At 39.8% G+C, this 61,400-nt stretch overlaps 1 long non-coding RNA gene across 3 annotated transcripts; it reads left to right on the plus strand.

Annotated features, from left to right (window-relative positions):
• The first annotated feature begins 3,538 nt into the window (after nt 1–3,538).
• Nucleotides 3,539–32,376, plus strand: LOC129356648 (uncharacterized). 3 transcript variants are annotated; one of them, XR_008605433.1, is made up of 3 exons: nt 3,539–3,599; nt 10,721–10,838; nt 31,843–32,376. It is a non-coding gene; the product is annotated as an uncharacterized LOC129356648 (long non-coding RNA). The 3 variants fall into 3 exon arrangements; XR_008605434.1 differs by lacking the exon at nt 31,843–32,376 and adding an exon at nt 12,253–12,481; XR_008605432.1 differs by lacking the exon at nt 10,721–10,838.
• Nucleotides 32,377–61,400: the final 29,024 nt, after the last annotated feature.

Here is a 61,400-nt window from a genome sequence, read left to right on the forward strand (position 1 = left end):
TGTTTATTTTGTTCTTCTTCCTTATTGTTTATGTTTCATTGCATAAAGTCCTTTGAACTGCTAATATGACCTGTGCAAATGAGCTTCACTTAATTAAGTAAAACTGACTTTCTCACATATTATAAAACGTTCCTTGAGGAAACAAATCTGTAAAAACAATGTTCACATATTTTCTAAGACCGAATGCTTTATTTGATTTTCTGTTTTCATCTTGTTCGACTGGAGCTTCTAAAATGTGTTTCCTATTCTTCTTGCTTCATTTTAAGCAAATATTTAAAGCTTGTTTCTGCACATAAGACAGTAAATCCAATTTGAAATCCTTAATGATTGAAAAAGGAAAACATTCATTATTAACCTCAGAAGTGAGTTAATTACTAAACGCTTTGAAGCCAGAGAAGGAAACTTAAAAGACGAATAATCCCATTCAGACCCAGTTTGGATTCTCTGAAAACCAGCATGCAGGTCTGTGGACTGTGGGAGGAATCTGGAAAAAAACCAGTAAGATACTGGGAGGCAAACCAGCTCCAATCAGGAGATCATGAACCATGCAAGCAATTAAAATATAGTCATTAATTATGATCAAAATAATCAAACCTCTGATGTTCTTATTGCATTTGTTGCTTCTTCTTACATTTTTTGGGAAAAATGTGTAAAAATGTTGAGATTTTCTGTGTGCAGCACTTTTGGGAGAAGCTCCGTTAAAGCACCTGACTCTGATTTATGGAAGCAGGGTGAGCAATAAGTCAACTGAGTAAAGGCCAATAAAAAATTAATAACTGGCTCCACATTAAAAAGCCAGCAGCAGATGATCTGGTGAAGATCCACATTTTTAACTTTTTTTGGATGGTTGTACCTCCTGGTCTGTTTACAGAAACAGCAGTGATGAGCCTGCTTAGCTTTTTTTTAATCATCTCTCCACATTTTCACCCAGAGAAGATAAAATATTCTGCAGCCAGACGACTTCGTCAGGCTGAAAGGGAATTAGAGATAAATCACCCAGCCTCCTGCTGGGTGGATGTGGGATTCCTGGGAAGATATCGCAGCATCTCCTCTGTGACCGGAGTAACAATAGACTGCAAACTCCCCTGGAATCCACAACCAGATCTGGATTCCTCAGAGTCTCCAGACTCATTACGGCAGCACAGATTAGTCTGATCAAAATGTTTAATTCCTTCACATTCATCCCTAATCTCATTGTTTTTATGCATCTTCGTTCTGCTGGTCTGGTCAGCGTCTGAGGCGTCGCCGGTAAAATATTTACTGATTTTAAACCCACAGAAATGAGAATGTGGTTCTGCTGAAGATTTTGAGCTTTTCAGCTGAAGTGAGGAAAGGTTGAAGGAAACCTCTGAGCTGACGACCTCGCCTTGACGAGGTAAAGTGCTGCGAGGGTCCTTCACTCATCAACAGCAGAAAGTTATGCAAACAGCTGCAAAACACAAAATATGACCAAGTATTTCAGTCAGATATCTCAGTACACTTCAAATAAAACAAAACTAACTCGAGCTTGTTTTAAGTCAATAATTTCTTAATCTAGATGTAAAACTATTAGTTGAAATAATCTGACAGGGGAAGAAGGCATGTCCCCATATTATGTATTATAATATATAATAGGAAAACAAGTTAAACACAACATTTTTCCCCTTAATAGTTGTGATATGTAAACATATTGTTGTGTCTAAGTTCATATATGTAAGTATATAAACTTAAAGTGTCTTGTTGCTCATATTTCTTGCAGAATACAAATATTTACCAAGACTAAAATACTTGGTGAGATTTTGTGTTTTTGCAATGTTGTATTTAACTCTCAAGTAAATACAATTTTAAACCTTGTACAGGTGTAACCAGATCGTTATAGAATCAGAAATCTCTTCTTTGTTGTTAGATTATATTATGCTCACTAAATCAGTTTCAGAAAAGTTTTCCTCTGCCAAACCAACAGGGGGCAGTAAAGAGCAAAGCTAAACCTGTAAGCCAATCACATTGCTTCAAAACAAAGACGACTTCCTGTTAGGAATTAAACATGGTGATTAATTTGAGTGGGAAGATATACAAGTTAACTACTTTTAAATAATGAATTAGAAATAAAAAGTCATTAAGCAAAACATCAAAGCAAGTATGTGGATATATTGGCGCATTATTTGGGCCAGTATGTCCACACGCATTTATTGAACACGCAGATAGAGTTTTTAAATCTCCTCTTAGGTTGGAGTTTTTTAAATTTACTAGTTTTTAGGGACATTAAATGGAGTTTTACTCATAAAAAATACATTATTTTCCCCAGATACATATGAATCTGTTTTACCCGTCAGCAGGAACGTCTGATGCCTCCATCCAGAAACGTTACCAGCATGAAGCCAACCAGACGATGGTCCATCTTTCAGCTCTGCCCGCGGTCACAGTCCCACAGGAGATTTATGTTGGAACTTTTTTTTTTTTTGCAGAACTCCAGTTCCTGTCTTTTCGGCCGGTGAGAAATGAGACGGAGCCTTTTCTGAGCCTCACCAGTAACCCCGAGATGAGTGCAGGGCCATTATCACCACATGTGGGTGAACTGCCTTAAAATGCCTTCCATACATCACATGGTGACGGGAACACAGAGGGCTGAAAGGCTGAGCTGCATCTTTCTGCCACAGCATAAACAGCTTTAAGGTTTTCCTTCTTGTTGCTTCTCGTTGCTAAGTTGGATGTTTCTCAGAAATTCTGCTAAAAATGGTTCAGTAAAAAGGCTATGTGTCGAGAGATTCTAAAAAACATCCCAAAAAACACAGAGTCATTCTTAAGCAAGTAAATTTGTGCTTTTCTGTGTCTGGAAAATGAGCCATTTTAAAAAAAAACCTCCAGAGAGAAACATCATATATCAGCAGGCACGCCCCGTTACCTAGCAACCCGTCCTAGCAACCCCGGTGGAGCCCAGCCCGTTACCTAGCAACCCCAGCGGAGCCCAGCCTAGCAACCTGAGTTTTAGTTCCAACTCATTTGATATTTCCGCTGTATGCGCTGTACAACGGCTGCTGGAAGACAAGTGTTTTGTTGTTGACTTACCATCCAGGAACCACTTAATGCATTCTTGTTGACAGTGCAGGAGGTTCCACTTTTGCTTTTCAAAGATGTACGGTTGTATAAATGCAGGTCTATTTGCAGACATTTCATGTGTGAGTGTAAACACTGAGTCAGGGGGCGTGGCCATCAGCAACTTATTGGATTTAAAGTGACATACACACTAAAACCGCTCATTCTGAAACGTCTGACTTACTTTGTGCAACAAATGTATGAACATGTTTTATATTCATAATCTGTTCAAAGAAGCATAGAAGGTCACCTTTAAAGGGTTAGTCACTTCAGTAACCCCAACTCTGTTTCTATTAAAATGCTACAGAAAGCTACTGCTCTTTAATAAGTTGCTTTATCAGAACCATTTTGTCACTTTTTTGTTGTTTTTATTTATTTGTTTACGGCCCTGATGCTCGCTTCACCTGCAGATAACTGATTTGGGATGTTTAGCGCCCCTAGTGGTGGTTGTGTCAATGGAAAGTTTCCAGCACCGTGGAAGGGACGCAGCTCCGCGTTTCCTGCTCATGTTCGGCTCATGTAAATCTGTAAGTCACTAAATTATGATGTTCAGTTTATTTCTTGATGAAATCTTTAGTCTATGGTTCTTAAACTGCGTTTAGCAAAGTTTACACGGAAGTACGCATGCTATCTTGTATTGAATTTCATGGAAATTAGCGTTAGCATGCTAGCACACCGGGCTACTAGTTTCTCATCGGTTTATATGTCAGTTAGCTTTAGCAGATATTGAAATAAAAGTAATAATAAAAATGAAATGATGGCTCCACAGGCTGTTCACTGTCTGTCTGCGGGTCTTGTGAGGATTGAACACTTTTAGAAAGTTAGCTAATGTTAGCTTCAGGGCCAGAGGCTTCTTAAAACCACAGCAGTTGTTATGCTAATGTTCAGGTAACGCTTTATGCTCTCTGCTTGCTGTTGTTTTGGTCCGGCGAGGCCCAAGAGGGAAGCAAGCAGCTGAACACAATAGGGCCAAACAAAGCTTAGCAGCTTTGCTAACAGCTTTAACCATTGCAGCGTTTAGGATTTAATTCAATGACTAACTTTCTTTCAACTTTATGTCCAAAATAAAATTGGGATGTCTGTACAGCAGTGATTATTCCCTGTCTTCTGTTGACATGGTTATATTCAGACAAAAAGCTCTTATCTCACCTCTATGACCATATTTCAATAGTCTGTGTTTTTAAACATTTTGAAACTAGTTAAACAGCCAAGGCACCGGTTTTAGAAGAAAATTCAACAAATGAATGACAAAATTAAAGGATAGAATTAATAGAGAAATACTCCCTATCCTGTCTTGACTGTTCATTTAAAGGGTACTTTTATGTATCATTGCGCGTTTGGGAAGCTGTTTGTCTGCTAAACGCCCAATACATCTTACCAAAGTTCTTAATTTGTTTGTTAAAAATAATCCAAAGTCACATCCGATGATCCAGCAGCTTGTAGAACTGCCTGAATTTCAGCAGTTTGCTTCCCGGCGTTGCTCTGTGAAGGTCCCACCACATTTCTGACTTTGACTAGGCCCTTCCAGCATCTTGATTTTCATCTTTATCAACCATTTTGTTGTGATTTTCTCCTGTTTTATGGGTCATTGACATGGTTTGAACCGAACTTCAGCTTTTTGTATTTGACTCTTTCATGGTCCCTGAGCATGATTCCTCCTGCACTGTGCTCGATGTAAACGAGCTCTTCCAGACTACTTAGGCAGAAAAGATGCTATTTAAGCAATAGATTTCCATAAAAGCAGAACTGTGCAGCAGTGTAGAGCAGCTAAGCTGAGGGTCTGGGACATCATCATCAGCAGGACGGGAAATTATAATGACAAGCTTTGCTGCTTTAATTGGAAACTGCACACACGCTTTATGGTCTCTGATAATTGCATGCTGAATGCTACAAGGTTGTTCTCAATGTCAAACTGACGGCCGATGAATAAAATGACCTTAAGCTAACCAATATGATGGGGGTGATTAAAATATGTGCTGAGAAAACAGATGTGAAGCCTGAGAGGATGCGGAAGGGTCGACGGCCTCAGCGTTTCAGTCAGTGTATCGGAGCTGACAGGCCTGTTGGCACACGCATTGCACTTATAGCCGTCTGATGCGTTTAGTGAAATTCCATCTCCGCGTCGGAGCAGCGAGCTAATGCTAGGTGGGCGGGCTGGCAGTGCTTCTTAATGAGCAAGTTTGGCATTTTAGAGACAGTGGCTAAATCAAACTTCGACTGGATCCGCAGAGGAGAGAAACTCTTCCACTTCTTGGATTTGAAACCAGTTTGCTTGAAAGAACAACCGTACTGTTGAGGTGGAGATAATAGCTGCATTTCAATCACAAAACTTAGTTTAAAAAAAAACACACACTTCACAATTTCAGAGTTTTTAACACAATTAAAATCACATATGAATAAGTTTATTTGCGTAATAAGTCATTGAAAAACACCTTAGGTTTTGATCCTCTAACTATTTCCTGTTATCATCTTTGTAGTTTCTGTCAGTAGCAACATCCGGTTGTTCATGTGACTGTGATGTGAAAAGAGTTTCCTTTGCAGTTTTTCAAAGTAACAAATTTTTATATGGCCAAAAATTATCACCTCGTTCTAGCGACAAAACCTTCCATAAAATAAGCGAGACTTTTTCTTTGTTTTTTTTTTTTAATTGTCGTGTTTCTGTTAAACAAATTTATTTTTTAATTGTTTAGCTTTGTGTTGGTCTGTCATATTTTGACTCTGCCAAGACAATAAATAAATAAAATTAAGAGTCATATTATTATTCTTGTTGAAATAATATCAAAATAAAGTGAAAAATTGTAACTTTATTCTCAAAATGTTATGGCTTTAGTCTTGTAATATGACTACTCGTAATCTAATTTTTGAAAAACATTTTTAGCATGGCCCTGATGAAATAAATTTTAGTTTCTATTTGTTAAAAAATAAACCAGATAATTTAAAGTCCAGGTAATTTGGTATTTCTGTATCTATCAGCTTAAATTCAGACAATCTGAGGTAAAAGTCATTGTAAAAAAATTTTCAAAAATTTGAGCCACACTTATTTCAATCTTTGTTTTTTCCAGTTTAATTATCAACAACTAGGAGATTTCTCTGCAAATCAAGTTTTTATTGGCTGATTTGTTTCAAGCAGCTCGTTCAATAACTGATAGAGGCCTCGTTTCAGGACTAATGCTTCCTCTGGGTGCTGGATCGACAGATGGGATGGACGAGCTCAAAGTGATGTTAATGCTGTTGTGTGGTATAAACGGCAGCAGTTAAGATTGCTGAAAGCATCAATTTGTCTGATTACTTCAGCTGCTGCTTTAACAAGGCGAGCTGTGAGTTTCCTTCTCTCCCCTTTGTTCTTTGAACAAACATATTGAGCTGAAGTTTGCTGATTGGAAAACGCAGCGTGATGCCGATATGAGGAAGGAAACAAGCTGATAAAAGAGCAGAAATAGCCTCACAACAATCCAGACAGCTTCTGAGAAAGAATAGACTGATAAAGATGAGGACATGTCGGCTTATTTCCGATGGGAGTTGGACTCAGAGTTTGTCTTTCTGCTCTTAACCCTTCTTGGCCGAAGGTATTGGCGGCGACGACGCGGTCTAACCCCGTACCGTAATTCTGTGATACTTTGCGCTATCTGAAAAATCCCAACGGTTTCTGAAAGGGGAGACGTTGCGCTTTCCAGCCAATTAGTGATTGAACAGATCTGTGATTGATTAGCTAATTTAAACACCTGTGAGAGAGATGGTTTATGGGCCTCGAGATTAGCTGAACCAAGATGCACCGGATTCTGCAGCACGTCTACATGCTACAGTTGTCAAATCAAGCTAGCATAGCTGATACTTCCATCACTTTTTTTTCCTGTTTTAAACGTTTTTCCTGACCTTATCTGGTTGTTGTTTTGTTGACAATTGGCAGCAAATCACTGAATCCATTTTTCTTTCATATATGTCACACATTTAGGATTTAGTTTGGCAGCTAAAACCGGTGGTACGAGCTTCACAATGTTGCTCGTACCACAGTGTCCACAGCGCATTTCATAATGCAAGCACTTATGAAACAAACAATAACCATTACATTTTGTTAAATACTATCATCAGCAGGCAAAAATAAGTTAATCAATGCTCTGTTTTCTACTGATCAAGAGCATTTCTAAAGATGGGTCTGTTGCCTTGATTTATAGGAAGTCAGTGTTTTGGATGTTTTGCAGTTTTCTGGAAGTTTGTCGTGAGACCTCCAATTTGGCCCAGTTACTACAAATAAGCTGCTGGACACAAACTGGTGTGATGCAAAAAAAAAAAAAAAAGTGTTTTCATTGGAGTTCAGCAAAAATAAAATTTAATGTGGCTGAAAAAAAACACTTTTTAAAATTGGCAAATAAATTTCCAGAATTTTTTGGTGAATAGAAAAGGAGCTACTGTCTGCTTTAACTGGGTCGGCCAGCCACCCAACCAGCAGAGCTCGTTTGTACTGGGATCGTTGTTTTGGTCGTCTGGTGACCAGAGGTCCAGCAGAGCCTTTCAGCTCAGGTATTTCTGCTTTCTCAGAGCAACCAGACCTCGACTTCACCGCATGACGGACAGCAGCTGCGTAAAATTTTATCTGCATGCTAATTTTGACCCTTTTACTTGTCAAACCCTGTAAACGTTTCTATTTTCCTGACATTTGCACTAAATGTCACCCTTATTTTCTAAATGAAGCTATTTTCTTGAAGCGAAAAAAAAAGTCAGAGATATATTTAGGGACGAGAGCAGCAGAGGAAATGTTCCCTTTCCTTAAACCGGTGTAATTATGTTGAAAGCAGCTGCTAAAGGTCAAAGACGAAAACGCCGTCGTGTCTTCGCCCCACCTCTCCGGCATCAGGTTTTCTGCTTCACAAAGGCCCAGGGGGCGCCGGCGTTCAGCAGGGCAGCAGGTGTATAAGCTGCAGTTATTTGTTGGACAATGAGGTGGAGGTGGTGAATCCATCACCGCACGCCGCTGACCTTTCCCTGATCTTTTGTACGGCGTTCAGCGGCGGCTTATTGCTCCGCTTCACTCGGGTTAATGACCTGTCAGCCTGAGTGATCCCTGAAGGCGGCGAGCTGTGACAGCGAACGAACACCAATCAGGAGGCAGAGCCGGGTCAGAACCGGCAGCTCAGACAGCGAGTAACGGCAGAACCCGGATCCCTGGCCGACCCGACTCAGAACAGAAACCTGGACCGAAACTTTGGTTCTGAAAATTAAAACATTTTGATCTAAAAAAATAATTATATTTACATTTAGCAAAAAGGCACATTTTTAATAAAATTTTAATCAAACATTTGAGATTAATGTTTTAATCTAAGTTTTTTTAAATAAAATGTTTTTAATCTAAAAATGTTTAAAATTTTACATTTAATTTTTTAAGATGAAAATTTAAATTTTCAATAAAAAAATTTACAGATCTTTTACAGGTGAGAAGCCTGTGAAATATACGACTCCTTATTACGGCCATTGTAGATGCATAAACAAAAAGGAGCAAATTTCCACCAGGATTCTCAGAAAATTTTAGATTAATTTCAAAAATTTTCTAGAAAAAAAACAAGAAATCTGAATTCAAAAGTCAGTCATTTGCTGGAAAAAACATGGACATTTCTGAGTTTGAAAGTAAAAAAGTGTTCAACTTTTGGAACCTTTGGAAATTTCAGACATTTTTTTTCAAGCGCAATTTTGACTTTTGAAACTCAGAAGTGTCCATATTTTTATTTCTGAGATGAATCTAAGAAATCAGTTTGTTCTAAAAAAAAAAAAAAAATCGGACTTCTCAAACTTGTAAATTTTCTTCTTTTTTAAGATGATTTTTTAAAATCTTTTTTTTTTTTTAAAGGTTAATTTTTTTCGAGCAAATTTTCCACATTTAACTTGAGAAATTTCCAATAATTTTCCAATGACATTTATGTGTCTAATCTCAAAATTTCTTAGCTTTTGGCAGAATTTTTTGGGGAAATGTACTTTGGCAATCCTGTTTTGCTTTTGTCACCTAAAAGTTATCAAACAATTTTACTGAAGTAAGAGTTGGAAGAATTTGTCAGAAAAGGCGACTGAAGTATTTAGTAGTGATTTAATATTATTAAAGTAACGTCACATCTTGCTGTTTGTCCTCTTGTCGAGGTGCTGCTGCCATTTGTGGCGTTTTATTTCTTGTAGTTTTAGCACCATTTTGTTGCAGCTTTAAACGAGCGTCATGCTGACAATTCACCTCACAAAAATCTATTTTCCTTCATGTCTTGAACCTCATTTTCGGGACTCAGATAAGATTTGTGTTTTTTATTTAAGCTTCTGTCTGTTCTGTTAATCCCGGCTTCTCTTTTTTACTAAATAATGTGAATCCGAGCAGCAGCTCGTTGCAGAGCAGCTTTAAAAGTTGCTGCCGGGTCCAGCAGGATGAATAGCCGAGGTCTGCAGAGTCGTGTGTTTTATTTAAAGTTGCTGCGCTGCAAAACCAGGACATTTTTGAGAAATGGCTGACGCGCTAACTCCTTAAACTCTGGGGTGAACAAAAATAATCAATTTTTACAATATTTAACTCTTGGTGTAAAAGAAATTCAAAAATTTACAGACTAAAAAGAAGTCTTTGATCTTATTGTTTTATTTACGATTTTAAATATTTGTATTTTGTGGAAATAAAAGTAATGTATTTTGCTTAATTTTTTATGAATAGATTATTTTAGAAAGCATTTCACAATTGTAAACTTTTATTTAAATGTAAAGTTACATCTACTTTACTAATCCTGCAGTTAGTGACTCATTTAGAGCTCGGTTCTGGTTCTGCAGAGCCGGAACCAGAACCAGGTTTCTTCCTGTTAAAGGGTTAGAGTTTTTTCTCTCCACTGTCGCCACATGCATCCTCAGAATGAGGGATGGATCAACGCCAACGCAGGCCACTTTCTGTCTCTGGGATTAAATTCTGCAATAACTCGTTATAATTTGCTGCCTTCCTTATGGAAACATTTTAAATAATCTGAATGATAAATTAAGATTTTTGTGAATTAACGCTGCATGAATAAATTGATGTCATCTCATGATAGATTTATTTTATTTTTGCCATGGAATAAATTTGCTCAAAGTTTGCTCTGTGATCTTGAGCTACAGGAATAAAAGATGGATTTATATGCAGCTCCAGTACAGTGGAGGCTGCTGTATTATGATGTAGGTTTTGCAGAAACAAACCATTACACACACACACACGCAATTATTCATCAACGGTATCTCTGCACACACTCTGCAGCAGCTTTTATACACCCACTCTCACCGATAAGCAAATCTGGGACATTAATGGGAGACAAACCTTCCCAAGGACGCCGTTTCCCCAAGTTGTGCAGGAAGGATTCAAGCCTGAGATAAGAAGGGGTAAACTTTTTATTTTTTTTCCCTTTGTGCACAGAGTCTTACCAAAATACAGACACAAAACGTCAAACAGCAGAAACAGTGCAAGGCGCTGGCTGAGTCAGCAGCAGACGAGGTGACACGGTGGAAACTGCTGCATCTCCGTTTTGATAACCAGCCAACAGAAGCGCTGAAGCTTTCATCTGGGGACCTTGTCAGGGTGGAGTAATGTGCTGGAGCTTCCCAATCCCAGCTCTGCTTCCCTAAGACAGTCGAAGAGGGAAACTAATCCATCTTCATTGGTTCACAGCTGCAGTGCAGCATGCAAACCTCTGCAGGGGAATACACCAGCTCCACGCATGCATGCAAAACGCCCGGCGAACGCGCTGAGCTGGGCAAAACCTGGGTCCATGAAGCTACCAAACCAGGTGAATGCATAACATTACTGTAGATGATTACTGTGGCTCTGATCAGGTTACCGGATCAACGACTGAATCAGCTGAAAAATAAACACGTTTGATGCATAAAGGATTAATATGGGGATAAAACATTTTTACATCCTCAGCACATTTCAGCAACAAGACAAGTCAAAGTTTTACATCAGAAAAATAAAACAAAAATCTATTTAAAAACCTGCAAGCAGTTATTAGTTACTTTTACTTGAGTAATTTCTAGAAAACAAATAAATTTGGAGTATTTTTATTACACTGTATTTTTTACTTGGCCTATAATTGATCCTCTCAATCAGTGAGTAACTTAATGAAATTAAATTAACCAAAACCTCACCAGACTCAGACTCACCTACACTTTTTGTCAAAGTTTCAAAAGTCTTTCAAGAAATACCTGGATTTTTTTCTTTTGATTTTATTTATTTAAATTATTTCATTTTGGTCCATAAAATACCCCAAATTTCCACAGAACTTTACATTTGGTCTGTTGGATGATGCAATTTTTAAGTATTAAATGATTTGATTAGTTACTCAGTACTTCAGTAGACTTTTTTACCAAATATTTATTGTCGTTTTTGGGTGAATACTTTTTAGTTGAGTGAAAATATGTTGAAGGTAGTGCTACTTTTACTTGAGTGTAACTTTGGGTACTTTTCCAACCTCTGGCAGTAACAAACATTACATTTGGCTGAGTGTCATCATCAGAACACATTGAATATATTGGTCAATGTTCAAATTATTATTAAAGTTAGCCGCTAGCACGTGGAGGTTAGCCGTTAGCGTGGAGGTTAGCTGATAGCATGTAACATCTAGCATATTGAGGTTAGCAGGTAGCATGTTGAGGTCAGCTGCTTGCATGTATAGATTAGCAGCTAGCATGTTGAGGTTAGCCTGAACCAAGTAGAGGTTAGCAGCTAGCATGTACAGGTTAGCTATTAGCATGTAAAGGTTAGCAGCTTGAGGTTAGTAGCTAATAAGTAGAGGTTTGGTCTAGTTTATGATATTTACTTTAGAGCTAAATATTTAGCTTCAAGTTAAAGTCAAACATCTGAAGCTCAAAATGATTTTAATGAAGATTCAGCATCAAATATTTTACTTTTTATTAAAGCATCAGATATAGAAAACTGAACTGATTCGTTTCTGCAACTATGTTTTTCGACTTTCATTCCATCAGGGCAGATTTTTCCCAATTTTCCTCACCTCTCGCTACAGATGCATCCCATTCAGCTGAGGAGCGAGCGTTATTTTTCTGAGAGATGAAATATTGTCACATTAGGATAGATGGGGTGAGAAAATGTGGCTGGGTTGTTCACATAGAGTATATTAGAGCATCGTAATGACTAAAGCAGATGGTGTTGACAGGATTAATTCTCCTTTTTTTGCCTTTTTTGAGGAATCCAGCCTGGCTGTCTGACAGCTCTTACAGCCCAGATTTATGTTGGCTTCGCTGCTATCTGCTGCAGAGGGAACCCTGAAGGATAAGACATACTGTCCAAATTTAAAGCAGTGTATATGAGGTGATAGATTGCTTGCATATTAAGTTGAACTGCTAAATAAATCACCTTCCTCTGGTTTTTGGCAAATCAGTGCTCTTGTATTTTGTTTGTGAATAACGTAGAGAGATAATTCAATTCAAGCTGCTGTAATAAAGAAAACACATGGAAATTAGTTGTTTTGTGATCTTTCCAGAGGAGATATAATCATATATCAGTGTTTAACTGACATATTCTCATGTTTTCTGTCTATTTAGCAAAAATCTCAATTTTTCATATTGTAACAGAAACACAAACAAAGGCTGTTTGTGTTCAAGTTGCATTTATTGTTCCAATTACACATTTTAGAGCGTGATAAAAATCAGAACATCAAGACCAGGGTTTGTTTTCTTGCAACTTTTGGCTCTTAAAAACTTTTGCTAAAATGACAAAGAACAAATTAATGTTGTTTAAATATAGATATAACAAAGAAATGGTGGCTTCAGCTGTTTATCGGATTTCTGCACCAGAATAACACTAATAGTAGCAAGAATAAATCTTTTTCTTTCTAACTAATCGCCTTAATTTTGTAATAAACTTTCAAATAATCAAAATAAATACAAAATAATTGGAATTTTTTTTAATGTTTTTTTTTTTTTACATTCTAATTCATTCTAACGGATTAGCTGCTACATGCTAGCAGGTAAGATTACCTGCTACATGCTAGCAGGTAATCTTACAAGTAGCTGCTAGCAAGTAGCTGTTAGCTACTTGCTAGCAGGTAGCTGCTAGTTAGCTGCTAGCAAGTAGCTAACAGCTACTTGCTAGCAGCTACCATCTACTTGCCAGCTGTTAACCTCTACATGCTAGTTGCTAATATATACATCTCATCGGCTAACCTGTACTTGCTAGCAGCTAACCTGCAAGCGTTACTAGCTTGCTTTCAGAATAAATATTAATGTCTAAACCTTTTTTTTTTTTAATTGCATCCTTGCATAATTAAATGGATTTAATTTGTTAAATTGCGAAATACATAATTTCTTTTCTTATAATATATCAACAAAACCTCAAACCCTTTGCAGAAAGTCTCCACTTTGGCTGAAATAACTAATGAGAAGTTTTCTGTAACTTTCAGTTTTTTTCTGGAATCTTTTTGATACAAACAGATCAACAAACATGCAAAGATTACAAAACATCCCATTTTTTCCGGTTATCAGCCCACTTCATGTGTAATTTCCTCCTGATGTTTTCCAGGAAAGGCAGCTTAGTCACATTTTATTCAACTTCATCTCCGGTTTGTTTTTCAGACTCACCAGTTTGTCCTTGAATCAAATCCATTCAAAGCAATAAGGTTTTCTCTTTAAAGGGAAAATGTTGGCCTTTCCTGGAGAACACGTTGCATCACCTGCCTGAAACCTGAGGGCGAAAGCTTTCTGTGTCTATTGAGCATATTAAGCACGTCTTTAAGGTCCCTATGTTTATGGAAATCAAAGGAAAGGTGGCATGCAGGTGAGGCAGACATCAGGAATCGTCATTTTTACGGAGGAGCCCTAATTAGACGGCAGGCTGGACGCGGCCCGGACCGATCAATGTGCCCGGCGCTGAGCGCGGCGTGGGAGGAAGGTGGTGGGACATGAAAAGGAAAACATTGATGATGTTTTTCTTTTAAAAATAAAACGGCTGTCTTGTCTGTTGAGACCGAAGGACGGAGAGATCGAAACCTCCAGCAGTGAATAAACTGACCGCAGGGAGTAAAAAACACGGCTAAATACCAGGCAGGACATGAAAAACATAGTTTTACATCCACTCCTCAAAGGCAACTGATGTGGTTCATTTTAAGCTTTCACTTCTTAATTTGAATAATTTTACCAGCTGATACTGAATACCAGGCCAGGGGTGTTCAAAGTGTGGTATGTGGGCCATTTGTGGCTCCTTGACTGGTTTTATTTGTGACCCCAGCTGCAGTTCATCACTGCAGGAACACAAAATCTTACCAAGTAGTTTAGCTTGCAGTTTTGTTCATGTTCGGTTTCCCTTCATCTGAGGACCAGTTTGGATCAAACAGATCCGACAGAAACTGATGATCCAGGAGGAAAAGCTGATTTTCTTTCATCACCTCACCTGCTTCCTGCTAACCTGCTGCTTTCTAAATCCCAGTTTCCTGCTTTGTCCCCCAAGTTGTTTGTTCAGTGTTTCTGTGCTTCAGATTTACATTTTTACATCTGAATCCATGCAGACTCCGCCCCACTGATTCCTGCACTCTCTTCCAGTTTGACACTTTCAGATGGTTGTTGATTTTACTCCTCCAGGCTTTTTTCTGAATACAGGAATTTGCACATATTATTGGAAAATCCTGTTTATTATTTATTGGAAAATGATAAACAGGAGAATAACGCAGATGACTGAAATTAGCGCTGTGTTGCGTTTAAGGACACTATTTTGTTTGTGTGCATCTAAAGGTGCATTCATGGACATGAATACCCTGACAGATGATGGACGGACTTACAACATAATATTATGGGTCTATGGAGGACTGATCCTGCCAACATTGGCAACTTAAATAGAAAGTTGTATCAACTGAGAAATTTTTTTCCAAATTAACTTTTATGTTTTAACTGGTAATTTCCAGTTTTAATTTTTTTTTTTCTATAAAACTGCACAGAACCTCTCAGTGATTACAAACAAACTTCTTAGAAAATGAATGAAGGTTAGAAATTCATCTCAGAACATTTTCAGGTCTTTTTTATTTCGTGCTTTTATCCGTGTCGTCGCAGCGTTGCTTCGACTCTCAGCGGCTCCGTGTCGGATTTCTGCGTTTTGAAAAAGAGGACGAAGCTTCAGGTCAAGTGAAATCGCCCTCACAATAACGAACCACAAAGATCTGCTAAGAGTTCAGATCATTTCAATTTCAGCATCGCTTTGATATGTGATCGTTGAAAATTGCTTTTGTGAAAGAAGCAGAAAGTAATAACAGAAATATTTCAGCAAAGAGACATAAATGATTTTTCTTCAATAACTTTCATTCCAATTTAGCTGCAATTTCCAGGCTTAGCTTGAATCACATCTAAACAATTTGGTCTGAGCTTATTGAGATAAGGTTGCATTGATTATGCATTAAATATAAAAGAAAGGTAAAAAGGAAATGGAAATCAGTTTCAGATCTCATAGGAAAACAATCATGCTTAGCTAAACTCACTGCTTTTTCTGCACCTTTGTGATCTTAGATTTTGTTTTGTCATTTCGTCCATATTGACATTTTTTTAACATCCACGAAAAACACAACCAGAGCAGTGATTAAGAGAAAACTGCATAAAACGAGACATTTTAGATTAAAGATTCTTATTTTCTATCCAGTTTCACCATCATCTGCTTCAAATTCTGGAAAATCAGCTAGAAACAGCCATTAATGGACCCTGTGCTGCTCTCTCGTTTTATTTAGCTGCATCATGTTGTACAAATGATCATATTTAGGCAAAAAATAACATTTTCTTATTTAGACAAAGGATTTTATTATTTAAGTGCATATTTTTTATGTTGTATAAAATAAGTTTAAAGCTGAAATATGTAACTTTTATTTTAAAAAAGTATCTTTTACATGTTTGTTGAAACTATCACCACTTATGATGTTATGGGACAGATAATCTTCCAGCACTAACTAGAAACAACCAATCGGAGCCAGGAGGCGGGGCTTAGTGCTGTCAATCATGTCTGTTTGTTCTCTGCTACGCTATGGCTAACTACCCTGCTGTGAATGCTCACGCTAGTTAGCATTAGCCAGCAGTGACAGCGGATATCAGTGAGTTGTTTCTCCGCTATTAGCACAGTTCGCAGGATGTTGATGGGAATGATTGACAGCGCTAAGACCCTCCTCCTGGCTCTGATTGGTTGTTTTTTTTAATCAGCAATGAGAGTTAAGCAGGATGTGGTTGAAAATCCCAGAGTCGAGTTTAGTTTGCAGTGAAGAGCTCGGCGTGTTGAGGGTGGGCGACGACGCGTCGCTGCAACCCGACCTCCATTTTAATCTCTTCATCTCCCCAAAGTTCGTTTCCAATTAAAATCTCTGTCTCAGAGGTCGGCAGCCTCTGACGCCGTCGGTCGTGTGTGCGGCTGGCTGACGGAGTTTGTCGACTCCAGACTTCATTAGGCAGTGATCTCTAATTTGCATCAAACTCCAACCAAATGAAAGTTTCCCCTTAATGCCATATTTGTTTCGCTCACAGCCGTCGACGCCGTGTGGCTGTGGGGCATTAAAGTGCTGGGTGGCTGTGTGCGCGGCCCGTTTCTGAATGACCGTCAGAGCCGATAATGACTCTGGGACAAAACAGATTCATCAGGGCGCTGAACTCAAAGCCAATCAGGCTGCTAATGACGCCGGCGGCATAACGAGGAGACGACTAAGAGCCACCAACTCGCTCTGCAGCCGACCTTCACAACTCGCCTCTCCGTTTGCATTCAGACGTGCACCCGATGGGCAGAAGGCATCATGGAGACCTCGTTTCAGCGCCAAGGTTAATGCTAACAGCTGTTGTTCTGCCAAGTGAAGAACTGCAGGGTTCTTTGTTGCAGTTCTCCATGCTGCTGTCAGTGTCTGAAGGAAACCATTTTGTTCTGTTTTACAAAAACAGGGAGGACAGAGGAGTTTTCTGCTAAAATGCAAAGAAGCACAGAAACAAAATAAAACAGTAAATTACAATAAATGCAATATCTTATAGAGCATGTGCAATATGTCAAAATGAAATTTTTGAAAGTCTTTCGAGGGCAGAAATGATTTAAATTGAAGTTAGCGATGTAGCGTTAGCTTCTGCTAAATATCATGCAGGTGCAACCCTTTGCATTCGCTTACTGTGTCAAAGAGTTAAACAAAAACAGTGAGGCTTTAGCATTAGCCCAACTAATGTTTACAGTTAGCACAGCTTTGGGTAGCAGCAGTGGGCAGCTAAACCAGGAGCTGTTTTTCCTTCCGTCTCTCCAGAGAAATGAGTAAAATCATCTTAACCTAAATTTAAACGCAGCTAAATGTTAGCGCAGCAATCAATCAGCAAATCAATCAGTTCCTTCTGGATGCTCAAATCTTTTTTATCAGGAAGTTTAGTAATCCCATAAAAGCATAAAGTTTCTTTCCCACCAGGAAATGTAGAAATTAAAGGGATTCTTGCACAACCTCTGTGTTTATTGCAGCGTTCAGTGATGGTTTCCAGGTGATAATATAATTACTTCTTGATTTACAGGCGACTAAAACAAAATTAATTTCACCAGGACTTTCTGCAGCTTCCAGTTTCACTGAGTTTAATGTTTTTCATGTTAACTAAAAAAATTAGTGAAAAAATGTTTAAACTTTAAATCGGTCACTTTTCAGTCTTTTATGACTAAATACTTGAGATGAGTCTCTACTTTTAGAAGAGGATATTCAGGCTCAAAGGCTAATTTCATTAAATTATTATTTTGTTAAAAAAAGAGAATATTTACACTTCGCTCCAAAATATCGACTGAACCTGCAAGATTAAAAACGCGCCAAAGAAAGTCATGACAGCTTCTTCCATTAAAGTTTTGCAGAGTTTCACTGCAGCAGGCGCTTTTATATCTCTTTTTATGTGCATTTTTAATACGTCTGATAAGATTCAGGAGCAGCTGTGAAGCAGTGCAATAAAACTAAAAAAAAACCCGAAGTGGAGTTCACTCCTCCCAAAGTTTGCGAACCTCCGGGGAAATGTGTCCTGACGCGGAGCAGACGGCAGCTGCACCCAAACAGAGTTTCAGCTGCAAATTTTTCACTTCTGATGAGAAAATCATTGCTGCTGCTCTCCTATTACCTGCCGGGTCACATACAGAATAATGAGAAAATTATTGGTAAGTGCGGCAGGATTACAGGCTCTCTGCAGCCTCCTTTTGATCTGGCCTTGTCTTTCTGTTTGGCTTTAGGTGCCTTTGACTCGTTTCGCTCTTCGTGTTTCGGCTGCATTTGTTCATCCTGCTGAACCTGCTGAAATTACCAAAGCCTTTCATCTGTGCACACGAGTTATTGGCTGATGGTTTTGGCTCCACTGCAATAACTTTTGTCTGAACTTTGTGAGGAGCTCCTCTGTAGAAAAAAATAAATCTGCTGAATTATGGCGTTAATAACAGTGTGAACCGACTTCTCAATCAGGTTCAGCTTTTATGTGATGATAACTCCATGTTGAAGCTGTGGGAAATTAAATTCACAAAGTTTTACCAGATTTAATAAAAGCGGCCGCTCTGAAGCCGATTCACCCTCAACTTTCCAGACGCCTGCAGACAAATGAACCTTTTCAGCGAAATATTTCACAGATCCAACATTTACATTCAATCAGAAAAATATGTTTAGATTTAAAACCATCAGTGCATAAAATACTAAAATAAAGAACATAGCAATAAAATCAATGGCGGTTAAAACTCTTGTCCTCGCCGCCTTTCAGCAACACTTTCAGTTCTCCGAGTCTTTCTCTGTCGGTTTGAACTCTTTCTGAGCGTCGGTGCAAGCGGCAGCACATGCAGCACATGGAACCCGGATCGGTCCAAACTCTGGGAACGAAGGTTAAAAAGGAAAGGACCTGAAACTGAGCCTTGTGGAACGCCGGACTCTCCACTGGATTTGGCGGGGCTGCATTAACAAACTCCAATTCACAGCTGAAAGTCACTCTGCATCCAACTCCAGTCTTACCTTTGACCCTGTTCCCCGTTACCAAGGCGACGCCCCAACAATCGGTGACAGTCGCCTTCCCTGCTCCCGGCAGAGCGGCGGCCCTCAGGGCGCACGGTCCGGCTCCCTCCAGCCGTTCCTCATGAATAGCTGAGGCCTGGCGGCTTGAGGCTCCAGGGAGGCGAGGCGGTGGTTTGAATCTGCAGCAGAGCGCATCAGTCTGGAGCAGGATGGAGGAACACGCCATCGGGTGAAGCTTCCCACAGAGGCTGAGGAGTTTTCTCCCCTTTATGGCTGGAAAAGACTCCCAGTCCCCCTCTGACCTCCAACTGCAAATAGAAGATTTATTATTTATTACCAGCACAGCGGTGAACTTCTTTCTTTAGAGCTGCCCAGAAAAGAAATCGTGTTTTCTGTCTTTGAGGAGGAGAGTCTTCAGAGCGCGATATGAAACGAGTCAGACACATAAATCAAACCGCAACTCAAAGCAGGACTGATTATTTATTCAGGGTGGAGATGGAGTTCCTCCGTCGCACTGAAGGGAAAATACTCTGCAAAATTATTTTATGTTTTGATACTTACAGTTTCTACTGTTTCTAAAAACAACAATTAAAATCATAAAACGCCCGGATGCTTTTAAGAAATCGTTTATTTATGTCTGTTTCAAAAACCTCAGTCACACAGCGCCGTTACCTAGCAACCCGTTACCTAGCAACCCGTTACCTAGCAACCCGACCTGAGCCCGACCCGTTGCCTAGCAACCCGTTGCCTAGCAACCCGACCCGTTACCTGCATGGTTGGAACGGCCATGACTTTCTAGAACTTCTTTGGGGTCAGAGGTCAGAGTTTATTGGGGCCCTGAGATGCCAACCAGCTGCTCCTGGTTGTGAAAACGTTGTTGCCATGTATAACTGTATAATTAAAACTTAATAATTAAAAGAAGCAGCAGGAACAGAAACAGGAGCAGAAACAGGAACAGGAGCAGAAACAGAAACAGGAGCAGAAACAGAAACAGGAGCAGAAACAGAAACAGGAGCAGAAACAGAAACAGGAGCAGAAACAGGAACAGAAACAGAAACAGGAGCAGACGTCTTTCCAACGGTGCAGCATCAAAATCTGGAGGGAAAAACTGAGAAGCTTCAACCAGAAGGAACAAAAGAAGGAAAAACTTCATCAAACTCAGAAACAGTTGATTTTACCCTGAAACGTTGCAACTTCTGAGAAAACGAAAGCTGACCTGAGACACAGCGGGTCATTTCCTGTGGAAACCTCAGGAACGCCTCGTTCGCTCGCATCGTCATCTCGTCATTCCAACGGGAACTAATCTGTGGCGACGTTTCTTCAGGAACGGTTTCGTTTGCCTCCCGGTTTGCGTTGAACTTTTCGTTGCAGATTATTGTGTCTCAAGGTGAAATTCAACCTTTCATCCGCTGATGTCGATGTGTATTAATCTGACTGAGGCTGAAGAGTCTTTGTGCCGCCTGCAGAGATATCAAAGCTGATGATTCAGAGTTATTGACCTTGAGATGACATTGATTTCCCTGTTAGAGATGAAAAGGAGTTGCTCTGAAACACTGTAAATATTTTCTGCAGAGGGTAATGATGAGTGATTTTCCACTTTTATTGGCTCTGGGCATCAATACTTTCTTCAGGTTGATGTAGAAACAGGAAAATCCTCAAACTGCTGTTTGTGAAGAGCTAGCATGCTAACAGAATGCTAATGTCTGCAGATGTTACTGCTGGATGGATGGATTTATTTATTTTGCTTTATTGTTCCTGCAGTAGTTTTGTGCCAGATTAAAACTTTACTTCATTCTGGTTTGATTTTGGGTTCATCTCCAGTTCAAACTAATTCTCTGAAATGTTTTTCACGCAAGATGGGAAATCAGGAGAAGCTGGATGCAGATGAATGAAGTTTTGTGAAGTGCATGCGCCGTCCGACTCCCAGACCTAAACAAAAGCAACTTGTGGGTTTAATTGCTGCAGCCTGAGCAACTTCCCGGCCCGGTTCTGTTCTGCGAATCACAAACCGAGCTTAATGGTGTCTGTCGGACTCTTATAACGGAGTCGACGCAGTCGGGGGACCCGAGCGCTTCCGGTAGAAACCAGGATGATTGCCTTGGTCCTCAAGAGTTCTCATCAGCAGCGCGTAGAAAGAGGCGTTCGCTGAAGAAAAACGGCTAATGAGGGATTAAATGTTAGCAAAACAGCATCAGCAAATCTAGTTTCTGCCGGAAATATTCACAGAGGAGCAGCTTTTAAACATGGCTGACTGAAGATGAAGGCATTTACATGGAGAGCAGAACTTGTTCTCTGAGTTGGAAAGAGTTTTGTGTTGTTTTCCCGGTGGACAGAAGAAGAAGACGAGGAGGAAGATGATTGACGCGACTCCCTGCTGATGTCTGGGTTGGGCTCCGTCATTAAAACCCCATTACATTCCTGTTAATGTACATTTAATGATGCCGGATCGTCCTTCACATGCAGCTCTCTGAAAACAAAAACACATTGATACGCCAGCCATACGGAGGCCTCTACCTGCCAAAATTAACACATTTACTTTTAGCAGTAATTCCTTTATTTTAAATGTAGTGGCATTGCTATATTTATGTATTGATCTGATATTTTATTTGTTTTTATGTTAAGAAGAAGAAGACTTTATGCTTTACAGTAGCTCCATTTATTGGACTGTAATTTTCATTCCAATTCATTTTAAATATGATTTAGAGTAAATAAAATGATTCCCTGCAGGTTTATCTGACTTTCTAGGCTTCCTGTCTGGAAAGCTGCTCTCTAGGATCTCTGCTGCTCCTCAGTTATTTTCCAGCGTTGTAATTTTGGAAGGAAATTAGCTCCATGATGAGTTTGACCTCCAGCTGCTGATATCTCGACCTGCTCCAGGTTTGGTGAGTGGCAGCGATAATCTGAAAATGGACAAAACCGTCTCAGAGCAAATCTGTTTTCCCGGCGGCTGGAGGAAAACAGGAAGCAGACGGAAGGAGAAATAAACCTGCTGGAGTTCATCCACAGACGACTGGAACGGCTTAAACCAAAACATGTTGGAATGGCCTAGTCAAATCCAGACCTGATACTAATCTAGAAGTTGAGGCAAGACTTGAAAGTTTCAAGGCTGCAGGTAAAATCAGTTCTGACTCAAGAAGGTTGAAAAAAAAGCACACCGCACTATTCAGATTGTTGAAGAAACACCGCCATAATGAAATGAAAGCATCTGTGTGGAAAACGTGCTGCTGCACATAAACATGTAATTTAATAAGTGAGTCAAGTTTATAATGATAAAATCATAAAAAATAATAAAGAAGTCAGATTATTTTATTTCTGATCCTAAAACAAGATTTATGGAAAAAGTGAAATAATCGCTTGAAATGTTGCTGTTTGTTCAGAGGAGGCGATCGCGTTTCTGTTGAATTCCTCCATAATCTGTTTCCAGCTGGCACCAGAACGTCATGCTGGTTCTGCTGGTTCTGATGGAGCAGATTATGGATCTGATCATGACCTGCAGATTAAATGACTGGCAGAAATGAAGGCTGAGCCATCACATTGTTTATTATTTTTCTGCTTATTTGATGATGTTTATGTCTTTTTTAAACTATGCAGTAAAGGGAGCTACGGAAGAAAATTAGGACCACCAAAAAAAGAAAATGATAGAATTCTGAGATTACAGTTAGAATTTGTGTTTGTATGGAAAGCCATGTGTGCCACAGATTGCTACTTTTATGAACCATCTGGTTAGAAAATCATGCAGAAAATGTCTCTTTATGACTTAGGAAACCATAAAATACAAAGAAAATCCCTTCTGAAACAGGACAACCTTCTGAACGATTGAAATTACAGCGATTACTCTGGTCATTGAACGCAGCTTTAAACACATAAAAAGCAATGTTCAGTTACCACAATAAATGCTGAAATTTTTTTGTAATTTCTTCCATCATAAAAAGCAGCATTTTGACGTGTTTTTGCTGATTTTGCTGTTTTTTGTGTTGCCTTCTAAACAGACATGTCAAAAGAGTGGCGATTTGTGGCACGCTTAGCTTTCCATATATTCTCAACACAACTGTTTCTCCCTGCAGCAGCCTGACTCAACCAGATCATTTTTACACCCGGTCATCATCGTCGTTGCACCAGAGCAAACTTTTAATAATCGTCTCTTACAGTTTTTGTGCGAATCAGACTGTTTATAAATCGTTGCTCCAACATGGCGTATCCTGTCCTGCGGCTCGGTTCTGCAGAGTTTCTCTGGCTGTGTGGGTTTGTGGTGAAGTTCAGGTGAAGTTCAGGTGAAGTTCAGGTAGACAGCTGAGGACAGGACGGACCTTGAGGGCCGACAGAAGCAGCTGGGGGAAAATGACTCTGCAGCAAAGCGCGCCGACGCTCCACGAAATCTGCCTGCATAATCAGGGAACAGCAGGTTGGGACAAAGTCAGCCCAGTCCGAGTTCCTCCGGGTCAGTGAGGGAGTTCTGGAAAGTTTCCTGACAGACGGACGCAGAGCGGGACTCGGTGGTAACTGTGCTAACCCCGCCAGCTGCTGAGACTGGCTTTAAAAGCGAAGTCTGCAAAAATAAATCTGCTTCAGAAGGAAAGTTTCTCAGACTTTTGGACATAAGGATGTTAATGATCGTTTCTAACACAGAGGGCAAAACAAAGAGAAAATGCTTTTCATATTTTTAAGTAAAATGTAATAAAAGTAAAATTTCTTCTGAGCAATGAATAATTATTTCTCAAATCTGGATATTTGCTGAAATGCCAAAAGTTTTCTTCAGCTAACTGAAGAAAAAACTGGAATAATTATCTCTGTAGAGACAAAGGAGATCCTTCGACTTTTTGGTGTGTGGAAAAACCTGCTGTTAGAAACTTTGGGATGACCTTTGACCCTGGGAAATTTTCTTTTTGAATTTTCCAAACATTAAAAAAGATAAAATTATTCCCAGAAAACAGCTGGTTTGGTTTTGAGGCAGTTGAGACACAAATGGAAGAACAAAAACGTATAAAATGTAAGTTTTGAAAGGTTTTCCAGCCTTTCTCCAGGGTTTCTGTTCGTTTAAACATTTATTTCTTCATTAAATCCTGATCACTGCCGTGTCTCATCTTCTGTCAGGTTCTTTATTCAGGTTCTTAAATTGTGTCCCAGTGAAAACCTGAGTGAATCTGTTTCAGTTTTTCTGAAATCAGGCGTTTCTGATATGTTGACCCGTTTCTCGGACCCGCTGAGGTTTCCGTCTCTCCTCCTCGTCCTGCGTCTGATGGCGGCTCCAGTCTGATGGCGGCTCCAGTCTGACGCGGCGCTGCCAGAGCAGCAGATTAATGGAGCAGCTTCCTCCTTGGCAGCGATAAAACGCCGCCGCGCCCGCGGCTCTCCTCTGACGCCGTATCCAAATGGATCTGTCGCACTTCTGGAGATTAGATTAAATTTGGTGGTAATGTGAAGCCCATTTTGTGAAGAGAGATAAACTACCATCTGCTCTTCTCTACACTTTTTCACTCACATCCTCAGCTATTATCAGCATCCACATGATTGTGGTCTGGATGTGTCTCAGATTATCAGAACCGGCTCGTTTCTCAGCTTCTGTTCGTTTAAACGTTTATTCTTCATTAAATCCTAATCACTGCCGTGTCTCATCTTCCGTCCGTCTGCCCGGCGTCCGTCTGGGCCCGGCGTCCGTCTGGGCCCGGCGTCCGTCTGGACCGGGCGTCCGTCTGGGCCCGGCGTCCGTCTGGACCCGGGCGTCCGTCTGGGCCCGGCGTCCGTCTGGACCGGCGTCCGTCTGGGCCCGGCGTCCGTCTGGACCCGGCGTCCGTCTGGGCCCGGCGTCCGTCTGGACCCGGCGTCCGTCTGGGCCCGGCGTCCGTCTGGGCCCGGCGTCCGTCTGGACCCGGCGTCCGTCTGGGCCCGGCGTCCGTCTGGACCCGGCGTCCGTCTGGGCCGGGCGTCCGTCTGGACCCGGCGTCCGTCTGGGCCCGGCGTCCGTCTGGACCCGGCGTCCGTCTGGGCCCAGCGTCATGCGGCGCCGGACGCCGTGCTGCCAGCGCGCCGCAGATCGCCGGTGGGCGGCGTGGAAAACGCCTCACGCTGTTTGTTTGCCTCTGATGGATTCGCCGGTTCTTGATGACAAAATTGCATGCTGAGAAAAACAGTCTGGAGTTTCGTCCTCCCAAATGTACCGCCGTGTTTGGACCACTGACCGGGAAAGAGAAGAGTCAATTTAGGCAAAAACACTGAAATATTTTTTGATTCATTCATTTTCAAAGGAAAAAAAAATTCCTGGAGGTCAAAAAGTCAAAAGTTTTCTGGACAACAAAATGTTTGAGCTACAAAAGTTGAATGTTTACAAGAAAAATCTCAGAAATTCTGAGATTTTTTTTAGAAAAAAACTTCACATTTCTGAGCCCCAACAGTCATAACTCTGCAAGAAAAAAGTTTTGACTGTTTTAGATTAATCTCAGTAATTTTGTAGAAGAAACTGGGAATTTTCTGAGCTCAAAAAGTAAAACAATCGCAGGAAAATATCTGATATTTTCTAGAGAAAACATTTTCTGTGTTTGTAAAGTCGAAAATGTTTGACTCAAAATTTTTCTTGAAAAGTTTTTACTTTTTGAGATCATAAAGTTTTTTCTGGATACTTTCTGAGATGAATCAGAAGTTTTTCTCTTGTAAATGTACAACTTGTTGAGCTCAGAGAATTTCTTTGTCTTTTCTTGAATATTAAAGAAATGAATCTCAAAATTTCAGATTTGTTTGGTGGAAATTTCCGCCTCCTGTTGTCTGATAAAAAGCCGTTGGATTGGAAGATTCCCAGCTCGGCACGCAGCGCCGTGTTCCAGGCGCCTGAAAGCCTCACAGCTTCATCCATTGATCTCTACAAAGCCTTTGATACAGCAGATTTTGTAATTATGCACACTAATTAGTGCTCCCACTAACTGCAGTGTGTACTTGTTGATGGCTTCACATCAAGTCTTGTTTTGTGGTTTCAGAGCGTAAAATGCAGATGGCTCATATTCACCGGCTCACTTTACTTCAGTCTTTAAATGAAATTGGATCTGAGCGTGTGACCACAACAAGTTTATTAACAACAACTTTCTGGTTGAATTCAACACTAAAATTTTCAATCAGTCTCGCTCTGCATCAATGGAAATGTTTCAAAGCTGCTAAAATCCTCTAAATTACTTTAAGATGAGAATTTTCCAGCGGAAACTCCTTTCATGCCGACTTCTGTGAACAAAGGAGAAATTTATTTTGAACAAAAACCCATTTTAGGAGGAAAGTCTTTGAAAAATTATGACAATATTAGAAATTTAGCAGAGTTGATCAAATTGGTAAATCTTGCTTTTCTCTCTTTCTCCTCTGTGCTTCCATCACTCTGACATCTGGGATTTTAGGAAATGTTTATGGTGAACACTGCTAGCTAAATCATTAGCTAACTGCTAGCTAAATCATTAGCTGTGCTAGCGTAATTTTAAACATTAGTTCTGCTTTACTTTTGACATTATGATTTACATCTTCTGTAACACCATTAGCTGTTGTAGTTTATATCTTGTTCTCTGCTGTCTGTGTTTTATTCTTGTTTGATAAAGTTGAAGAAAAGGAGAGACAGGAAATGAGACGACAGCCTGAACAGTCTTCTCCAACTTCAAGATAAGAGCATGATTATAAACGTTTAATTACTAGAAAAATTCATAAGTTGATAACTGAAAGTTACCAAACAAACAGGTAAATAGCGAAGTGGTTGAATGTTTTCACGGTTAGCTAAATTTGATGTTAGCTGTTAGCAGATTAGCTAACAACTCGCCACTCATTGTTGGCGTCCTGAATTACTGATGTGGGGTCAGAGGCGACGTCACACTGTGTGCCACAGAAATGTCAGAACAAACAACAGGTTTTCTATTTTAAACAGTTTTTAGCATCTTAAATTAGCTATTAGCATGATTAGCTTGGCAGCAGCCTGGGTCTTTTCCTTATAGAGTTCCTTTTGTGTTACAATGATGCTTTATTTTAGGATTTGACACCTTTTGATTTCCATACATTAAGACTCTGTGTATTTTTTATGTTTTTATCTGAACTCTGATTCTAATCACAGCTTCTCTCAGATCCTCCCGGTTTTTCCACCAGCACGTTTTCCTCTCATGATTTATAATTTTAGATTTTACTTCCATTTTTAGTATCTTTCATTTTCTCTCTTCAACATGAGAAAAAACCAGAAGAATTTTGCTGCCTTTCAGAAAGAGTCGTCTGTTTTATTCCTCTTGCTTTAAAATTACAGATCAGATACTTTTACCAAACAACTTGCTGTTTTTTATAGTTAAAAAGTGTCAGCTTTTGGTGTCTCCTTCAGATTTAATTGTTGGACCGATGCCTGCAGACTCGGGCTCTAAAGTGAAGCAGGATGGGACATTAGGAGAGACAAAGATTGTTGTAAGCAGGAGGTGATTAAAGCTGGAGTGCTTCATGGGCCGGCAGCCAGCAGGATGGAGAGCCCAGGAAATTACATTTCTGAGCAGAAGGACTTCTGGCGATTACAGTGAGAACAGGAGCTCCAGAAAAAGTCTTCACTTGAAAATGTTTTTAAAAACCCACAGCGTAGTGATGCTTGACATACATGATCTGATATGGAAATAGAAAGTGCAAAGAATGGGAAAACAATTTGATTGTTTAAACGGCCCCAGATCTGTTCATTCATTAAAAAACTTGTTTTTTAAGCACATTTAATTGTTTTAATCAGCAAATAAAAAGAGGGCGACATTTCTGTCAGAAATGTTCATATTTTTGTCAGAATATTTTTAGGTGTTTGAAAAACATTTTCAACTTGGAACAGAAATTTAAAAAATTGTTCTAGAATTTTTTTTTTGTTTTGTTTTGGTTTTTTTTGTAGCAAATTTACAACTTTTGAAACTCAGAAATTCTCAAAATTTTCCTAGAAAATTTCTGAGTTTTGGCAAAAACGTATCAAATGTATGTGTTAAAAGTCGGCTTTGCTGCACCAAAATCAGCTTTTGTTGAAATGATTGAACTTGAATAAATATGTCAAACACTTTGATCCAAATCAACAAACAAAAAGTTAAACTTGATGTTTTTCTTTTAATGCAAATGTGCAAAATCATGTTTTAATGTCTGGACCTATGATGAATAACATCCCCTTCCGACAAACAGACAACTTTTATCTGGTTGACTTTAGTTTTTTAAATCTACTTTTGACTCAACAGTTCTGTCCAAACAGTTTGGACACCCTGCTGTACAAAGTCTCCAACCTACTGACCAGAAATATAGAGCTAAAAATATTACTGCCTTTCTAAAGATTTATCACAATCCATGAAATGGTTTCAAATGAGTCATTTCTTATATCTATATTTCCATATAAAAACATTTATTTATTTGTTTGAAATGAACATGTCACATGTTGATATAAGCAAAAGTTTTGAATGAAAAAGAGAATTTTTGGAAGAAAAATGTCATTTAGCAAAGGAGAACCAGCTGTTTTGTCCCATTTTACGGCTTTACATTGACATTAAAGTTCAACATCTGCTTTGAAAAGCCAAACTGAGGAAGTTGTTCATGAAAACAAGCCGTATTATATTCCTGCTCTGAAGATGACGGATGTAAATGAGTTCCTCTCAGGGGGAGCGGCGGCACGGCGGGAGGAAACCTCCTGCTTTCTCTGACGTTTTGTTGGTTGACTTGCAGCCGCCGTAATTAAAAATCTGCGCTGGAGGGGAAGCTGGGATTGATCAGCGCAAACAACGTTACTGGTACAGGCGACCAAATTCATTAGCCGTGTTTGCGGCCCAACGCGAGGCGATACATCCTTCCAAACATTAGATGGGTTGATATCACAGTCCAGCTTGCTGAGGGCTTTTCTCAGTAAGTGGCAGCAGATGAATATTCAACAGTTTCTTGCTGCAGGGCTTTAAACTCCCAACTGTTCACTGCAGATAAAGTTTAATATTATGATCAAAAACATGTAATCCTGATGCGTAAAGCAGTTTATTGCCTCATTGATCCAATGAACATTTGATAAAAACAATGGCAAATTAACCGAGAGGAGCTGAAATGAACTTCTTTGCAACGTTTCTTCACTCAGGAAGACTTACAGCAGCATTTCAATCATGTGGCAGTCTGAACTTTGACTAGGCCATGGCAACACTTTGCTTTTTTAAATTTTAACGTGTATCTTGCACCCTTATGGAAGAATAACCACACCCCCAAAAGTGGGCGGAGCCAAAGTACAAAGAGGGGATGGCCATGTCTGGTGATGAGTGGAGGAGGTTTAGCGGGGTTTAGTCTAAACAGGAGAGGCACTGCTGCCAATTTAGCAACTTTTTCTCAAAAAGCAACAAGCAACCTCTGCTGCCAGATCTGACTGATAGTTTTCAGCCCAAAATCAAAATAAAATCTGTCCAAATCTAAATGACATTTTCTGTTCTTTGTCCTTTTAAGTCATGTTGTTTCCCTAAAATTCTGTTTTCCAATACGACTGCACAGTGAGGCTTGATTAACTCATGACTAATCAGTGATGATCTCGCAATATTTAAAAATAAACTGACTTATCAAATAAGTGCAATAATACTGCATTTTATTAAAAGTGACAATTATTTTGAAAGAGTTTCCATCTGAAGCATTTTAAAATGTGCAAAGCAGCAAAGATTTTAACAAGTAGCCCAAAACAGTTTTTTTTCCAGCCAGATTGGGTGGAAACCCATCTAATCTGGCAACACTGCTAGCAACAAATTTTTTTATTGTGAAGCACAGATAGTTCTGGATTATCATTAGCTGCATCCTTAATCTGAAGAAATTACATTCGTCAAAGAAAAACATTAATTTCTGTTTTGGGAGTGAAATGAATTCTGAATGGATTCTACTATGATTAATATTGGTCATTTCAAGTTCCATTGATTGTTTTAAAATGCAGCTAAAAAAAACAGCAGACTTTTAAATTATTTTTATATGTTCAATATGGTTTTCCTTCCTGTTTTTATCAGTGAAATAAGATTTTAATTATTTTATATTTTTGACATATCAGGCATACCGTAGGAGAAGCTAGTTGCTTCTTTTGCTTTACTTAAAGGAGATCTGAAGAGGATTGTAATGACTTTTGAGACTGGCATAGTCAAAGTCCTTCATTTCCTTTAAACCGCAGAGTGTTTTATTATTATCTCATGAATTATTTTTTAAGGTAATTGATTTTATCTTGACGTATCAGAGGGAAGGGGGTTATATTTAATGCCTTCTGTATTTTCTATGAAGGATAAAAAGTAAAACTTCACTCTGAAATGTAAAATATTGAGTATTTTCTGAGCAACAACAGGACGTTTGGAGTCGTACTGGGTTTCTATTGGCCTGCTGGTTGGAGTTGCTTTCTCTCCGTCCGCGCAGTGAAAACGTTTTCCTGACATCTTAATTGCCTGATGTGAGCCTCTCTGATCTAATGTGGTTTATCGGCTTCCTCTGCTCTCTGGGAGCCGCAGGGCCTGAAACGCTGATTGTCTCCATGACAGATATGATCAGCATTAATGCTATCATTAATCACAGCCTGAGTAATGCAATGCTAATGCTGCCAAACGCACACACATATTTATGCCAGTAGGTGAGTCCTGTGGGGGTTCTGCACAGCGGCCCACTTGGTTCTGATTCTGTACGTGAGGCAGAACCGGGTCTGACCGAAGCCACAGAGTTGGAGCGGAAACGGGTTTCCACTCAGTCTGGGGGGAAAACCAGAGGAATGTTCAGGAGACGAGAAAACAGATCAAAAATCTGTAAACATCAACATGTGAGTCCTAAACTCCAGGGATTATTTCAGATTATAATTATTAAACTTGATTTTTGGGACAGAAACAAAAAATAAAAAGCATTAAACATCAAACCTGATGCAGCTTTTACTGACCTGGAGAAAGTTTTGGCTCCCAGTGAAATATTGATGAAATGATTCTGAAAGGATTCATTCACCAGCAAAGAGCTGCATAACTATGGAGATGGATGGATGGATGAATGAATGAATGAATGAATGAATGAATGAATGAATGAATGGATGGATGAATGAATGAATGAATGAATGAATGAATGGATGAATGAATGAATGAATGAATGAATGAATGAATGAATGAATGAATGAATGAATGAATGGATGGATGGATGGATGGATGGATGGATGGATGGATGGACGGACGGATGTTAGGTTTTCTCCACCAGTCAGAAAAGCAGAAAGTGTTTCCTGAACTGGTTCTTTTCCTGAACTGATTCTTTTCCTGAACTGGTTCTTTTCCTGAACTGGTTCCTCTGGTTTGAGCCAATCAGGTTTCATTTCCTGCTTCGCTGGCCGTTTGCAGCTTGTTTATAAAAACTAATTAATCTGATGCAAAAGCTCGTTATGGAGGAAGCGTTTCCAGTCTGGCTGGACTGGGAACAGTGGGAGGCCCTGATGGTTTTATATAGTTCAGACTGGGTTCATGGAGCCGATCAGAGCCGCGCTGTTGATGGCACCAGTGCAACCAGATCAGTGGGCGGACTGGGAAAGATTATTCATCCCAGTAACAAACATGCTGCTGATTTATGGGTTTTTAGTTCTTAATTTAAAAGTTTGAACTGCTGAGCCGCTTCCTCTGCAGAGACTTTGAGTCTCATTTGATCGCAAGACTAACCTATTAATCCATCAGTTATTCTGTGGATTAATCGGATAAAAAGATTAGAATATTCCGCACAATTTTCATATAGCCATTTTTTAAAATTAATTATTAAAAATACAGTAAAAGATGCAAAGAAATCATTTTTTTAAAATATTTTTTCAGATGCGCCAGCAGGAACATTTGCTTCATGCTTTGTTATGTAAAACAAAGTTTCTTTTCCTCCACAGAGCGATTCCAGCTCCTCGTCTACCTGGAAGCCCAGGTTTGTTCCTCCTTCTGAAGTCTGTCGGGTGGATAACGTCGGCCTTCAGGTGTCGGACCCGCAGGAATTCGGCTGTGATGTCTAAACTCCGGCATTTCTTCTCCCTCATGAATACTCAGAGTTTATTCTGCTGAGTCTGGCAGACAGATCAGATTCTCGTAAGAAACGTCTCCACATTTTCCCCGAGGAAACGTGATCCAGACGTTCGTCTCAATGTGACCTACTTGTTTCTGAAGTCGCGACAAATAAATATGAAAAATCCACAAAAAGCAGGAAAAAGAGAAGCAGATGGGAAAAACTGAAACGAGATTTCATTTAATTGCTTTTACTTTCATGAATGCATGAATGGAGATAATTTTAGGGACAAAACAACTGCATGATTTCCAAGAAAAACAATGATAGCAGTTTGATGTGCTTCTAATCCATATTGGTTTAATGAAATGGATTAATTAATTAATCAATGATTAATCAATTATTGAAATAAATGTCAACTGATTTACCAATTGATTGTTAATTTTAGTTTACAGACTCAAAAATATGCATTTAAAAAAAAACCCCAGCACAACCAGTACAATGTTTTAGATTTAGATTTTTATCCAGAAAACTCAAAAATCTGAAAAAAAAACAAAAACAAGGAAATTTCTGAGTTTAAATTGTTGAAAATTTGCTTTAAGAAACTCAGAAATGTTTAGGTTAATTTTGTATTTTGTAAAGAAAACACACATTTCCACCGGCTGCAGCTCCTCGCCTGTGATTAGCTCTTCTGCTTCTCGCATCATTCCTCCTCTTTACTGCGTGATTCTCCTCTGGTTCCTCCATCTTTTCCCATTTTCCTCCCACTTTCCCGATCTTTGCTCCTAAATATATCACTAAAATATTTAGTTGCAAAACTAAATATTCAGGTAAATATGCTAAGTAAATATTTAGAAGGAAAGCACACCCTACTAAATACTGACTAAATAAATGTATTAATTAAATTTACCAATAAATATAAATATTTAGCAAATATAAATGTATTTCCACTGAATATTTAGCGTGTTAGCTAACTAAACACTTAGCTTCAACCTAAATATTTAATTAGCAAGATAAATACACTATTAGCATTAATAGCGAGCAAGCTAAAACTAAATATTTAGTTTTGAGCTTTAGCTAAATATTTTGATTCAAACTAAATATTGACCTGAAAACTGATTATTTAGATTCAGTGTAAATATTTAGTTTGTTAGCTAAACATTTAGCTTGCCAAGTATTTATCCATCCATTTTCCAACATCCTTGTCTGGAGGCGTTGCTAAGTATTTAGTCCAACTAAATAATTAACTAAATATTCAGCTTGGTAACTAGAACTTGGAGCTAAATTGTTAGTTGGTTAAATACATATTTAGTTGGTTTAACTAAATCTTTGGCTAACTAAATATTTAGCTCTAAGCTTTAAACTAACTAAATATTTAGTTTCAAACTGTAGCAGTTAAAAAAATGAATCAGTTGGTGAAAGATGAACCCATATTTTCTGATCTAACGAACCCAAATTATTGCTGTTATTTTTACTCTTTCTAACTAAAAACTGTGGCTGTTCTCCCCAGAAATCTCGTCTGAATTCATTCCAGTTCCAGCTTCAGCTGAACAGATGTCGAGGCACCAATAAACTTCCTGTTTGGACTAATGATGCGTGTTGAGATAAATAGATAGAGGCTTGGAAATGATGACAAAGAGTTGCAGCTAAACTCTTGTCTCCGGCAGCAGAGCATATGTTCAGTCGCACTTCAGATGCAATATTGACTCAGTTGGAGTTTAGGGAATTAGAGGCTGCCTCACAGCACTCAGCTGGAAAATGACTCGCTGATGTTTCATAATGAAAACTCAGAAGCACGTAGGGACAGGAGAAGTGATTGATTCGCTCACTGATAGCTCGCATCATATCCTTATTTTTTTCCGTTTCCATAATCAGGAATGTGAGCGATGGCGGCGGATGGCGGCGGATGGCGGCGGCGCGTTCTCTGCTAACGTTCGACACAAATGGAAGCAGAGCTACACATGTAGCCCAGGATTCACACCTCGACACAATAGCTGTTGATGAAATGAGCCGAGAGCGGCAGCAGGAATGTACAGCATGTATAGAGACGTAAATCTATTAGTTCAGATGAAATCCCTTTTCATTCCTGCCTGCCAGTGGGATGCTTTCGTTGGATCCAATGAGCAGATATTGATTCTGGGGTTATTTTCTCCTCACGACGCCTGATTGTTCCAGGAATGAAAAATATTCGCTGCACTGCGAAATCCACAGAGACAAAGATAAATTCTTTGTATAGCAAACAACAGATTTTATTTGTAGAGGTGAACCTGAGCTGCATTTAAAGCGCTCAGTGTTTACGTCCTGAAGGACGTTGTGTTGCAGGGAAGTTCTGCTGGTTCTGGAAACTCATGAAGTTGGTGAGATCTCGGACTGCTCTCAGTTTGTTGTTTTATAGCTGAGAGGAGAAATCAGATGGTTTCAACTGTTCAGTCCTGCATTTCTGAGTTTTTGAGGTCGTTCTTTAAGGAGAGCATTTCTGAGGTCACACACTGATGTTGGATGAGAAGACCAGGCTCAAAAGCTAATCTCTAATTCATCCCAATTTCAGCCTTACATGAGTTTATAGACGTGTTGCACCATGACATAATACGTTCAATGTCCTGCCCCATATTCCTGTTTGCCAACGATGACTAGCATTAGCGTTAGCTGTCTAGTTGTCAACATAACAATCTTAAACATAATCATGATGTATAAAAGGAAAAGCTTTCTACTAATTGTCAACACTATAATACCTTTATAGCAAGGTCAGGAAAAAGTTTTAAGAAAACCCCCCACTGTGTTAGCTTAGCTAATAGCTAATCTATCACAGCAATAACTTATTAATAATTGCAAAATGAAACGTGTCCCTGCTTCAACTCACCTGAGTCAGAGTACGAGGTCGTTAGCAGAGGTTTGATCAAAGCGTGTGGAACCTGGGAGGTCAGTGAGAGCTGCAGGTCGGCGGCTCTGGAGGACCAGGATGACTGACCTCCAGAGACCTCGCTCTGCTCACTGCAGCTTCCTGGTGTTGCAACAAAAAAGTCCCAACTACAAACTCTGTTGTTGTTTGAAATTGTCCAAAACGTCTTGGATTCCTTTCACTTGAACTAAACTAAAAACTTATAAAAAAAAGCCCTGCCTCGCCCCATAATCTTCCCTCCACCAAACTTTCTGCTAGACATAACAGTCAGCTGTTGTCCTGGAAACATGATTATGTTTGTCTTGCGTTTTTCTGAGTGCTCTGCTAATCACCTCCTTTGCTTTTGCCGCTCCTCTTTAAGTCTCATTGGTGCTGCTCTGCTTTGCCTCTTTTTCAGCTCCTCTGGGGTTTATTTCAGCTTTTCAGACGCTAATCAGCTGCAAAACCAATCAATGTGTTGCCATGGATACACGTTGATTGGAATGAAATGACCAATCGGATTCATTTTCTTTATCCAATCCATCAATGGCTAAAATAGCTTCAGTCCGAGTCTAATCAAGCTATGCCTCAACTAAAGAACATGAACAAAAGCCGCCACCATTAATCACCAAACTACATTTCTAGTTTCTTTCATGTCAGATCCAGAAATGATCCTGCAGGTCCAGTTGGAGAAGCTGAATCTTGTTTAAGGTCAAATAGATGTAAAAGTTTCCAGCTTAAAAACAGTCAAACTACTTGATGTGACTGGTGCTTTGGAACAAAATGTTCCCAACCTGCTTTAAACTTCAGCGCTTCATGATCTCATATCTGCTCACTTATCTCAGCGCATTATGGCAGGAAGTGCACTCACACCATCTCCATATTTCACATCAGAGCCGCCGCTCAGCAGGCGGCCACTCGCAGACTGATGGGTGCTTCGGCGCTGCCGAAGAGCTCAGGAAGGAGCGACGCCGATAGGTGGAGAGGCTCTGAGTGCCGCAGGAAATGGAGACCTGAACGCTGATTTCCTCTGGGAAGCTCAGAGAGGCTGCAGCAGCGGCCTGAGTGCTGCTCTGATGCAAACACCGCGGGGAGCCGCTGGCTTTCCGAGTGACAAAACGCAGGCAGATGCTTGGTTTTACAAATTAAACTATTTATTTTCTACATATGTGAGTCAGATGAATGGGACGTGGTGTTTTTTAGTTCGGGTCATTCTGGACTCAATCGGCCTTCAGTACAAGCAGGGATCTGTGACAAGAAGCTACGCTAACGTGGAACTTCAGCTAAAACACAAATTTAGTCTGTGCTAAAATAATAATAATAATTCCAAAATGAGAGAGATTTAAGCTAAAATGGATTTAATGCTAAAGTTAAATTAGTGAAAGATAAAACAGTAATTATACTGGATTTATGCTGAACTGGAAGCTCTGCAGTCTGTGGGAACTGACATAAAACTGAGACATGATTAAACAGATGCTATGCGAAAACAAATGTTTATGTTAATTCTCCATTTATCATAATTTGTTGAGCCTTTAAAGTCTATAAATGCAACATAAACACAGTAACGGCTCTTCATGTGCAGGTTCTCCCTCTGCATGTCGTCAGGATGAAGGTTTGGTTATAAACAGACGAGCTTCGCTCTGCAGCAGCAGCAGGTAAAAATGTTCTGTCATCTGTAATCGGGGCCTTCTCGCCTTTCCTGTGGGATGATCTTCTCTGCTGAACTCGTCCTGGGAGAATCGCAGTCACGCCCTGCAGGAGGCCGTTAGCGTCTGTAAAAACTCATCTCTGTCCAGATGCAATCAACACAACAATCCTGTTTCTTCTCCAAGTCATATCACAGATTTTCCACCCAAATTAAACTTCAGATCGTTCTTTCTCTCGCCGTGAAATCATGATGTCTATTTTTTAATAGTAAATTCGTTTTACCTGCACGGCTCGCTTGGTGTCACTTCTCTAAATTTCCACACCCAAACATTCCTCTGTGGCAGAAATGTAATTTAAATGATAAAATATTTCATTATTAATGCTGATGTTGTGTAAACTCCTGACCTGCTCCTGATTTCCTCTGGATTGAATTTCCAACCAGAAAAAGACTCGATAGTTACAGATAGAAAACAGCCAGCAGGTTTATCTCCTCTTTTTTCTCTTTTTAACCTTAAACAGCTTTTTCATTTTAATTGCAGCCAATAAGTGGAAACCGACTCGTTCCAACGTCGGCGCTCTTCTGATGATTTTGATGGAAATTTAAGCTGCCAGCAAAAAACTTTCCAGTTTAAACAAATGAATCAATGGTTGATCACATTTTCCCTCCAAATCTTTTGAAGTTCATTTTCACCAACTTTTCACATCTAGAAACTTTCTGTTTCTATTTTGCAAAAAAGATTCTTTATTTATTGGTGTTTTTGGTGATGTCATTCACACAGGAAGTGATGTCACTGCCAGACAGAAAGCCTCATCATTTTCGCTCTTATCAAGTAATTTTACATTTTATAAATTTTTAAAAGCAGATCAACCAGCTCAAAACAATCTGAATAAGAACAAGGACATGAACTTATTATTTTTAAATATTAATCTTCTAAATATCAATACAATTGAAGCTAGCCGGCCTAGTTAAAGTAAGCTCAGAACCAAAAATAAAAGAAAGAGCTTTGATTCTGATAAAGATCACAGCCACCAGGTAATTACATTGATATGGCACAACTGAATCATAACTATTGACTATTGAATAAGTAAGAATAGTTAAACATGAGTCTTTGTGTACTTAGAGGTAAACAGGAAGGCGCTAAAGCTACGTAGCATCCACACTTCCCTCCCAACCGCCATCTTTTTTCTGCTAAGAAACTTTTAATAGGAATAAAAAATGTTGAACCTGAAAGTAGAAGAAAATTAAAAGTGAATTGCCGGCTGATGCAGGTCCTCTGCGGAGCGTTTTGTCATGAAACATTTCCCCAACGCGTGGCGGGCCGAGGTCTCCTGTTTCTCCCTCCTGATATCAGGACGCCTCTCCGGCAGCAGCTGATGACACTCAATCAACCGGCAGTCAGAAGTTAATGGCAGCCAATTTCTGCTCTCCAAGACTCATTTAAAAGCCTTGAAGAGCAGCAAATTGCATGTAATGAGTGGTATGGCAGTTCCTGGCTCTCTTCAGCTCTCCCAGTGATTGATGGTTATTCGGCCCTCAGCCCCAGGATGGATTAAACCGCATCATGTGGAGTCATTTCTCTATCTCCTCTTTGGCACAAGTTAGGCTGATTGTTTTTAATAACTGCAGAGAGCTGCTCCCAATGAAACTGTCAGGTCAGGAATCCTGAGATTGTTTTTAATTGGCCTATAAAAGGTTGACACTTTTAAATGTACACATTTTAATGTGTTTATATCCTATTATAAATATTTATTAGGCACTATGATGTATTAATTTTGATTAATTATGTAGATTTTAACCCGTTATTTATTTTATTTTACTACAGTTATCGTTCTTTTTTGTTTTACATGCAAAAGTTCCGACCTGGAACCTTTGTATTCGCGCGTTTCTGGTACGCCGCTAATTCTGACGCAATGCTACAACATCAGCTAACACCTGTGTGTTGAGCTTCTAAAACGACCTAACGGGTCACTGATGGAGACTATTGTTGCGTGCTAAAAGCAGCTAGCATGTCAGCGAAGCTATTTAAACCTGCTTTATCAACTCATGCTAACATGTAGCAGCAGCACGGTGGTGGAAGCATCATGCTGTGTCAGACAAACTCACATCCAAATCTAAACTGGATCAAACAGGCCAGCAGTTGGATTAAACTCTATCTAACATTTTATTCTTGTTAATAAAAATAATTTGTGGTTTTGGTTCAAATGAGGTGATTTTCTTAACATTGGAGCCTCAGACGAGTGGAGAAACTTCTCTCTGCAGCTGTGTGTGTCTGGGACTCTTCATGTCCCGCAACCTCTTCTTCTTCAGACACAAAACTCTGATTTTTCTGCCGGTGAAGCGTCTCGTCACGCGCTCTGATATCTCTGAGTTTACCGCTGCTTTGTTATTGTGTCTGCAGAGGCCAAACCGAGTGAAAATATGTTGGGCGCAGCTCCCACACGCAGAGCTTCAGTGGGATATCGCAGCCGTGACCTTTCAGTTTCCTCACTGTTGACAAAAAAAAACCGCGGTGCAAAAGCCTCTGCGATGACGAAAGGACCATGAAACGCTTTCAGAAAAATCCATGTGGGCAAAAAAAGGACAAAAAAAATCAAAAAGGACCCCTGACAAAGTAGGAATAAAGGAAAGTGCTTTCTTACACGAAGCCTTTTACTGAGCTCTGGTTTTGGAAACAGTTTGATGATTCATTTTTAGTCACAGCTAACACAGACAAACGCAGATAGGAGCAGGAGTTAAAGCCATGAGGAGAAAAAAATCGTATTACCAAATCAATACACAGTAAACCAGAAACTGTTTCACAGTAATTTGTCTGTTTTAAGGCACAAAAGGAGCAGGTACTGCAAATGCATCACATGGATTCTGCTATAAACAGGAAAACAATGATAAAAGTCTCCCTGCAAGAGAATGAATCGGGTAAACAAACCAACCTGGACGTTATGAAAGCAGGGATTACTGAGACGCCTGAGATTTAAAAAATGATCATTTTAAGGCTTTAATTGTTTTAAAGTTCACAGTGGAAATCTTGATGCTCAGTTTGTGTTTTGCTTGTTTGTTTTGTGTTGTTTTGTGTTGTTTTGTGTTTACGACAAAAGCAACCTGCATGCGCAGAGGAAGAACGTTGACGTCACACAGCAGCGTTTGATGGCCGTCGCTCTTTATCAGGTTTTCCAAAATGTCGGCTCCGCTTCATTTGGCTTCTTCTGGTGCAGAATTATGACAACATGTAGCATGTAGTGTTTTGTTTTATAACTGCTCAGGTTATAAGCAGTTATAAAACAAATAAATAATATTTATGCAATAATTCAGCAGGGCTGCTGTTAAAGTTTCTGTATCCACAATCTTAAGGAGTTTCCTTCAATAGATGTTTACATTTTCAGAGGGAATCTGCAGTAAAGTCGGCATATTTGTCCCATCTTCATCAAAATGCTCTTCATTTTTCCATCTGATGCAAATACAAAAACATAAATCTATTTTCTACATTCTAGAATAACTGTTTTGTTTCACATCTCAGTTTTATATCAGCTCTGCTGATTGTGTCCTTCGGGACAAATGGAGTTAAAGTTCGGAGTAAAATCCTGAAGTTACCAGTAAATCGCCTCTTCATTAAAGGTCAAAACAAAAGAAGATGCAGCTCACATTTATCTGCTCCAACACCTGGAGCAATTATGGAGTTTTACAGAGAAGCTGCAGAGGAAGTAAAGGAGAAAAGTCAGCGAAATAATCAGCTGAAAACTGAGTTTCTGTGCTTCAGCCTGTTTGCTGCAGACTTAATGTGACTGAAATAATTATAATTATTTGTGATTCACATTCAAGCCTCATGGAGTTTATCCTCATGATTTTGTTATTTAATTTAGAGGATTTTTAAACTCAATATTCTGTTTATTACATTTTATATATATAAAAAAATAACAAGAAGTCCTAGAAATGTGAAGCTGATCTCCATCCTGCAGCGATTTTCATTCTTACAGCACAAAACAACTTCATGCTTCCTCTGTTCATCCATATGAACCGGATCTCATGAATCTGTGAAAAATGATGCAGAGCCTCGTTCTTTCAGTCACTGTCTGCAGGACTTTGCAACTTGTTTTGCTTCTTCAGAAATATTTGCATGAAATGTTGCGACGTTTGTGCTCATGTGACGGTAAATGTGACTTTTTGTTTCTCATCATATGGAGTCTAACTTGACATCAAGTGAGGCTGAGGTGTTAGCTAAACATTTATCTAGTATGTTAGCTTAATTCTAAGTGGCATGGAAATGCTAATCTGATGTGTTAGCCCATTGCTAACAGACACAGTAGAATGTGTGTTGGATCTGTTAGCTTATGGCTAATTGAAACATTAGAAACATTTGTTGCATGTGTTAGCTTATGGCTAATTGAAACATTAGAAACATTTGTTGCATGTGTTAGCTTATGGCTAATTGAAACATTAGAAACATTTGTTGCATGTGTTAGCTTATGGCTAATTGAAACATTAGAAACATTTGTTGGATCTGTTAGCTTATGGCTAATTGAAACATTAGAAACATTTGTTGCATGTGTTAGCTTATGGCTAATTGAAACATTAGAAACATTTGTTGCATGTGTTAGCTCACTGCTAGCTGAAACATTAGAGATTATTTCCTCGTGATTATTGGACCCTGATCAATAGATGTATTTACGTTTAAATATAATCTTTGTTTCTGATTTGGATCAATTCCTTATCATGTACTAATATTTGGTTTTACTTCATCCCTTGTTTGTGGTTTTTAGTTTATTCTTGTATCTTTTTGTGCATTTTTTCCTGAGCTTTGTTGTCTATTTTCTGTCAGCCATCTTGGTTTATTACTATGTAGATTTATTATTAAGTGCTTCTCTGTCGTTCTTGTTGATTTTATTTCCTCCCAGATCTTCGTAGTTTTAGTTGTTTGGCTGTTAGTTGCTAGTTGTCTGCCCCCTGGTGGCAGCATCCATTAGTTTCCCTCTTCTCCTGCTAATTCCCTGCAGCCGTTTCCCATTTCCTTCATTATCTCAATATATTTCCTTCAGCTTCCATGTTTCGTGTCAGATTCCTGCTCATGTCACCCGTTCTTCTCATTCCAGAAATCTTGCTGTAAGTGTTTTGTTGGACTCTTTATTAAATTGGTTCTCATGAGAGTTCCACGTTCCTGTGTTTTGGTCCGATCCCGGGGACGTACATGACATCTGCGCCACATTAAGTCCCAGTGGGATCGTTCCTTCTGGGGCTTCGTTTTATTTTCTCAGCGAGTCTCAGCAGCAGATCTCATCGTCTCGTCCACAGAAAGTCAGATTTTGTGTGAATATAAAGAAGAAGTAGACGACAGAGGAACAGAACAATAGCTCTACATGTTATGTCAAATCCAGTTTTTCCAGTTAAGTCGGTTTTATAAAGCTGATGATGCAAATTCAGTCTGAGATTCACTTTTGGCTAAAAGGGAATTAATTTTATTTTATGCAACAAGTGTTAAAAAACAAATGCAAAACTGAAAACACTTTAGTTTTCCTTTTAGTAACTGTAATATAACTGTACAGTGCGAACACTGCTAACACTGCTAGCTAGGCTACAAAACCTAGCAACTCCTCAAACCTCCAGTTGGTCGTGGTACTGAGCCAGGTTCTGCTTCTGCTGGAGGTTTCTTCATGTTAAAGGAGAGTTTTTCCTCTCTACTGTCGCCATGTGCATGCTCAGCCTCGGGATGTGGACGTTAACGACACAACGCAAGTGGTTACCTGTTGGTGCTGCGATCAGGAGGAGTGAAGGCTGCAAGTAGCTGACGCAATCTGCTGGGTTTTCTTAGAAACATTTTTAACTCATTAGAATAATTAACTGAGTTTAAACGGGAGTTTGATGGAAAATTGACTTTTTTGAGTATTTTATATTCTCATCAGAAACAAACTGTTGCTGTGATTCTTCCATGCGTGTTTTAGAAATCCTTTAATCTCCATGGGTGAACCTAGCCCCGCCTTCGAGGCTTAGCTCCTCCCTCCTCCTTCAGACTCCTCCAGACTAGCCAGCAGCAATTAGCAGACAGCTGCTGAAACTGCTCAGCTCATTTAAGAAAGAGACAATTTTAAAGAGACAGACGCCCAATTTGAAGACATTGAATGATCAAATATAATTTATTTTACATCACATTTAATACATCTGGCGATTTTAAAACTGAAGTTAATAAAGTTACATGATTGTGGTATAAATGTGCGTGGAAAGCTCCTGAAAGCGGCTCTGTTCTCCAGTCAGCAGCATGTTTTGAGGAGGATCGACGGCACGGAAAGACGAATTGGTTGTAAATGTCGAGGTTTTCAGTGCAGCTGAGTCACATCGAGCTGCTCCGGTACTGCAGGACAAAATATTCAGTTTTCCAACTTATTCATCTGAACAATGTTTGATCTGGATTTGCCTGATCCTGCACTGAAGGGACAAAAAGATCTTAAATTCAGACACCAAGTTTCAGGATTAACTCCAATCTTTAGATCTGTAAATCTGCCTCAGAAGATAAAAAAAAAAAACCAACTTTAAATTTTTAATGGTGGATATAAATATGTATAAACAAAGAGGAACCATTTTTAGTAAGTGAGCCAAACTTGGGCGACTCTTCATACACTCATTAAGTTTTATAAGACAGTAAAAATAATGATCTAAAAATGCGGCATTTCTTAGGAGCCTGAATACATGAAAAGGGAAAAGTAGAAGCTTTTTTCTATATTTTTTCCTGCATTGTAATAATAAAAGTTTTCCGAAGTCCATGAAAGTCTTTCTACTTCTTGGTGACATTGTGAAGTTGCCGTGCATCATGACTCAGCGCAGACGCTCTTGTATGCTTCCTCTACCTTGAAAAAAATCCTGCTTTTCATCTCCAGCTTACTTTCTCGTCCTGCCGTCTCTTTCTTTCCTGACGAGAAGTGGCCTTTTTTCAAACATGCAGCTCAACGCAGTCTCCATATTTATTCTCCGGTCAGTAAAAATCCGCACCAACTTGGAAAAAGCTGCTTTTATTGAAAACCCTTGTCTAGATAAGGGGAAGCCTCTCCAAACTAACGTCACGAAACAAAACGTTGCATTAGGCCTTTTGATCCGCTGCAGGCTGCTGGTAAGAGAAGCAGTTTGGTGATCGCAGATGCTCTCGGTGCTGGAAGTCTATCGCTTGTATTGTTCTGCTCCAGATGCGTTTCTTTTTGCAGCTGCAGCACAAAACCACAAATAGCCATGGATCTGTTCACCATTTCAAACCTCAAAACCAATTTTCACTAAATTGCAGAGACGCAATTTGAGTGACATTTTTTGAGGTGTGAAATTTCAGTGAGCTGCAGGCTTGGCTGGGTAATGAGCCACTTCTCATTTTATCAAATACGGACATTTTACTAAAACCCACTGTGATTTTTTTTTTTCTAATTCGAAGATGAATTCGCAACACTGGATGGATGATGAAGACATTTTCAGGAACAAAAAGGATCCTGGATGGTAATACAGTTATTTTCGATATTGACGTGAATATTTTAAAATCGCTGGCCACATGTTTATAACCGCAGAATCACATCAGAGATCAATCTGATTCCCAGACTGTCTGAAGTCTGCAGATCTACATGGAGACAGAAAACAGCATCACAAGAATCTCCTGCTTAAAGCACAAAAACCTGGACTGACGTAAAACTGCAGCTGGACCGGTACCATCCAGATCTACACCACCCAAAACTAACCCTAACCATTCTAGAACAAACCTCCAGAAAACTGGAAAACAGCTGAAACCTGAGCTCCTTTAAACTTTAATAATAACTGGAACTTGATTCGTTCTGCTCAGCGTTTAGTTTTCCTGCTTTAGGTCTGAATATTTTCATAACTGTTGGATTACTCCATCCCAAGAGGATTTGATGTATTTATCCCTTTTTTAAATGATGTATTTATGAAATTTGAAGATATGCATTTTGAAACTCTTCTGATGAGCGACAGAGCTTAAACGTTCATCGCCTGCTCCACAGTCTGACACGGGTTTGAGATTTAGACATTTATTGTTCCAGGAGATTTCCATAATCTTAGGGATGGATATTCTGGGTTCCTCTGATGGTGGCGCCGTTTACCCACCACAGGGAAAGTTATGGACGCGGGACAGTGAAGGTTACGGACATTAATCACAGGCTGTGCTGTTCGCCGCTTGTTCCTGTGCCAGACGGACCATTTCGCCGGACTTTGAGTCCACTTTGGCTACGTGTCAAGACTTCCCTCCATCTTTAAATTCACTCCTGGAAATGGATTACTGCGCCCTCCTCCACACCGGGAAGAGGAGCTGGGATTTATGGCAGCGGCTCTGTGGGAAGCAGACATGTTCTCCGCTGTCTCCTCCGGGACCGGATTTGTAAGAAGACAGACTGAACCTCCAAATCCCAGACGGCAAAATCCGCCGAGGGAACAAGACTCTGAAAACAATCTGCTTCCAGGCGAAGTGGGAAGATTCCAGATGCTAATAATTAATCATTTCACTTTCTGGAGTCTCTGACCTTTGATTCCAGGCATTTGAAACTGGTCTTTGGAAAATTATTAATTGTCCCAAGAGATTAGCCGACATCCTTCACTGGATCTAAACCAGGATCAAAGTATAAAACAGGAAGTCAGCAGCTCAACACGCTTAAAGTCTCAGTTTGTGCATCTATTCTTCCCTTCTGGGGCATTTCCTAATATTCCCGTTTTCCCTGCATTTCCTAATATTCCTGTTTTCACTGCATTTCCTAATATTCCTGTTTTCACTGGAGCCTGGACTTTCTGGGTTCATTCCACCAGAACCTGCTCAGTGTCATCGACCCACCAACCTGGGTTTGGGTTTGGAGCGGTTTGAATGCATATGTGAACACCAAACAGACCAGAGACTGCTCCAACAGCAGGAAGTGGACGACGGTGCAGGGCATTCTGGGTAAATACAGCCAAAACAAATGTGCTAGCCTACGCCAGCGGGAGAACAGAGAAATCCTCTGACTGCTAACATCTGACACTACTCCATTTTGTGAAGAAGGAAGTTGCGCTCAGTGTTTTATTCAGACGTCTTTGTTGTTTCCTTCAGTGGTTCTTGGTGCAGCGCCCCCACAGGTCAGGAGGGGAACAGGTTGGGTTGAGTCAGAGCAGAGAGGAAGAACCTCAGCAGCTGGACAGGAAACATGATGAAGCTTATCTGGACTATCGGGTGTGAAAACATCGTAAACCTCATCCTTCCCCTTCGAGGATTCACGACTTCCTGTCCAGCATTACAGTGACAGGAAGGAGCATTAGGTGGAAATATTGAAACCAGTTAGCATCAGGTTAGCACCAACTGAACTCGCCGCCGCCTGCCTGAGCGTCGTGTCGAGTTTCCATCATGAAGGGAGGAAATGTGCAGCATGGCTGAGATGCAGAGCAGCCGCCCGTTTTCTGGTTCAAGTGTCTTTTCAGGCTGATGCAATCCTGCTGTCTGCAGCGTGTCGTTGTTTCGACGTGTGTTCCTGAGCGCTGGGGGTTTGTAGGGAGGCAGGCTGCTGTATTTGAGGAGGTTCTGTCTGTTTGTTTGATTATTGAGTGACGGGAGGCTCATGAGAGACGCGCCCCGCTCTCTCAGCTGGCGCCGCAGGGCTTCGAGGTCGACGGGATTAGCATTTTAAAACCTCTGCTCCTCTGATCTGCAGAGGAGGGAGGCGCTGAAGAAACGGGATCTTCAGCTGCTCCTCGTCTCTTTGAAATGTGAACAGGGAGGAGAAGTTCACCTGTCTCCGCAAAGGGAACATCTACCGCTGCGGTTCTTTCTAACCCTCGCTGAGCAGATCTGTGTTTTCAGGAAGAAGAAAAAGGTTCAGACACGTTTGGATTTGCTCTAATTGCACGTTCAGTTTGTGTAAACAGCAGAAAGTGATCTCATTTGCACCTGACTCAACATTTTCTGAGCCGAATTAAAGGAAAGCTACCAAATGTAGCCAGAGAGTCACAAAATAACAGCAACAATTTGGGTTATTTAGCCTGAGACAGAAAACTGGGGACATTTTTCAGTCATATTTTCATTTTCTAATCAATCCTTTCTTCTATAATGTCACAATGTAAACTAAATATTTAGCTTTCAAACTAAATATTTAGCTCCAAACTGTTTATGTAGTCAGATAAATATTTAGGTTATTTGTAAATATTCCAAGCTACATATGTCATCAGTTTTTGAACTGATCATTTAGCTTAATGCAAAATGATCATCCATCCGTCCATCAGTTTAGTTTATTCTAATGTAAACGTTTTTTGCGGAACGCAGCGTCGTTTATCTGAATCGTTCTTTCCTCATTTTTCCAGGTTTTTATTCAGTTACAGGATCTGAGGCTCCGGGTTATTATGTGTTTTACTGATGCAGCTCATGTTTGTAATATCGTCGTGTTAAACATTCCCTCCATCTGCTTATGAAGCCATTCTTATCTCCACACACGGCGCCACAAATCCCCAGAAATGAGTGTAATCTGGGAGATCTGTGGCGGATTTAACGCTTTCTGTTTGATTCGGTTCATCCAGGACCTCACCAGCTGCATTTGAATCCCATTTCATTCAGAAACCGTCTATTCTTATCAGATCAGCCATTGTTTCACATCCATCAACGTTTCAGCTTCAGGTTTAGTGTAGACGTCGCTTCTCGTCTCTGCAGAGCATGATGGGAGAAGATGATGGGATCTCCTCTGATCCTGAAGTGTTGTCATGTTGCTTCCTGTCAAACTTTGTTCTTTCTGCAGTCAGAACAGAAAAAACAAAAAAATCCCTCCAGCTACATGAAGTGTTGACGGACCTGAGCGTGTTTGTTTGTTTGGATTCATGGATCAGCTGCTTTGAGTCCTGAACCCACAGACTGACAGTTTCTGCTCTCAAACCGTCACTCAGCCTCTGAAAGTCGATCTCCCTCAAGATCCAAGAGGGAGAAACTGGAGATTTACTTCCTCACCTCCTCAAATAATCACCGTGATGGATGAAACCAGCAGGGTTTCAGAATCATCAGGTGGTTGATTCTGAGCAGTGTCCAGCATAAGCGTGGTCTGCTATTACTCTGTGCATTATGGATCTTGTAATGAAACAAAATAGTTGAGGAACCTGTTCCCCTCCTGGCCTGTGGGGGCGCTGCACCAAGAACCACTGAAGGAAACGACACAAAAACCTCTGGAAAAAAAAACTGAGCTCCTTCTTCACCAAATGTAAACAAAGATGGAGGCGTCAGAGTTTAGCGGTTGGAGGATTTCTCTTCTGCTTTTACCTAAAGATCACGAGCCATTTCGCCTGCTAGCGCTAGGCTAGCATGCTTGTTTTGGCTGTATTTACCCAGAATGCTCTGTGCTGCAGTCCACTTCCTGCTTTCAGAGCGGTCTCAGGTCCGCTTGGCGTTCACATATCCATTCAAACCGAACCAGTTCACTTTATAATCCACATTAGAGTTCACACCTCCACAAACGGACCCAAGTTTCTAAACAAACGAACTGGAGTTGGATTAAAGTGAACTAAACAGGGCTGGTGTGAATTATTTGCACTTTTTTCCACTTTTCTTGTTGTTTTACTCATATTTGTGTGACTTACATGCAGAGCCTCCTTTGTTTCACACTGCAGAGAAATGTCAGAGTTGTTCCGCAGCGCGGCTCCTCACGGCCGTGACAGGCTGACATTTGGCTCCTCGTTACCCTCATCTACGGCTCCTTATCGCTTCTTACAGCAGGTCGGCGCCACTCTGTGATTCTGTCGCCATTATCAGGTGCCAGTCGGACTGGATGAACACGCGTGAAGAAGGAAAATATGCAGAAACAGCCTCTGCTGAGAAGGAAAACTGATCCGTCTGGTGAAGGATCAGAAAATCAAAGCTCTGCTTCATGAAACTCAGGAGCTTTTGTTGCTGTTTTGTTAGCAGGTGGCTGTTATTACACTTTATTCCACTAGAGGTCAGAACCAGATGTTTGAGTGTTGCTGGTTTCTCCACTGCAGCTCAAGAACAAATATGAAACCATCTGGTGCCACCAGTGATATGATGAGAATAAAGTTTTAAAATTTGTTTAATTTCTTCCGTTACAGACATTTAACTGGAAACCTTTTCTGTACCGTTCGCTACGTCGCGACATTTCTCATTGACGTCTTCCGGCTTTTCAGTTTCGGTCCGTTTGGGGAGGCGTGAATGATCCACTTCTGGTTCGGACCAAAAACATAAACTCTGCTCCAAAACAGCTGAAACAGAATAAATCCAACTGAACATATCGATACCGATCCTCAGGGCGTCAGGCAATAAAATCTTTAATTCAAATATGCATCATTTAAAACGTTTAAAACTTGCTTAGCAGATAAATGTCCTTCTGTCAGACGAACATCATGAAACCATCAGGCCTGTCATGATGCCGAGTTTCCTGGACGATAAATTGTCCCAGAAGGTTTTGAGATAAAAATAATATTGTTGATTTGAAATCATTTGATGTTAACATAATAGTAATGGCACAAAAATATCCTCTTTAAGTTCTAATGAACATTTAACTCTGCATATTTTAAAACATCCAAAATAAACAAAACAACAAATAAAATGAATTCAGATTTGAGCTGTAAAGTTCTGGCGGCTTTCAAAAGTTTAAATCAACCAATCAGAGGCCAGCCTCAAACACAGAGCGAATCCACCAGCAGGAGGATTTATGACATCACAGGTTAATCATCCAACAAAGAAATGAAATGTTGAGTGAACCTGCAGCAGACAGGAAACCGTCCGCAGGTGTTTCTGTTTCCTCTGAAGCAGCAGGATGAGCCGCGCAGCGTAAGCAGCATTGAGCACAGCTGACAGAAGAATCGAGCTGCCAGTCAAAACGCCTCTTCCTGACTCCCTCATCAGACGTTATTCATCTGAATTGCTACGATGAGCTGCAGAAACAGAACGTCCTCTTTAGTTGTTTTTCCTTCTGAAGACGTGCAAACCTTTGATCAAAGCGAGTTACAGCGAGTTACAGAAGCAACTCGCTGCTAATCTACTCTTTGGGAGAGTAGAGGGAGTCGGATGATTAATTAGTCGGGCCGCCTAATTACCCACGCTGCTCTGCAAACTCGCTGGTGCATGACTCGTCCTGTTTTCACGCCGTCGATATCGAAATGCAGGAAACAGTGTAGCATTAACTGCTCATTAAAGGCACTTTAATGACAACAAATTGGAGGCTAAATAAATGTCAGAGATTAGCGTACTGCAGCTTTCAGCTCTGCAAAATGTTTCACAGCTTTCTCACAGGCAGAGCTGAAGTTTTCAGGTATTTAAGACTTAATGTGACCAATCGTTCACACCATTTCCACATTCCACTTATTAACTTATAGAAATTTACTACATTATTTATGAAAGCTCAGACGTCATAATTACTGACTAAAGATTAACAGCCCAACACGGAGTTAACCATCAGGAAATAACAGACTATGGATTTAAAATGAAGATTGCTTTCTGGATCTTCCCTGGACTTTCTCAAAACCTTTCCAGAACTAACCAGCAGTCTTTGGACATTGAGGTTCTTGGAAAGTATAATTATTCCTCTGGTTCTGTTGAAAATCCAGGCCAGTGACCCGATGGGCCCTGAAAAGAAAACGTCCTCAACAACTTATCGGAACTTAAAGTTATATTTTTATAACTTTTTGATAAAAAAAAAAGTTACCAAAAACCAGGTGAAATCAGAGCCAGGAAGTAAAAGTGTATACTTTTACTCCACTGTACTTTTTACTTTTACTTAGGTAAAGCGATGTTGAAGCAGTACTCCTCTTCTTTAATGCGGGTTTTGGTTCTCTGCCCCTCTGGGCGGATCTGATGTCGTTTCCCACACAACTGCAGTGATTAGCGGCTGCTTTGCATAAAATAAATCAGGTTTCAGACGGTATTTTGGAAGAGGAGGAATTTAAAATGAGAAGAAATGAGCTGTGTTAAAGTATTCACCCACGTTGAGAGGATGTTTGGGAACATTTAGAGGTTGTTGGTTCTAATGAGTTTGTTTGCATCTGGTGTGGAGCGGGTCGTCCCTGCTGCGCCCACCGGGAGCAACGCAACAAAATTCAGGCCCGTTCACCGGCGACCCGGTTCTGTGTGGGAGGAGCAACCAACTGTCAGCGGGATGGGAGGAAAGTTTCAGATCCTCCACTCAGGAAAAAAATCATTTCTATCGGTGAACTTTAATCTGCAACAAGTGAAGGAGAAACGTATCAACGTCTTCAGTCCATCAACGTAACAGTTTAGAGATGAAAAAACAAATATAGACCGGGCCAATCAGAACCAGGAAGTAAAATCAGCAACAGGAAGTAAAAATCAGCAAACAGGAAGTAAAATCAGAACCAGGAAGTGAAATCAGAACCAGGAAGTGAAATCGAACCAGGAAGTAAAATCAGAACCAGGAAGTGAAATCAGAACCAGGAAGTAAAATCAGCAAACAGGAAGTAAAATCAGAACCAGGAAGTGAAATCAGAACAGGAAGTGAAATCAGAACCAGGAAGTGAAATCAGAACCAGGAAGTAAAATCAGAACCAGGAAGTGAAATTAGAACCAGGAAGTTAAATGAAAAACAAACATGATTTAATCAAAAATTCACCAGACATAGACACACACCTGCAATTTCTGTTTACATTTCATAAGTTTTTTTATTGCAACAAACTGATTTGGAAACATTTTCTTTTACCTAATTTTGTTACTTTGTGTTACTTGTATGAGTTATTCTCACTTCGGTCCTTAACTTTATATTTTGGTCTTTCAGATGATGTTAATTTTAAATACTAAATTATTAAATAATTTCTTGGGTGGCACTTTTTACTTTTAAATACATGAAAGTAAGTCATGATGTCGCCAAAATGTTCACCTAAGTTTATATTTGGTCCATCTAATTATGTAAATTATATTTGATCAGTCACTTTTTTACCAAACACTTTTTTTGCCTTTACTTGGGTAAATGTTTGGCACTCTGCCCCCTCTCCATGTGGCAACAGCCCAATTTCATGGCAACAACAAAAAAAAAAAAAAAAAACAAACTGGCAAATGCTCATTTAGTCCAATTCAATTAAGTGTACAGGAAATCCAATTACAGTTTGTCAGCACTAATCTGGTGGCTGGCGTTCTTCATAGTGTTGTTGCCAGCGAATATTGCTCCTTTCCAAGCTTTGACTCCCATTAAACCCTTGTTGATGCTGCACATTCAAGAGGCCACAGGCGCTAATTCAATTAGACAAATACAACCTCTGGAGTGCGCTGCTCTGCGCTGCGCTGGAGGCTGGAGCCGGCCGCCGGATGGAGAGCCTGGTGACTCCTTCACCTCCTCAGCTGTCACTCCTACAGGAAGATGAAAGCATAATTAATGTTTTCTGGGGTCTGAATCTAATAGATACAAGGCGCAGCGAAGCGCTGCGAGGCTGAAGCATCAGAGGAGAAACGCGGCTGAATGCCAGTTTTAAGAGGTTACTGGGATTAATGGCTAACATGTTTCTGCTGCTGTTGCAATACAGAGAATTACTAGTAACCTGGTTCACATGAAACAGTCACAGACTAAGAGTAGATTAAATTACACAAACATTTTAAGGTGAATAAGATTAATAAAGCTCATAGCAGAAATATAGACCAGTTTAAAAACTCTTCAAATTGGAGCTTATTGGGAAATTTGTTGAGTAGGATCAATACTTTAATACCAAAAATGGTTTTGTTGATATTAAAAATGTATAAATAATGTCATTCGATGTGAAAATAATTTAAGATTTAAATGAGAGGAGCAGGAAACCATAAGAAATCATATTTCCAACCTGCTTTTTTCAAACTAATTATGTAAAATTGCATGAATGAAAACAAACATGATTTAATAAAAAGTTTTGTGTTTTTTATTGTTCAAACTAAAAAAGGATTTAAATGCAGTGGAGGGCCATACTGAGAAAAAATAAGAATATGTCTTCACTCTTATGTTGTTTCTACTTTCTTCTTATAATATTCTGACTTTATTCTCGTTCTTGTCATGTGACTGACAGCCATCTTGGTAGGTAGTTGCTATGGCGTTGCAATGACAACAATGAACAAACTACGAACTTAGAACGAACTTTCGCCTCATTCTTACATAATTTATAAGCAATATAAATACATCACATCTATTACTGGATCACAATTTATCAATGCCAAGCTAGCAACATTAGCTTAGTAATGTAGCTTTTATCACGTGAAGCGTTTGTTCGTCCTTTAAATCCGTTGAAAATGTTTTGAATGTTTCGGGTCAAAGTTCAGGCCTGAAGCTCCTCCATGGAGCAGCTTCTCCACATCGTCTGACGTTTCCACGGGTCCATCCCAGCGGCAGACATTTTGTTCATGTGCTACTGCCCCCTGCTGTTCAACCTTTCACCTGAGTTTCTATTTTTGCTAAGTGGCTCTGCTTTGCGTAGATGTTACATTTATTTGACATTTTAAAACTTTGAATTGACTTGACAGCTGAACAGAACCGGAGCTGCCAAGGGCGCATTTTAATTTGCTCCATCGCAGCGTGTGGGCGGCGCCGCGCAGCTGCAGGGTCGGACGGATCCTTTGTTTGTCTCACATCTCCTGTTGACAGCAGCGGGGGAGCCTGCTGGGGGAGAGGCCACAGCAAAACTAATTCCCTGCAAAATTAGAGGTTTCTGCTGCCTGAAAATTGTTCAAAAACACAGACTGGTTATAAGAGAGAAAACAACAAGAGTTGTTGTTATTTCCCCCATTTTGGAGCGAACGAGTCGGCGCTCCCACCTGACCGACAGGAAGCTGACGAGCCGCTCAGCAGGAAGCCGGCCGTGTCCTCCACAGAGGAAATAAATGCTAATCATCTTTCATCTGAGCCTCGTTTGTGCGTGGAAGAGGCTGTGTTGCCAGTGTGTTTCCAGAATGAGAATGCAGAAATATGGGCTGTTTTTGTAATCAGACACAATTTCCCGCCGCAGCCTTGACAGAGAAGGACCTGCGATGATGACCTACGACCTCCTTTCATGTTTCTTTCAATTGCTTCTTCCTGAAGAGCAAAAACTCCAGAATCATAACAACATGTTTAATTTACTTGCCTGTGTATCTGCCGCACTTTGAGAAACTACATCCCCACCTCAGCTTTCTGTGTTGCTTTTTTGGTAACAATGAAATATTTCATATCGCAAACAGTTTTAGATAAACTAATACATATTGATCAGCCTTCAGAGTTCTGAATGAAGGCATCTGGATTTGTCATTCGGTTCGAACACCAAGTGGACTGGAGCAGAAAGTGGACTACATTGCAGGGCATTCTGGGTAAAAACAAAACATGCTAGCCTAGCGCTAGCGGGAGAAATGGTCTTTCGCCAAACACTAGAGAGAAATCCTCCACCACTAAAATCTGACTTTATGTTTTGTGTCTTCAGAGGTTTTTGTGTTGTTTCCTTCAGTGGTTCTTGGTGCAGCGCCCCCACAGGCCAGGAGGGGAAACAGGTTGCTCTGGGGTTTGATTGGTTTGACTCAGTGAGGTGAGAAAGACTTTTATAGAAGAGTGATGAATTCAACACATCGGAAAGACTCACAGCGTTTTATGAACGGATGTTAGTGAAGCTGTGGAGGAACCAGCTCTACATTCAAACTGTCAGCCTCACACCACTTCCTGTTGTCTTCTTTGTTTTTCATTGTAGTAACATCCGGCTGTTGATCACATGACTCGTGAGTCATTTCGATACGACTGAAAAACCCCAGCGCAAAAACTTTTTATCCAAAAATATGAGTTAAAATTGGCGTCTTTCTATTTAGCAGATTTGTTTTCCCAATTCCAATTTTATAATTCGATGGTTAATACAAACACAGATAGTTTTGGACGAGAAGCTAGGAGTTCTCTTCCAACATCAGTGTCTGACCTCATGAATGCATTTTGTGGGGAAATGGTCCAAAATCCCCATAAACATCAAAACTGAATAGCTGAAGGTGGTTTAGCTGCAGATGGCGGCTCCACGTCATATTATGGGATATCAGCTCCAGAATAAGATGAACCATTCAGTTCGTTGTGTTAGTCTGTTGCTATAGCAACCGAGTGTAGAAAACATACCCAAGCAAAACGTTCTGATCAACACTTGACGTTTCATTTTGCTGCTTTTACATCGGTTAATACAACCGATAATTCTGCTTTGTTTCATGTTATTTTTATTTGTATCTGAAGCCAATCTGATCAACAATAAATCACCATCTCTGTTGCTTTTAATGGATTATCAAAACTTTTCTGCTTAATTTTGAAGTTATTCCTAAGTGGATCCTTTACATATTTGTGTTTTTGCCAAAATCTTTTTAAACCCACCACTTGTTCTATAAGAAACCAACCTGAGGTGGATGCAGCCCTACATAAATAAAACAGCTGCGGCGGCCCAGAGCATTAAAACGATCAATATTTTTATCATTTATGAGAAGAATCAATAGTTCTGTCCCAGCGCTTCTCTTCTGAATATTATTTCCAGTTACTCTCTTTCTTTTGTGGGACCAAATGAGGCTTCCCCGAGGTATCGGTGTTAGAGGAAGCGCCTATAGGTCGATGGGAATCGATCTGCCTCATTATGCCTCTCCATCGAACGCTCACCTCGGCCATTAACGGCTAAATAAAAACCAAACGGTCAGAGTGTGTAACGTCAGGACGCTCCGACCGGCCTTCCGTCTCTTTTGTTCTTCAAAAGCAGCAGAGCTTCATCGACTTTTTGTTTAAGTGGAGGTCCTTGTTTGGCCGCCGTGTGAATTACCGGGTGTTTTAGTCCTGGCAGAGACGCGGCGCTCAGAGAGGAGGGCAGGAGGTCGATGGCGCCCAGAGGCCGACTCACGTCTACAGGAAACTCTGAGGCACCAGGACTGACAGCAGAGCGGCAGGGACGGAAAAATAAACCAGGAGGAGTTTTCTGCTGAAAAAATCTCAGATTTTGAGCTCAATCTCAAATTTATTTATTTTTTTTTTGGGGTGAAATTCTTGACTTTTTAAGTTCAGAAATTTTCTAGAAAAAGCGAGATGTCTGAGCTCCAAAAGTCAAAAATAGTGAGAACAGAAACTCAAACCTTCTAATTTTGAAACGCAAAAACTTTCAATTGTTCCGCAAATTACTGAGATTAATTTTAAACATTCAGATATTTTTCAAGGTAAAAAATTTCCACGCTTTTTCTAGAAAATTTGTAATATTCATCCCTAAATTTCTGTTTTTTTTCTTATAAATGTAAAAGTTGCAGTGTTCAACTTTTACATTTTCACCATTTCCTAGAAAATGTTTGTTTTTTTTTCTAGCAACTTTTCAACCTCAGAAATGTCCACGATTTTTCAAAAATAAATTCTGAAATTAAATTGTTTTAACTTTTTTTAAACAAATTTTTGACTTTTCAAACTCTGAAATGTCCAAATTTGTAGTTTTTCCTTTGAATTCTTTTTTAAAACCTCGGCAGGCGTCTAAAATATTTTGATTAAACGTCAACGTGATAGACTGAAATAATTGGAAGAACAAAAATCTGTTGTATTCTAAATAAAATGACAAAATAATTTGAGAGCAAATCAAAACAAGATATTTTTGTTTTGTAGAGAAACAATGAAATGATTCAAAAACTAAAATAAACAACAGGAGGGAATTTGAAACATAAATTTTTCCACACTAGTGTTGATGTTTTGGGACAATCGGCTCATTTCTACAACCCCAGTCACTAAGAAGTCGATAAAATGTTGATATATGTTTAATTGGAAGGAATTATATTTGTCTTACAACCTGATAAATGCATATTTCTGCAATAAAAACAAATGAAGCTGCACGTCACCGTGGGGCTAAATGTATAGGCTTCTGTACTTCTGCTGCAGAGTTTGCATCATTTTTGCAGTGAGATAAAGCTGACAGCTGTAATATGTGACACATTCTCCACTATTCCTGCAGTGTTATGTGTGCAGCAAGATAAGAAGTTTAATTTGAGATAAATCTGAGCAGCACAAAGCCACTTTAAGGTGTGGGGAGTCGGATAAACACATCTGAGATGGGGAAGGTGGCGATAAGCTTGACGTGTTGCGTCGTGATCTGGCTGGAAAAGTAGGAGATGATAAGAAACATGAAAGGAAAGTGACTCCAGGGCAGATTCCTCGACAGGAAGCGTGTCACCGGCGCAGATACTGAACATCCCCAGCGATGGAGGAGCTTTCCCCTGGGCTTAAGGTGACAAACGAACAAATAAAACCCTGAAGAAAGCAACATTAAATGACTTACCAGCAAGAAAACAAAACACAAGATGTTTTCTTTATCATATTCATGGGATTAGCACTTCCTGTTTGCAGCTGGACGAACAAAATGCATAAATAATTACTAGACTTTTATTCACCTTTTCTTTTGATGCCTAAATATAGAAAAATCTAAAATATTTCAGTCTATTTAAGCTGATTTCAGTTGGGTTTTCATTGTGATACTGCGCAAACGCAATATCACAACTGCGGTGTTCCAGTTAAATAAGAAACGCAATTAAATTCACATGTGAATACTGTCGTCTTCTTTGTCGTCTCCGCCAGTAGTAAAATCTGGTAGACAGTTTCTTCAAGTGAAACATTGTCTTTATCTGGGGATTTCACCCAAATTTTGTTGTACAGTGTTTCAATGTTAGAATAAGAATAAATATTGTATTGTATTGTTCAGAAAAAAGGGAATTAGATAACTTATTTATTTCATTTTTGTCATGATTTATGTTGACTGAAGGTGAGCCAAAAGCAGAAAGACTGAGGCGGGAAAGAAGAAGAAGGGAGCACAGAGAGCCAGAGGAGAACAAAAAACAGAAATCCAGGAAAACCAGACAGTGGGACATCACATAGGATCAACGTTTAGTTTTTATCCTGGGGAGCTGGATTCTCACAACACAGAACAAATGACTAATTAGACCAATTAATAGAAACAGGTTGGAGATGTGAGAAGAGAGAAAGTGGCACGGGGCGAGCGAGAGCATACAGGGGTCTAATAAATGAATCTAACAGTAAAATACGACGAGACATAAGGAACATAATAAAATTAGACCCAACAAATAAACATAATAAACTAGAATCACTAGGAAAGACCAAACTAAAGCAAGAACAAGAAAGAGACTAAAGAACAAAATAATAATCAAACTAGAATCAATCAATAAAACCTCAAACATTTTGAGATGATTGAATAAACACCAAGTCAACAAATAGCCGTAAATCTCAGACTTTTTTTGATGCATAAACAGGCTGAAAAGACGGATTTTAGATCCTGTTTGATTTGTTTGGTCTGATTGTGCTGAAGCCCCAGATTAAAAATCAGAGTAAACATGAAGCGAAGCGAGTTAAATGGAGTGTTTTCCTAAAGCCAGGCGGCGCTTTCACCCTGAGTGGCATCCAGTTACGGACAGCAGGCTGATTGGTGCAGCAGGCGGGGGGCCTGGCGTCCAGGCAGACAGCCGCTAAGTGATGGAGCTGTAACCTGCCAGGATGGGGAAGTTTTAAAGAATTGCTTTCTCTGCTGCAGCACAACAAGCTGTGATAAATGAGACCTGAGAGGGTCGTCGGCTTAAATTGAGAAGTTTGGCTTGTTTTGGTTCTTAGACGCTGAAGAATCAGGACTGAAAGCTAAACTTGTCATTCTCCAACTTTGGGAATCCCACTTTTCATCAGTTATTTCAGTCTGAAAGTGTTTGAAACGTTTGAGCCGCAGAACGTGGGCGAGAGGCCGCCGACCCGCCGACAACGCTTCGCCTTCCTGTGAATAATCTCCATCTGTTGTTTTTCAAGGATTTTCACATAAACACATAAAGATGAGATGAGACGCTGTTCTGCAGCTCAACGATTAATAAACCTGCAAACTTTCACCACTGTGAAGTGATTCTGGTGATTAAATGTTTTACTTTAAAACCAGCAGAAGAGTTTTACTTCACTTCTAAATTAAATCCAATATTATAAAGTGCAAGTGAATCATTGTACAAATTTAATGTACAACTTTTATTAACCTCTCAACTCCACACCATCTTCAAACAAATTTGGCGTCAATCCATTTGTGCAGCAAAAATCAGTTTGTGCTGCTTGTTTCAAAGACATGGTTGAAAGTTTAAAGGTCAAAAGGTCAACCAGACTCCCACTTTAACCAAATCTAGCTAAATTGTTGTTAAGCATTTCTGCTATATTTCTGCAGCACAAATTTTAGTTTGTGCTGCACTCGTTTTAATATAAATTAATGTTTCCAGAGGTCATGAAAGGTCAACAGCCCTCCCAACCCCCTCATTCTTCAAAACAGAATGAGACCTGAGCAGGTGTCATAAAACCCGACTACGTTTGTGCCGGTTTGTGCCGCAAAATATTTTTTGTGCCGCCTTTTATTTCAAAGGTTATGCAGCAAAAACTTTCCAATGTGCCGCAATCACTGTGAAGATATTAATGAATGTTTGCAGAGGTCGTTAAAGGTCAACCTCCGACCTTCTTCACATCAAACAAATTTGGTGTCAATCATCTCAGCCACGGTCATATAGATGAGTTTATTCTCATAATTTGTTTCTTAATTGTTTAATTTGTTTAGTATGCCCCTAAAACTCTGTTGTTGTTTGAACCTATTTACACCTGTTTCCATCATCTTTGTCTTTATTTATTATTTATTAGAATTTGAAACTCAGATGTAAATATAATGAAGCATTTATGATCCGTTACCATCGAGCCGCTGATAAACCCGAGGCGTCTTCGCTCCTCATTGATATCCTGAGTTTCTGTAACCGTCCTCCTTTCTGACTCACCTCCACAACAAATCCATGAAACCTAAAAAAATCCTGGTTTCAGGAGAGAAATAATAATAATAATAAAAAGAAACGCCTGCAGCCAGATCCACATGTATGTACTTTGGGGGTTCAGCCTGTGTGCTCATTGATCCTCCGAGCGGAGCGGCGCAGCAACGTGGGAGCTGGAATCAATGGAGCGGGAAATTAGCCCTTAATTAAGAAGTATTTGTATTCTGGTCGCCCTTCGCCGCCAGAGGAGACACCTGTGTGCATACCAACCACAACCTGACACAGGAAACCACATGATTTATGAGGAAATACAGATTAAAACCTGACATTTAGAGAGAAAGAGAAACTCCAATAGAAATCCTTCCTGGATTTGTAAATGCGTCTGTTTGCAGCTAAAAGTGTGTAAAAATCAACTTTCATAGCAATTTCACAAGGGAAGAACTGAAAAGTGTGGTGTGCATTTATATTCAACCTTCCTGAGAGAAACTTTTTCAAAAATATTTTTCTGCAGTTCAAGCTGAAGGACTTTCCAAATCTAAACACTGAATTTTTCACTGATTCTTCAAAATAACAATTTTACAACATATTCTCACTTTGATTCATGTCCAGACTTTGACTAAGCCACTTCAACACGATTCAGCTTTGAGCTAAAGCGTTCCACTATAGCTCCGTCTGCACAAAATGAAAATCACAACCCAGGAAAAACTAAACAATTTTTACTGTAACAAGTTTTGAGCAGTTCTGACTGTAAAGAAATGACTGGCAGGAAAAACAGGAAACATTGACAGAGGTGCACCTGACAGAGGTTGTTTACCTGGATTCCTTACAGTGATTCGGACCTTGATGATCTTTAATCCTCTGCAGTAGAAGAGAGGAAAATCTGTCCGTTTACTGGGGATTGTTCCACCCGCAAAATCAAATGAAAACCATAGAAAATTACATTTTAAATGCTGGAAACCATAGAAAAGAGATTGGTTGTTTCAAGCTGTTGCTCTCCGAATTCTTTCCCATTGTTTTTCACATTGCATCCACACATTATTTTAAAATGCAGTTAAAATCTTTTTGCACACAGGCTTTTAATTTAATTTCATGTTATGTTTGATTTGCTTTTCCAACATGTTTCGTGAAGTATTTTGTGATTTTATCCCTCTGCTGTTCATAGGGTTGATTGACAGCATTAAGACCCGCCTCTTGGCTCTGATTGGTTGATTCTGGTTCATTTCTTCAGCAGTAAATCAAGGAGCATATGGAGGAGAATAATTTTTTTTCAGAGATTATCTGTCTCGTATTATACCGTCACAATATAGTTACGTACTGCAGATTTAATGTGTGAACTTTGATGCATTAGAAGGTCTATAGTTTGTCCAACCTTCAAAACGAAAACATTGTGAAGGAGAAAATGGAGGAGGCAGAGTAAAGTGGGGAGGATGAAGGTGAGAGCACAGCAGGAAGTGATCAGTGTCAGATCTTTACCTCCAAGCGGTGCAATCAGAAACCAGAGCTGCTTCTCTTCTCACGCCACAGGGGATTCTGGGAAGTCACGCTGAGCGGGAAACGGTCAGACTGGATGCCTATGGCCTGTAGATGGAGGGAAGGAGTTTAAGCAGCAGGTCTGGATCTGGTGGTTACTGGTTCCATTTACTCAATTACATTCACTTGAGTAATTGTTTCTTTTTTTTGTTTTTGAAAAATGTACTTTAAGTTTCTGGATATTCTATGAGTAGCTTCGGCGGATGAAGAAAAAACAAATTTTAAAGGAAAAAATTTGTTTTCATCAGTTCATGCAGAAGTGAGACCTCTTGTTTATAGGCTATCTTTGTTCCAATGCTGTTTTCTGTCTGCTGAGGTTTTCGGACGTCAAGCGAACATAAGCAAAATATCATTCATCATTATATGCATATTTGTAAATATAAAAAATATTTTAAAAATGTAAAATAAAAAATTACAAGATTGCAGGGCTGGAACGATTCCTCAAATGATTGCAGTACCACGATCCGCCTCGGAGCTTCGTTAGTTTATGTTTTATTATTTAGCGCCGTGTTCCGGCCGGAACATTATCAGCGTTGCGCGGAGCTCTCACTTCCGCCTCTGAGTTGCTGACGGAAGTAAGTGCTAGCAGCATAACGTCCCGTGGGGATTCTACTGAGTGGTGATAATTCCGGGTTTTCATGGTTTTGACATCCAGCCTTGAAATGACGGCCACTGCCGGGAGTCCGGCAGCTTTTCCCCTCCGGAGCTGCTGGTCCA

Source organism: Poeciliopsis prolifica, unplaced genomic scaffold, assembly GCF_027474105.1.
Source record: "Poeciliopsis prolifica strain line A6 unplaced genomic scaffold, Auburn_PproV2 SCAFFOLD183, whole genome shotgun sequence".
Lineage (NCBI taxonomy): Eukaryota > Metazoa > Chordata > Actinopteri > Cyprinodontiformes > Poeciliidae > Poeciliopsis > Poeciliopsis prolifica.